Raw genomic sequence first — 72,089 nt, forward strand, 5'->3', positions numbered from 1 at the left:
TGTTTAGGTTGGATGATGTGATGGTATGGGGGTTAGTATATCTTAGCTACCTTGGAAGATTGCTCTACTGAAGGCAGATATTAACACGAGAATAGATAGGAGTATTTGTGGGTAGCTAGGGACTTAGAAGCACTATAGATAGCCTCGGAACATTCACCTACTTGCATTTAGTCAATTACACATAATAGAAGTCGTAATGCTTGGGAGTAAAGGTAGGGTAAGGGGAAGAAAGAAATCAAGAAAGAGAAAGAGAGAGAGAAAAAGAAGTAGAAAAAAAAAGAAAAGGAAAAAGTAAATTTTTTTTTTAAAAAAGCACTCTTAGAGTTCTATTTTCTTCTCTTCCAGTAGGTGGAGCTGTTCTTTCCGGGCTAAGTCTCTGCCCTCAGGATGCTGTGTGAGGCGGCTCTCCCTCCCCAGCTGGGTGTCCCCAGTTGCTTATTGTTGCTCCTGGTCTCTAGCTTCCTCGCTTCTCCTGCCTACCAGGCCCCACTTACTGGGGCACTTCTCCACAGATCTAGCTACAATCTGGGCCTGCAGTTTCCTGGATTCCCTGCTCTCTTGAATGACTGGGTGCTCTCTTTGTTATTCACCCAGTCCTCAGGCTGTGGAGCAGGGGAGTTGGGAACCCGCAGCCTATTCTGCCTGATTCCCTTTGATAGCCACGCCCCCCCCCCCCCCCCCCAAGAACTGGAGAGAAAGGTTTCGGTTTTCGCAGCTGGTGGGTGGGGGAGTTGGAGGTCAGGTGCCTTTTCAGTTTCCCTCGGCTCTGATATTCACGCCTTTGGAGAGCTGGGGAGAGATGTTTTGAGTTTTTCCAGCTGTGTGGAGGGGGTGCTGGGGGTCACACACCTGTTGTCACCTAATTCTCTGCTAATGGATCCTATCCGAGGAACTCTGATGAAGTCAGTTCTCTGATATGCTAGTCACTGGTTTCCTTGCCGGGGTGTCTGGTGGGGAGGGTGGATCTGGCCGTTTGTCTCCTAAGTCCCAGCTTCAGATCTTGGTCTTATGCCCAGTGGAGGCTCGGTTGGCAGCTCCTCACAGGATCGGAAGTTCCCTTTCTCTGCGCTGCTTGCCAGTCTCTGCAGCCCTCCCTCCCTCCCTCCCTCCCTCCCTTCCTTCCTTCCTTCCTTCCTTCCTTCCTTCCTTCCTTCCTTCCTTCCTTCCTGTGACCAAAAGATCTGACAAGAACAATTTCAACAAGGAAAAGTTTATTTGAGGCTCATGGTTTCAGAGATCTTAGTCCGTACATGGCCAACTCTATTCCTCAGGGTAAGGCAGGACATCATTGTGGAAGACTGTGGTGGAGGAAAATGTTTCAGGACATGGCCACCAGGAATCAGAGACTTTACTCACCAAGAACAAAATATATACTCAAAAGGCATCCCCCCCCCCCCCCAATGACCTGCTTTCTTCAGCCACAACCTTCCTGTCGATAGCCACCATCCAGTTAATCCCTATTGGGCGATTGATGCACTGATAGGTTTAAACTCCCATCACACAATCATTTCACCTCTAAACTTCTTGCATTATTTCACACATGAACTTTTAGGGGAAACCTCAGGTCTAAACCATAACAGTTTTTCGATATCAATTTTAGAATTTTTTCTAGTTCTTTGAAAAATATCTTTCATATTTGATTGGAATAGCATTGAGTCTGTAGATTGCTTTTGGTAATATGTCCATTCTAACAATATTAATTTTGTCAGTCCATGAACATGGAAAGTCCCCATCTTTTAGTACCTTCTTCAATTTATTTCTCCAGTGTTCTATAATTTTCATTGTACAGGTCTTTCACCACCTTCTTTTGGTGTATTTCGAGGTGTTTTATTCATTTTGAAGCTATTATGAATGGAATTGTTTTCTTCATTTCGTTCACAGTGGATTCATTATTGGTGTATAGAAATGTTATTATCTTTTTATTTGGATTTTGTATCCTGCTACTGAATTTGTTAGTCTTCTGGTTTAGGGTCTTCTAAACATAAAATAATATCATCTGTAAATAGGGATAATTTGACTTCTTCCTTTCCCCTATTTATATTCTATTATTTCTTTCTCTTGCCTAATTGCTCTGGCAAAACTTCAAGTATTATATTGAAAAGGAGTGGTGAGACTGGATATTCTTGTCTTGTTCCTGGTTTTAGAGGAAATCCACTTAGTTTTTTTCCCATTCCTTATGATATTTTGCTTTGGTTTTTTCATAGTTAGCCTTTATTATTTTAAAGTAAGTTCCTTCTATTCTTAGTTTCTTTTCTTATGTTGAACAAGCCTTCTATCCCTGGAATGAAACAGCTTGATCAAGGTGTGTAATCTTGTGTTGTTGAATTCAATTTGCTAATATTTTATTGAGGATTTTAAAATCTGTGTTGATCAATTATATTGGTCTGTAGTTTTATTTTGTTAAAGTGTCCTTATCCAGTTTTGGTATTAGAATGATATAGGCTTAAAATGAGTTTGGGAAATATTTCCTCCTTTTCAATTTTGTGGAATAATTTGAGGAGTCTTGGTATTAGTTCTTCTTTAAAAATCAGGTAAAATTCAGCTGTGAATCTTTTTGATCCTGAGCTTTTCTTAGTTGGGAGGCTGTTTATTACTGTTTCAATCTCACTGCTTGTTGTTAATCTGTTTAGGATTTCTATATCCTCTTGGTTCAATTTTGGCAGATTGTATGCATCCATAATTTATCCATATCTTCTAAATTTTCCAATTCTTTGGGCTACAGATTTTCAAAATAGTCCCTAATAATCCTCTTAGTTTAGTTCTGCCTGTTGTAATATCCCCATTTTTGTGTTTATTAATTAGGATCTTCTCTTCCTTTCTTTTGGTTAGTTTGGTTTGGGGTTTATCAATCATGTTTATTTTTTCAAGGAACCAATTCTTTGTTTCCTTGATCCTTTATATTGTTCTTTTAGTTTCTATTTTGTTAGCTTCAGCTCTAATCTTTATTATTTCATTCTACTAAGATTTTTTTTATTCTTGTTTCTAACATTTTAAGATGCAGCATTAGGTTGTTTATTTGATTTCTCTGGGTTTTTTTGTTTGTTTTTTGTTTTAATGTAGGCACTTATAGCCATTTTTTATATATACATATATGTATATTTATATATACATTTTTATATATATATACATATATATATACACCATATATATACAATTCTGGTATGTTGTATTTCTATTTTTGTTTGATTATAAGAATTTTAAAATTTCCTCCATAATTTCTTCAATGACCAACTCATCATTAAAAAGAATACTATTGAATTTCTATGTACTAATATATTTTTGTAACTTTTAATTTGTTGATTTCTAATTTCATTCCATTATGATCTGTAAAATGCTAAAGATTATTTCAAAAAAATATATTATTTCAATATTTTCTAAACCTTGCTTTATGGGCTAATATATGATCAGTTTTAGAAAGTGACATTAGTCCTGAAAAGAAAGAATTTTCAGTTTTCATTGGATTAAATATTCTGTATATGTCAAAGTCCAATTTATTTGCAGTAAAGTTTAAATCTGACACGTCCTTGTTGATCATCTGTCTGGATGCTCTTTCTGATGGTGACAGTGGTTTATTGAAGTCTCCACTATCATTGTATTGGGGCCATCAGTCCCTTTATGTCAAACAATTCTTGTTTTATATAATCAGGTGCATCTACATTTAGAACATAAATATTTACGATTGTTATATCTTCTTGTCAGATTGTTCCCTTCACCAATATATGATGACCTTCTTTGTCTCTTCTGGTTACTTTTGGCTTGAAGTCTTTTTTTGTTTTGTCTGAGGTAAGATTGTTTTGGGGTTCTATTTGCATGATTTATCATTTTCCATCCTTTAACTTTTTAAACTATGCAACCCTTTGCCTGTGAGGTGTGTTTCTTGAAGAGGATATACAATTCAGTCTTATTTTTTAATCCAATCTGTTAATCTGACTTTCTGCTGGAGAATTAAGACCGTTTTCTTTCAGTGTTAATATAGAGAGGTATGTGTTATTCTCTGTCATTTTGTTTTATTTCTGGTAGTTAAATTGTTTCTTTCTTATTTGTTTATTTGTATTCTTCTAATGTAATTTCTTTTTTCTCATGCTCTCTTGCTTATTTTTAACTTTCTCTTCTGTGTGCAGTATTCCTTAAGGTACTTTTTGCAAAGCTGCTTTAGCCATGAATTACTTCAATTTATGCTTCTCTTGGAAGGATTTTATTTTATGATTTGATTCTGAAGGATAACTTTACTGGATATAGTAATCAAGGTTTCTTCCAGGGATTGAAATATATCATTTCATGTTCTCCTGACTTTTAGAGATTTTTATGAAAAAATCTTTTGTTATTAAAATTGGTTTGTCTTTAGTAAGTTGGTGTTTTTCTCTAGTGGATTTTTAATTCTTTTCTTTAATTTGAATTTTTGGCATTTTAATAACAATATGTCATTGAAAGATTCTGTTTTGGGCTTCTTGATGTTTGGAGTTCTATACAACTTAAGTCGCTGCATATTTCTTAATCCCAAAATTGGGGAATATTTCTGCTATTATTTCACTGAATTAGTTTTTTAGGACATTAGTTTGTATCTCTTCTTCTTCCTCAAGATGTACAAATCTTAAGTTTTGTCTTTTTAATGTTGTCCCAGAGTTCTTGTATATTCTGTACATGATTTTAACTTTTTTTTTTTACTATTGTCTAAATGTTCTAATTTCTGCACCTTGTCTTTAAGCTCTGATTTTCTTTCTTTTGTATGATCTAATCTGGGTTGGTGAGAATTCACTGAGTTTGTGTGTGTGTGTGTGTGTGTGTGTGTGTGTGTGTGTGTTTAACTGAGTGTTTTATTTCCAAGATTTGTTTTGTTCTTTTAATATTCTCTCTCTATTGAAATGTTCCTGTATTTTCTATCTTAGTTCATCCCATAGATCATCCTTATTCATAGATCATTTTAACATTCAAATTTTTTGATTCTTTGCTCAGCATTTCCTCCACTTCAATATTTCTAAATTTGTTTTTGGGAAGTTTTAAATTATGAGGCATCCTCTTGCCTTATTTCTCATGTTATCTATGTTTGTATGTTAAAATTTGCTTTTCTGTTGTGATAAATATTTCTACCACTGTCGTGAAAATTTAGTGAGCTGCTTTCTCTTTACTATATGCCCTGGGATGAGGTTATATCTCAGTTTTAAAATACCCACTCAATGTGATCACAGTGCTGTGATCAATCCCTAGCACCACTTTGAGATGAGATGATAATCATAACTAACTGCAAGCACTTCAGAGCAAACCATATACTATCAAACCATAAAAACGTGCTGAAAATGTTCTCCATGATTCCACTAGTTCAAAAGTGAAAAAGAGAGACTAGAATAGGTTAAAAAATAGGCATTAGAGGATATAAGATTACTATTAAACTATATAGGGATGGAAATAAACAAAAAAGTTTTTGTTAGTGTGGTAAGACAGAAGCAGACAATGCAAGAAGAGAGACAGAAGAGGGGAGAATATAAAAGTGAGGAAGAAGAAAAAAATAAAAAGAATAAATCCAATTAACATATTAAAGCATTAAAAGACATTTCTTGAAGATGATATCAGTGGTAACTACAGCTATAAATATACTTTGTGGCCCAATTAATGTTAGATCTATATAAAACTCTTTTATTCTGTAGTCAGTATGGAGTCACTAAAAGATTTTTAAAGGATAACAGCAAAAATTTGAACAATTAACTCAGCAATATAATTGATAAAGTGAAAGACCACAGGGCTAATAGTGTCAAACTCAAGATTGTATTAAAGTGTGTAATATGAAATAATATGTGTAAGCTATCATATCAAAAAACACAAAATTCATAAATAAAACAACTAACATTAGAAAGCTTTAATTTATTCTTTACTGAGCTATTAGAGATGGAGAGATATCTTATTTGGTCTTTTGGATATGGATTTTGTCAGGTTTGGGGAGGTGTAGCAAATGCTCATACCTTCTTTACTTGTCCTTTAAGATTCTTTGGACATGGAGGTAGTTCCTACATTAGCCATCTCCCTAATGTATTAGGAAACAGTATATTTATCTCCCCTGTTCCCCTCCAGCAGTCTAGTTCAGTTTTCAGCCTCAAAGACTGTACAGAACTTATGTTTTGTCGTATGTCTGCATAGACATCATTTTGTCCACCTTTGGCGTGAACTTAGGAGGCTCCCATTGTTTTCTTGGTGTTATAGCTCTCTGGAGGGTCAAGTGACATGGTCCCTGATGGTCTGTGACCCAGTGGCCAAGTCTCCTCCTGTTTGGAACTGCAGGCTTCATTCATCCAGATCAATTAAAACAGTTGTGAGCTTACCCTTGTGGATTTCAGATTGTGTGGGACATGACCACTGTCAAAGGCTCAGCAGAAGAGGCATGGGGCTGGCAGCAGAGGGGTGGGGTGGCCTACTACTAAAGCATAGGATAGTAGCACACAGGTAGGGTGAGTATACGGTGGGATGCTTCTGGGGCATGTGGACTAATGAGCTATATTATTTTAATCTTCCCTATCCTTTGAGTGGATAGTATTATTACCTTTAATTAGGACAAGGACAGAAAGGTTGGCTAAACTGGCCCAGAGCACAAAGTGCACAATTTACGTGATTGGTCTCCTTCTTTGTTTCTTTCTCTCCCTCTTTTTCTGACTTCTTTAGTTTTAATTGAGCATATGATATGATTCCATTTCATTTTCTCTCTTAGTATATTATTTACATTCTTTAATATATTTTAAAGTTTACAATGTACATTTCAAAATAATCTAAATCCATCTCCAAAAAATATTATACAGTTCCACCTTATGTGTGTACTCGCAATTCATCCCTTCCATTCCTACCAATCATTTCAATTTTATGTACACTATAATCATCTTATACATTGCTACCATCATTACTGTAAATAGTTATCTTTTAGATCAATTAAAGATAGAGAAAGATATTGTTTTATTTTGATTTATTCCTTTTCTAATGTTCGTCTTTGTGTAGGTCTGTTTTAGTTAGCTTTTTCATTACTGAAACCAAAAGATGTCACAAGAACAACTTAAAAAGAAGAAAAGTTTGTTTGGGCTCAGTTCCCCAGGTTCAGTCCATGACTGGTCAACGCCATTGCTCTAGGCCAAGATGAGACAGAGGGAAGCATCTCCGAACATGACAACCAGGGAGTAGAGATAGAGCACTCCACTCACCAGGGATAAAACATACGCTCCAAAGGCACACACCCATTGACCTACCTCCTCCAGCCACAAGCTACCTGCCTACGGTTACCACCCAGTTAATCCATACCAAGGGATTAACTCATTGATTCGAGTATAGCTCTCATAATCTAATCATTTCACCCCTGAACGTTCTTGCATTGTCTCACACACGAGCTTTCAGGGAACACCACATACCCAAATCATAACAAGACCCAACTTTTCAACTTATCTCTTTTATTTTCTTTTTGAAGAATTTCTTGAACTTTTTTTTTTTTTTTGCCAAAATGTTGTTAGCAATGAAATCCCTCCATTTTTTTTTTTTTTGTGTGGGAAAGTCTTACTTAGTTTGTAATTTCTGATGGCAATTTCACTGGTTACGAAAATTTATGTTGGCTGCTTTTTTCCTTTCATTCTTTCAAAATTTTGAAATTCCATGCTACTGTTCTTGCATGTTTTCTAAAGACAAAGCTGCTATAATTTGTGCCCTTATTCCTCTGTGTGTGTGTTTTCATGTGGGTTCCTTCAAGATTTTGATTCCCTGAAATTGAATATGATATGCCTGGTTGTAAGATTTGGTTTGGATCCATTGATATTTAGTGTTTTCTGAGGTTCTTGGACCTGTAGTTTGGTGTCTGTTATTAATTCTGGGAAGTTCTTGGCCATAATTACTTTAGATATTTTTTTGTCCTATTCTATTTCTTATTACTATTACACAAATGTTATACTTTCTGATATTGTCCTAATATTTGTTACGGTGTCTTTGATTTCTAGCACTTCCTTTTTATTCTTTTTTATAGTTTCCATCTCTCTATTGACATTACCTATCATTATTGCATATTGTGTAATTTTCTCATGACATCTGTTTACATAAAATCGTGGCTATTTTAAATCACCTGTCTGATAATACTAACACCTGCATTATTTATACTGGAGTCTAGTTATAATGATTGCTTTGTCTCTTTAGACTGCTTTTTCTTGTCTTTTGTATGTCTTATAATTTTTTTTTGTTGTTGTTGAAAACCAGATATGTTGTATTGGATAATAGATACTAAGACAAAATATTCTTATGTTAATTTTGCAGATGTTGTATTGGATAATAGATACTAAGACAAAACATTCTTATGTTAATTTTTCAGGAAGTCTTGCAGTATTAATTCTTCATCCGTGTTACAACTAAGGAGAATACATTTTCTTTTTTGGTTTTGGATTGGATTTCCTTTTGTATTTCTCCTTAGACAAGGTGACTAATAGCTTTTTGCCCTTAATCTGATATAAAAAAATATTATTTTACTGGAGATTTGTAGGTGTAGTGTATGTTGTGGAAGAGGGGGACATGCAAAAATGTTCTACGTTTTGGTCTCTGTTTCTGTTTTTCCTCCAGAGATTTAGCTTTCTTCCCACTGTTCCCTATTGTTTTCTTTCACTGTGGCATTTCCAATCTACTTCTTGATGACTATTGATTTTTTTCCCTCTTAAGTGAGACAAGAAAGTGGGCTGGAGTAAAATTTTAGTATTGCCTGTTGGGAAGAGACTCTTCCTACTGGAGAGTAGTTCTGCGTTAGGATTTGGAAGGGTTTCACATTGGCTATTCTTTTCCCTAAACTGCAGTCCATAGGGATGTTTCTTGGGTCCTTAGATCCTTCCTGTGAGAACCTGTTGGCACTCTTGGAGGGAAAGTATGCATGTGTGCCTTTCATACCTGTGGCTATCAGGAATTTCTACCTTAGCCCACACTCATATTTTATGAAGTCATCAAAATTACTATCTATGTGATTCTATCAGTTTGTGGCATCCAGCAGCTTCTGTTCCATCAGGTTTCAGGTTCTCTCAGAATGTGCTATTTCTGTAGCTTTGAAGTGGTTCTTCTTTTCTGTTTCTGATAGATCCAGAAAAGTCATTGATTCCATTTATCCAGTTTTTCTTATTGGAAGGATAGGAGTGGAAACTTCTAAATTCTTTACATATTAGAGCTGAACAAAATGATATTTTCTACTATTGGGAACACAGGAAGTAGTAACAGTGAGGACTGCATTGTATCCTTGTATGAGTTTGGGTGATTGAAATTAAACAAGGACTCTAATATAAACTATACTCATATACAATAATTACTTTGGGATCTATTTTGGCAGGAGGTTTTTGAGAAGTGTGTAGTTCATGCTAATAAAGGTATGACTTGAGAAAAATAGGCCAATACAGCCAGAAAAGCTTGACTGGAGTGGAGGGACCCACAATTAGTGGTAACTACAGCTATAAATATTAATTTGTGGCCCAATTAATGTTAGATCTATATAAAACTCTTTTATTCTGTAGTCAATATGGGGCCACTAAAAGATTTTTAAAGGATAACAGCAAAAATGTGAACAATTAACTCAGCAATATAATTGATAAAGTGAAAGACCACAGGGCTAATGGTGTCAAACTCAAGATTTGGTATCTGAAGAGAAAAAGAAGCTGGGCATGGTGGCACATGCCTGTAATCCCCATGGCTCAGAGAGACTGAGGTAGGGGGATCCAAATTCAAAGCTAGCCTCAGCAATTTAGGAAGGCCCTAAGCAATTTAGCAAGACTCTGTCTCAAAATAGAAAATAAAAAAGGTTGGGGATATAGTTCAGTGGTTAAGCGTCTCTGGGTTCATCCCCAGTACAAAAAAAAAAAGAATATAAAGTAAGGAAAACTATAACATCTCACTAATGAAAAAAATTGAAAGGTGAAGTCCAAGGAGTCTGGCTTGGAATATGCTCAGTTCAAGATATAACTAGGAGTCACAACAGAATATTGAATTAGAGCTGGGCATGGTGGCACATGCCTGTAATCCCAGCAGTTTGGGAGGCTGAGGCAGGAGGATCGTGAGTTCAAAGCCAGCCTCAGCAAAAGCGAGGTGCTAAGCAACTCAGTGAGACCCTGTCTCTAATAAAAAATAGGGCTAGGGATGTGGCCTAGTGGATAAGCATCTCTGGTACAAAAAAAAATTTATATATATATATATATATATATATGTATATATATATATATATATATATACATATATATATATATATATATATATATTTTTTTTTTTACTTAGTTAGAGATTAGATCTGAGAGTTATCCACATGGAGATTATAGTCCAAACCTTGAACACAGATGTGATCTTTGGGGGAAGAATAAGAACTAGGGTAAGAAACTTTGGGGTAAATTTAAGGATAAAGAAGAAAATAAAAGTCAGCAGTGGGAAAATCCAGAAACATGAGAAAAACCAGGACAAGATGTAAAGGAAACTAAGGTAGGATATGGTTCTTTTTTCCTTGAAATTATCTCTGTTTTGTAAGAACAGACCCTCAATTGTCCAAATCCAAGTCCTGACAGGAAAACAACTTCCTGGAAAGCTTGGCATGAATGGCTTGCTTCTTGTTGAGTTTAAAAGGAATTCCTCTTGAATGAAATTGTGGCACTTGCTGGTAACTGGATGGGACTAGAGACTATCATGCTAAGTGAAATAAGCCAATCCCCAAACACCAAAGGCCAAATGTTCTCTCTGGTTTGTGGATGCTAATCCAAAACATGGAAGTTTGGGGAGGGGAATAATAGAAATAGATTGGACTAGACAAAGAATAAGGAAGGGGAGGAGAAAAGAAAAGACAATTAATTAGTCATAACTTTCCTAGCCTTGTATTTGTATACATGACCAGGGCAACTCCACATCATGTATGACTGCCAGAGTGGGAACCTAATAGAATAAGTTATACTTTATTTATATATATTCTGCCAAAATACATGCTACTGTTATGTATAACTGATTTTTTTTTTTTAAAAAAAACAGGAATTCTTCTTTTGGTAGAAAGAGATGTAAATGTTCCACAGGAAATGTATTTATCAGTTAATTGCCTACATTTATGAGATAATGTCCCATGCTTGGAATCCAATCAAGTAGGAACAATTTGTGTTGGCCACAAAATTATGATAGCTGAATATAGTACACAAAATTATCATTATCACAGAGGTAACTGCAAATGATTTAATCTAGCCTTCTTCAAATCAACATATAACCATCATGATATATGCATTTATTCAGATATTTATGTTTTACACTTGGCATCCAGTAGCCTGTTTCTTACTAAGACTGCACATAATGTTAAGAAGAAATAAATGTCTTTTATAATAAGGCAATTTTCATCAAGTTTGTGAAATGTAATTTTATTAATTAACAGAAGGGTGTTCTTGCCAGACACAGTCTCCAAATAAATAAAATCCCAGCATCATTAAAGCTCACAAATACACAGTTTTCCAGGGTACAATACAAAATCAATGTTGATGATTTCTTACTTGTATTTTCTAAAAATCTAAGAAAGACTGTGAACAATTTCTAAATAATTTTCTTGCATAAAGATAAAGTAGGGCACAATTATTTCATAGATTTTGGAATGATAATTTAAGATGACTTTGCTTTTTAAAAAGGCATTAAGATCTATCACAAATCAAATCACACCTTCTGCAACATTACACCATGGAATTGTACCCAATCAAAAATAAAAGCAAAGTGGCTGAAGAAGGCTGTATTCTTTTTTACCAACATTACACTAATTTCTATTTTTGGCATGAATTATTAACCTTTTCCATCAGTAGGAAAATGTGCTCTGCAAACTCTCGGATGGCACCGCGGCCACCATTACATTTGCAAATATATCCAACAGCCTTCTGAGCTGCAGAACAGGCATCAGCAGGAACACCATTTAGGCCCGCTCTCTTCAAGCACTCTTCATCAGACACTTCATTTCCTATCAAGTAAAATAAATACTAATTGAACATTTAGTGAGACATAGGATATTCTAGCTAAAAATGCAAACAAGTGAGAACTGGTAACTTTAGTTAAGACCTTAGGAATTACGTAAAGATTAGACAGAGCAATGAATCTTTTAAAGGGTAACTGAGGTCTAAGATTTATCGTAAGCAATTAAAAAGAAACTCTTATCAGGGACAGGGAGAGACTAGAGTATTCTTTCTGCCTGCCATAAACATAATCATTAGAAATTCTATGTATGACAAATTATTTCAACATTTTATGAAGGAAAATTTCAACCATATGTAAGAAATCTAAAGTTATACTGAATTATTATCAGTGTTTTGGAATCACTTATTAATTTTTTTCTATTCCCTCCTCCTAGTTTCCTTGGGCAGAGGAAAAGAAAGGTATTCCTAGAAATATTTTACCCAAAAACTCTTTAGCAGTTATCTCCAAAAGCTAAATATATTACGTGACATATTATCAAGCTCACGAAATTGACAGTAATTCCTCAATATCACCTCATAACCATGTTCGAATATCTCCAATCATCTCAAAATTGTTTTTTATGCTTCATTTTTTTTAAATTTAGGAGTCAAATAAGGCCCACATAATGCATTTTTCTTAATGTGTATCTTTAGCCTCTTTTAATCTGTAATAGTTCTTTTGATTTGTATCCATATATATTGAAGAATTAGCATTTTCATCAAAGAATTAAATACCAAATCACACTGACATGACTACATCATTTCTTTCCCCCTTTTGCTTCTTCTTTCTTCTCCCTCTACCCAACCTCACTTTTTAGGTAAGATAAATTTTACAACTCCCAGTACTTTAGATTCACCATTCCGAGTTTAATTATTACTATATTGTAGACAAAACAGTACTAATATAACTTTGCTCTATATTCACTGAAATATTTTTCTTGTTATAAAATATACTGAAATTTGAGCTGTTTTCACTGAAAGATGATGAAAAATAAAGTCAGTATTTTTTTGTGTGTGTAATTCAGTCTTTGAACTAAACTTTGCAAGGAAATTTTACTTATGAAAGTGTTGGCTATGTATAACTATAAACCCTAATTAAAAAAAAAAAAGTGTTGGTATTTTTGCATCAAACCCAGGGCGCTTTACCGTGGTGCTACATCCCTAGCTCTTTGTATTTTAAGATAGGGTCTCACTAAGTTGCTGAGGCTTCCCCAATTTAAAACTTTCGTCAGCAGTGCAAGAAAGCTGCTATTTCCCTATAATCAAACTAATCTAGGAAATTTTCTTTCCTATTATTCTATTTTTTGAAAAATAAATCCTGGTCCATTTTACTAAGGTTGTATAAAAGACACCAACCAAGATATGCCACTTCTTTCCAGCACAGGCCCATTTCTTTTCTCCACTCATCTACAAGGGCCAGTTTGTCTGATACGCTGACTTCCATTTTGCAATCCAGCTGTAAGGAAGAGAGTGTCTCCTGGGAACAGTCCCTTTCTGAGATGAATCTCACCTGAAATGAATAAAACCCCAAACCAAACAAACAAAAACACAAAACATTTAGGAAAAATCAGAAAGGAAACAGAAATCTTTCATAATAAAATAAGGCCTTGTAAATAATCTATCACAGATGAGTAGTCTTTTGACCTTCTGAAGGACTAATTATAGTAAAATCAACTGTCATTTGAAAATGATGATACTTTAAAACAAAGCTTATTTTATTTCTAAAAGCCCAACAAAGGCAAGACAGTGTAGAGGATTCTACCCACAGGTACAAAATACAATACACACTGTCTGATACTAATCTAACATTTTCTGGTCCTTCAATTTATTAAGAGAAAAGTACATAATCTCTCTTGTGCTGCTTAGTAACACATATTTAAGAATTCTAGTGAATTATACTTGGCCTTCATTTTAAAAAAATATAAAGACTAAGTTGTTTCTAATTAAAAATTTCATTCATAAAAATATACTACATTTTTTAATGCAAAGTATAATTTGCTTGACTCCTAGGAGGGACCAGCAGCAAGTTCTGGTAGTGTGCTGCCTGGAATGGGCCAGCTGCAGCCTGCATGCAGGTTGTGTTCAGGGCTCCTTGAGGGCAGGAGAAATGACAGGCTGCTGGCTGTTGGAGGATGCTGGGGACTTAGGGAGGAGCTGACTTCCTTGAAGTAACATATTTCAGAGGCCAAAAATAAAGGTGTCTGAAATCCTGCTTAAAAAAAAAAAAAAAAGAACATGCTACATTTTAAAAATCCACAAGATATTTGCCCTTTCCTAAATGCCAAAACTAGTTAGGAAATCTTTCTTGTTCCAAGATCCTGTGGCAATTTCTAATAATCTAGTTAGCACCTATTTAAAAGCAGTATATTTACACTTACTGAATAAATTACACTCACTGAATAAATAAAAAAAATATTATTTGATGATTAAAAAAATCTCAATTTTACTCATCCAAAAATAAAGTGTGATAATTTTCTAGGCATGTGAGGTTAAACTTAAGATTATTTTAATAATTAATACTAAAAATTTAAATCTCTTAATTCCTTGCATATTCTTTAACCCTGAATCAAAATCTTATAAAATAATGCTACATTCAGGGAGCACATACCTCAATACCACTTTTCTTTAATAAACTTATCCCAATAGCATCTTTTACATCATAAGATATTATTTCTTTTTGGTCTCCTGATACATAAATGTGGCCATTGGTGAGACATCCATCAATATTGCATACCAAAAGTTTTATCTCCTTAAACTTCTCTTTGCCAAAATAGCCATATCTAAAAGAAACCAAAATAGACCTATGAGTACAAATGCAGTACTAATCACTCCCTCTCATCTGGCCAGCACCAGTAACTGAATCCTCATGCTCCATTCAATTATTCAAGTATTACTCTTCAAATTTACTTAACATATAATATACACTTTGACTTACAGTGCAAGACCTATACACAGTGTGTTCTAACCAGATTATGTGTTTCTAAGTTTACTGAACAAGTCATCTAAAGGCATAACTTTCCCACATGAACAAACTAGTTCCTGAGACCCTAAGATGTTTGGAGTATTAGAAGTCGATGTCTAGATGCATAATTAAACATCATCTACTAAAAATAATTTTAGGCTCTAGTACAAAGATTATCCAAGTTTTTTTTTTACCTTAATACTCTTTGCTCTGCAATAGGCCAATCAATATCCACATCTATATCCACACTGTGTTCGGCGCGCATTTCGTAGTATGCCATTTTCCCACCCTAAACACAGTACAAATGTCATGAGTACTGTTTTTAATATGATCACATAAACTGTATTAAAATATAGAACAATGGATTAATTTCTATAGTACTAAGAAAAAGAAATAACCCAGTAAAATAAATAAGATACCACAAATTATTTGTTTTTTTAGAAAGCAAAGCTCACACAAAACTAATAACCTTTAATATGTAAGTACCATTTTTCTTCAAAAAGATTTCTATTTTATGATTGAAAAAAGAAATCACAGCCATTCTCCAGGATTGTTACCACAGGGATTTTCTAAAAAATCCCTTAAAATATTCCCCTTTTTTTCTGGAGATCTCTTCCATCATCATTCAAAAGCAATATAAAGGTTTTCAGAACTTCTGTTCCAACTTGCAACTAAGGGGCAGGACAGGGAGGACAATAGTACTACCTGTTGTACAGTACTGTCTTGGATGACTGAGCCACAGAGGAGAATTGGAAAACAGTTTTCCAGATTACATGTGGGCCAAGGCAGGGACAGATTCTGAGGTATGGGAGTAAGAGGAGGGGCCTTTCTCTGACAGTAATTATTTGAATGATCAGATCAATTACTAGAAAATTTCATTTTTTCCAGAATTGTTAGTCTTTTTATGAATCTTGTTATAATGAGAAACATTACTTTGCTCCACACTTTGGAAAAGGGTTAGATCAAAGTTCTCCTTAGAAAAGAGTTCATGGAAGATGGTATCTTTCTATGTCAAATCTAATTTTCCTCAATACCTGAACTTAACTGTACAGTCTACTTTTGCCTATGTAGTATCCAGAAGATTGGAAAAAATGCTTTTCCTTTTTTTCTTCAGAGCACAAGTCATATTCGAATTTTTACTGTAGAGTGATGAGGCTTATCTTTTTTTTTTTTTAATTGGCGCTGGGGATTGAAATCAGAGCCTCACTTATGTGCTTTACTCTCAGTCCCCAATCCCTTTTTAATGCTATTTTTTTGAGTAACATAAGGACATAGATCTAAAGCCTGACAGTCCCACTGACTAGCTATTCTGCCTTGAGTTAATTACTTCACTTTTGAGAACTAAAGTTTCCTTCTAGGTAAAACTGGTATAGAAACGTTTACTTCATCCAGCTGCTGTGCAGATTACATAAATTACCAAGTAAAATGTTCATATAGTCACTGGTACATTTAAGTGGTACATAAATAACAGCTATTAAAATTAACCATTTTACAAATATATGATGCAACCATGTAGGACCCAAAATGAGACAGATATTCAATCCCCAAGTTTTAAAATGACAGCAATGAGACAGAACAGATAAAAATGATATATTCAAGGTTAAGATCATTAGAATGTGGTGTTCTTGACTTCCAGGCTTGTCTTTTTTCACATCTACTATATTGGTTATTTTCTCTTTTTAAAGTAATAGAAATCATTCATCTGTACAGCCACAACCTACCTAACAGTACCACAAACATGTATTACAAACAATTCTGAATGGAATCATGTGAATATCAGGACACATGTAAACATTCAGTACTTGATTCATTTTTTAATTGTTTTTAGTTGTTGATGGACCTTTATTTTATTCATTTTATTTTTATTGTGGTGCTGAGAATCGAATCCAGTGCCTCACACATGTGAGGTAAGTGCTCTCCACTGAGCTACAACCCCAGCCCACTTGATTCATTTTTTATCTTAATATTATAGTTGGAACAGAATTCCTTTTATATTTACTAAATAGACTCCAAATATCACTTTGGGGGAAAACCTGCAGAATAAATGTGGTAAATGATAAACCTTGTCAGCTATTGCCTTTCCTCTGGGGGATGCTACTTTCTTTTAGCAACCATGCCAGACTTCTTCCCTGGAATTCAATGTGTTCATATGAAAGGGTTTGAAAGGACTTTATAAAATGAATGTACAAACCTGTAAGTAACCCATCTCTATCAAATGTCTTTTAGCAAAATAAAATGAGCCATTTTCATATAATTCTCCATCCCAGTCTTGTCGACGAGGTCGTTTAGCTGGATTCAAATTCAGAGGCTCAGTCACTTCACAAACTAAAAACAAAAAGCTATAGTCAGTCCATATTGCTTTGGATACAGAAAGTGTTCATTTGGTAACTTAAAAAAATAAAAATTAATATGAACTAAAAATATGTCATTTTTTCTTTATCTAGATAATTAACTAAAAGGACTTCTTTAAAGGAACAAAATATCCAACAATTCTAATGCTATATCTTTGCTTTCTCATAGTAACTGAAAAATATTTTACAAGGAATTGTAGAATAATCAAGGTTTAAGATATTTATACAAACATAATGCTTTGGGAAAACATCAAAAGCTGTCTTAAACTAACTTTGAAAAAACTAAGCTTATCATAAAATACCACATTCAGAATTTTAGCCCTTTATTTTTTATTGTTTGCATCTGTGTTATTTATTTAATGTGGTTGAAGAATTTCTTTTCAGAATTATTCAGAAAACAGGATTTTTCCCATTAACTTATTGAAACATTTAAATTGATAGAATGGTTATATATTAAATATTTTATCAGTAGTTAAAACTATATGAAACACCTATTCATTATTATGCTTGATAATGAAGACTTAGCAATATCAACATTAATGATGACAACACATTATAAAAAATTAAGCCTTTGGTATTGGTATATAGATATTTCCTTACCTTTTCAATGAATTTCCTCCTAATTTATATATGTATAGGTATACATCTGTGTGTGTGTGTGTGTGTGTGTGTGTTTAATAGTTGCTAATTCTTCAACATCTTTCTTTCGGCTGTAAAGTTTCTAGTAATAGCCTCTAGTTCTAAGTGTAAAGTTTCTGGTAATAACCTCTATTTACTTCACTAACTAAACCAATCTCTGTTCTTTTTCACCTGTATTTAATATAATCTAGGAAAAAACTCAGCAAATAGATTTTGAATAGCTACAGGTTGTAAGCATTATAGGCACTGGAGTGAAAAAGAGGAACAAGTCTTTTCTAGAATCAGTGGCTGCTTTCTTCATGGGGCTATTTGCTGAAGAGAGGACAAGGTAAGAGAAGGATCAAGCAGGCAAATGAGATGGCTTCTGCTAGGGTAAGAAAAAATTAGAAGAATTTTCAATGGCCCTGTAAACTTAGTAGCAAACTGTCGTCCAAATCCAAGTCCCATGTTTGGGAATCCTAAATAAAGCTAGCTTACCCAATGATTCCCTCTACAAGATTTCTGCTGAGGGTGCTGTGTGGCATGGGAAGCTGGGAATGGGCTGGAAGACAGGGTGCGATCCTGTGGTGCTTAGATCCCAAAGTCCTATTAGCAAAAGTCGGTAGGTAGATATCAACAGTATTTTCAAAATATATCTTCTGATAAGGTACCTGCACTAGGAGGCGAATTGAAATTATAGTTTAAAGATACCCAACTTATATATGAATCAAAGTTATTATGTCCTCTCTGGAGAAAATAAATACTATAGTCTCTCAAGAAGCAGCGGAAATACATTACTCGCAATCAAGAGAAAAATAGTCATAGAAACAGATCTATATATGACCCAGATGCTAGAATTTACAATCCAGGTCTCCTAAATAACTATTATAAATATGGTTAAAAAAACTAGAGAAGATAAAAAATGCATAAAGAGGGAGAAAATTTCAACAGAGAATAGAATCACTAAAAAGAAGGGGAGAGAGGGGGTGGGGAGGAGAAGGAGAAGGAAGGAAAACAAAAGCACAGTGTCTCCAATAATTCACTGGATAAAATTTATAATGCATCAGACAAGTCAAAAGAAATGATCAATAAACTCAAAAATTTAAAGTCATTAAGAAACTGCTCAAAATCAAGCACAGATAAATAAATAGTAAAGAACTGACCAACAGAATTGCGTACACAACATAATTGATTAAAATTTCTTAAACCGGAGTCCCAGAAATGTCACAGAAAAAAAAAAAATCTGAAGGGATAACAGCTGAGAATTTTTGAGTGATGATAACAGATATATCAACCTATAGATTCAAGAGGTTCAGAGAGTTCCAAAGAAAAGTATGAGTCAGAGTGTGGAAAACTAAATGAAAAGAAATTTTTGAGAGCAGTTTGAGGAAAAAAGACACATTATTACAGAGAAACAATAGTCAAAATGATGGCTGATTTATTATTTAAAAAACACAGATGGTAGAAAATAATGAGATATCTTAAAGATGAATCTTCAGAAGAACATCATAAAAATGCAAGTTTAAAATGCTGGAAAAAAAAGCCAATAAAAATTTCATACTTAATGGAAGTATCCTTAAAAATAAAGGCAAATTACATTTTTAGATAAACAAAAGCTGAATTTGTCACCAGCAGTTACAACTATATAATAAGGGCAAATATAAGAAATGAAAAATTACAGAAAAATATAAATATGCAGGTGAAAGATAAATGACTATTAACAATTTTAAAAAAGATTTAGTTGTTAAAATATAGCAACAATGTATTATGGCATTAAAATATATGTTGAAATAGACTGCTTCAATAAAAGTACAAAAGAAAGGGCATAAACAGAAATATACTGGTGTGAGGTTTTCAATTATTGATGAAGTTATAAAATACTAGTTCAGGGTAGATTGTAACAAAGGCATGAAGTATACTCTCTAGGGCACTGCTGTACATTAGAAATACAATGTGAGCCACATAAGTAATTTAAAATTTTCTACTAGCTACATTGTGAAGAAATAAAAGGAACCAAGCTAATTTTAATAGTACATTTTACTGGGTTGGGTGTGTGACTCAGTCATAGATTATTTGTCTAGCATGTGGAAGGCCCTGGGTTCTATTCTCGGCACCATAAAAACAACAAACAAACAAACAAACAAAAACAGTACATATTATTTAGTCCAATGTAACTAAAATATTACAATTTCAACATGTAATAAGTATAAAAATTATTGAGATATTGTAACACTTCTTTCATACCAAATCTAGAAATGCAATATGTATTTTATACTTAGCACTCACCTGAGTTTGGCACTGTTAACATTTCAAGCATTAACAGTACTAGTGGCTACCAGATAGAGCAGATATAGAGTAACAACTAAAAAAGAATATGTTATAGAAAATAAAATGGAATAATTTTTAAGGTACTGATTAAACTACTAGGACTTTTAGTCGTAATGACTATATAAACAAGGAACAAAAGAATCATTAAGAAATGCCAGACTGGGGCTGAGGTTGTGGCTCAGTGGCAGAGAGCTTGTCTAGCCCATGTGAGGCACTGAGTTCAATCCTCAGCACCACATATAAATAAGTAAATAAAATAAAGATATTAATTCCATTTACAACTAAAGAAAAAATTTAAAAAGAAAACAGAAATGCCAGTCTGGTTTAGAATAACTGCCTATCAGTATTCTATTTTATAGTGGTGTCAGGGAATATATCATGTGAAAAGACAAAGATATTGTTCCTAGCGTGCATTCTTAATGCTCAAAGACATTTCTTCAAATATTCCTGACTTTCTTAAAAAATATTTATTTATATATTTATTCAATAGGTGACAATTTATGAAATTGTCACCTATTGAATCTAGATATTTCTTGGACTTTTATATAGTATAAACCTCAAAATCCAATTTGAATTTGGGTTTTCTTGATTTGATTAAAAATTTTGTTTTTTTAAGATTTAATAGCTCCTTCCTAGATTTTATTTGTAGATTGGATAAATTAGTTTAAATTTTTATATTGGCAAGCAAGCCTAACAGAATCTGGCACAGAGAAAATAATAAATGTCTATTGAATAAAAAAGTAAATATATTTATTGATATATATTGTCTTGATAAAATTCATAATTTGAGATTGAAAAGTTATTATTTTCAGTCTATCTATATCTCATATATACTCCTGATTATCTTTTTTTGTACTTTGTCCAGTTTCACTACCTTCATTACTATCTTATTTTTAAGACATATATTACATAGAGACAGGCTGGCTTTTGAAAGTCAGCAAATGTCAATGTACCTAAGAGAAATCACATTACTTTCCCCCAAGTATTCTACATTTACCTATTTGTTAGTGACTCTGGTTTTTTTATTAAATATTTTGTTAATTTATCTGACTAGAAATCAGGCTCCCATTAAACCCGTCTTACATATGAATTACAAATTTGGGGAATTTTATTCTTGAGATTTTCTAGAACTCTTTTGACAAATGCTTTTTATTTGCATATGTTTTGTATGCAGTTTATCTAAAATGTATTTGATCTATAAAAATGACGTCTGCCTCAAAAAGACAAGTAGCAATAGAGGATTAGAAAGTCTAATCATAAAGAAAAAAACAAAGAAATTGCCTCAATAAAAAGATTTAGAACTAATTATGTCATTGTTCCCTTTTTAACTCTTCTCAATCTTAAAGAATATTTATATATAAAAACTGATTCTCAGGCTGGGGTTGTGGCTCAGAAGTAGAGTGCTCACCTACCATGTGTGATTCTATCTTTAGCACCACATAAAATAAAGATATTGTGCCCACCCATGACTAAAAAATAAATATATTAAAAAAAAAAAACAACTGAAAACTGATTCTCCAGCTAGGCACAGTGCTGTATTCGTGTAATCCCAGCAGCACCAGAAGCTGAGGCAGGAGGATTACAAGCTCAAAGCCAGCCTCAGAGACCTTGTCTGTAAATAAAATACAATAATGGCTGGGGATATGGCTCAGTGGTCAAGTGCCCCTGAGTTCAATCCGTGGTACCCACCCCCAGTCCCCAAAACACCTTATTCTCAGTAAAATGAGCTAAAATAAAGACCGATAAAAGATTACCTCCTTTCTGAATTTCACTCCATCGAAACTGATGCCGTCTCACAACAGAGAAAACAGAATCATATCCTTCCTCTCGAATCATTTCTGCAACTTTCTGAAGATCCGTAGGATGTAAACATGGAGAAGTAGCTTGAATATTTCCTATGATATCAACCTCTTAAGAAGACAAAAGAAATGAAAAGGATATCAGAATAAAGTTTCTGGCAAGCAAGCAAACTAAGATCTTTAGTTCAGATGTTAAAACAAGTCTTGTGAGATGATAAGTTAGAAATTAAATAAAATTTTGAATAGTATCCAGACTCATACCATTGTGATAATTAAGAAATTCTATGATGGCATCTAGTGAGGTAGCACTGTCTTTTGACGCTTCAGAACTTCGTCGGTGAACTTGTGCACCAAATTGTTTGGCCACATTCTCAATTTCATCATGGTCTGTTGAAACCCACACACTGTTCAGATATTAAAAAAAAAAAAAAATTAAATTGTCACATCAACAAAAAGAAATCACGAACAATAAAAAGGAGCTCTGCAATCCTAGAATACAATTTACACATTGTTAGAATTGTTTTTTGTACCATTAAAATAATGTTAAACATTCAGAGTAATATAAATAATTATTAAGTATTTTGCATGTATATTATATCTGAAAAAAATTTTATACTAAATGTTTCCATTTATATCTCAAAAAATTTGTTTTATGTATTATATATTATTATCATTTTATGTATTATATATAATTATTATTTAGGTAATATAGTTCTATAAAACTAGATATACTATGCAAAAAACCACTAGATGTCGAATCTAAAGAAATTAAAAGAAGATCCTGATTCTTATTCCCCAAATTCAAAATATTTTATGAAATATTTTAATAAACTTAAGAAAAACATGGCTTGGCTTAGCCAAGTCATAAAGCTGAAAGTTTCAAGCTTAGAATATACGCCCAATTCTAGGCCCAAATCAGATAACTGAACTTTCCCCCCCTACTTTATCAATGAATCATTTCTGCAACGATGAGTATGCAGAAGTTTGAACAAAGAATCAAGTTATAGCCATTGATAATAATAGGTTATGGGCCCTGGCTTGAGAGGCTCAGGAGAGTTTAACTCAACACTATTAATTACAACTTTCATAGTGGTATATTTAGACTTTATTAGGTAAAAACAAAGAATAAAAATGTTATTTGGGGTAGGCACAGTGGCGCACACTTATAATCCCAGTGGCTCGCTCAGGAGGCTGAGGCAGGAGGATCGAAAGTTCAAAGCCAACCTTAGCAATAGCAAAGTGCTAAGCAACTCAGTGAGATCCTGACTCTAAATAAAATACAAAAAAAAAAGGGGGAGGGATGTGGCTCAGTGGTGGAATACCCCTGAGTTCACTGCCTGGTACTCCTTCAAACAAACAAACAAACAAATAAATAAATGCTATTTTTGAGGATATAAACTAATCTGTACTTAAGTTGTTTTCTGTACCTTCACTGAGTCCCACTGCCAGAAAGAAAAATCTGAATATTACTCTAGCCACATTTTAGTACTGACATTATGCCCAGATATTTCAATGGCTTATAGTCTTTGCCACATATGTACACATATATATTTTTTCTTTTATTCCATTCACATAGTTGTTATAAGGATTAAATATAAACCATTTACCACAAAATAAACATTTAATAGATGGTAGTAATTAAAAACACTAAAAAACAGGAATGGTAATAAAGAAACATGGGCACTGTCTCATTTAATCTTCATACTGAAATCTATTGAAACCTGAAGTTCTACTTTCAAATCTTCAGAGGTCCAAATGCCTAATTTGTATGCATTATATAAGACAATGGCACTGTTAATATAAAAACAGCAATCCACATGCACACCTAAAAACACAACAATCATTGTGAAAGGGAATAAGTGAATAGATAAACTTCCTTTGGTTTAGATAAAATGCACAAAGAGGAAAGAATAAACATGTGTGCCAACACGCCTAATAATATTAAAATCAAATAAAGGGTCAAAGTCTAATGTCAATGGTTTTAGCCTTGAATGAAGGCATACTATATCAAACAGGATGAACAGGAATATCAACTAAATTGAAAATTGTAAACTGCCATTTTAGGATAACAAAGCATAGGCCTTTCATGAGTCATAAATCTAGACCCTAGAAATGAAACTAAAATTTATTTTCACCAGTATGTTATGCAAGATTTTAAAGATCAATTTGTTCTGTGGTTTACTTACACACTACTGAATCACTGTTGAAAACCAAGTACTTAAAGAGTTAGTTCTAGAAATAATACTTCACTAAATGAAAAGAAAATTTTTATCTCAGCATTTTTCTTGACTGCTAAATATCCTAGTTAGTATGCAAATTTAGCAACCCTAAAGATGTAATATTTTTAGTTTTGATTCTGAGCAGGGCCATAGAATTTGCCTCAATTAAGTCAATCATGGTTTTGAACAAAATAATCTTCAAGGTCTCTTCTAGCCCTAAAACCACAAACCACATAGCTGTAATTTTCTTCAATTCCCTTCTAAGGTAAATATTTGTCAAAGGAAGAAAGAAAAGGGTTGGAGGCAGGAAGTATGTGCCAAAGTCCTCCTGTAGTCATAGTTAAGTCAATTAAATTAAATCAACACACTTTAATTGAGGATCTAAAGTAATAAAGCATATCAAGATAAATAAGACTGTACCTACTCATGACAAGTTTTTCATCTAATCTGCAGTGGTTTTCCCAGGCCCAATATGGCCCACTCCTCAGGCTGGGTTTGTAACATTTTATTGAAATACAGTCACACTCATTCATTTATGTATACGTGTCCTCCTTTCACAACATAAAACCACAGAACTGAGTGGTTGTAACAGACACCATCTGGCCTGCAAAGCCTAAAATATTTACTATCTGTCCCTTTATAGAAAGTTTGCTGAAAGTTGAAATACAGAATAAAAACATATTTCCATTAACTCTTCAAAGCCAAGGAATGTAAGCACCAGAATTTTGAAGATCATTACTAATTTTCCATTTTACAATCAAAGAAACTATAGTCCATGGAAGAGATCAAGACTGTAAAAATCTCCATTACAAGAGGAAAATGTAAATGTTAGATCACACACTATGGGCCTGTACATACATTAACTCACTTGTTCTCCTCAGCAAGCTTATAAGGTAGACATTTAAATCCATTTTGTGGATGAAGAGACTAGGGCATGTAAGCAAACATTACATGGTTAATATATGGTGAAGCTAGAATTCAAATACATACAGTATAACTCCAGGGTCTATGATCTTACCACTCTCAATACTGCTGGCACTAAATGAAGGAATAAACCATGTTGCTATGTATGAGAAAACAGACTTGACTATTTGGAGATCAGCAAAGCCTTCATGGTGGAAGTAGTCATAGTCCCTCCTGTTACCCCAAGTTAAACTTTCCAGGTCCCCAGAATGGAAGTCACACAGCAAGCAGCAATGAGAACCAAACAGAATAAAATCACATTATTACATGATATTGTGAGTTAGAGAAGGCAGTTAAAAATATATTCATTTTGCTAGTTACGGGAAAGACTGATTTCATTTCTTCTAATCTCTAATATTGGTATGGAGACAGAAATGGCAGGTAACTCAAAGAAGTTGAAAAATGTTATCCCTATAGTCAAGGGGTTTATACTGTAGTCTAGATGAATGAAGTGAAACTGATACAGAAGAAGTTGACAGGTAAGTCATTTTTTAATGGAATTCTGTACATATTCGTTTTATAATGAAAACAGGAAAATCATTGTTTAAAACAAACATGTGTGTTCTAATCCTTTCAAAACAAATCTCCAATGTACACTGTAATGGCTATTTTGTTGTATTTTGACTCCCAGAATCTATTCCCCTCACTTTTGCTAACTGGACTTAATTTTCCTATTAGACCTGTCATGTACTTCAGTGGGGATTCCATTGCTTCCCCAGAGTGGAAGACGCAATAAACAATACAAGAGTCTTGTGATGGTAACTGGTTCTAGTATAAGCAGAGGACCCAATGAGACCCAATGGGAACTTTACTAAAGGTTTGAGGAAGAGCAATTTTTTCTGATAACACTTAAATCTAGAAGGATTTGAGGAGTACTGTCCAAGGATAAAGAAAGCTGGTTACCAGTTTAAGTAGAGAGGACAGGTTGTACTCTATTTTAATAGGGGCAAGAATCCTGTGTAAACTGAACTCAAATTCCCAGAAAATATGAGCCTGGAGACTTTTTCAAAGGCTAGGGTATGCTACTTGAAAGGCGCTGAGAGTTGTTCAAGGGGATTAGTCCATGTAAAGGTTCACTTGCATTTATTAATTGGTGCTTATCTAGGGAAGAAGCAGATTTCTTTCTTTATAAAACTGACAACATTGCAAATTGAAGAAAAGCATTCACCAAAGCCAGGCCTTTATCTTTTCCACAGGGACTGAGTTATCTTTCAGAATGTTTGCTTTTGACCTTGGGGGAGGGATGCAGTTTGGGGTGGCAGAATTACATCTCAAAGGGCAGAGAAAGTTTCTACAATTGAAAGCTTTCTAAAGCAACTGTTTTAAAGGGGGGTTCAAAGGCTATCAGCCTATTACCAAGTTTTTCCAGGAATAAATAGTACATTGTGGCAGCATTAAACCTTCTCAGCAGGCATTTTATGGGGGGCTGGAATCATGCTAGAGACAAAGCCTTAAGCTGCTAGAAGCCATGATAGAGCTAAGACGCTTGGTGCAATGGTTTGGGAATAGTTTTGCAGTTGTCAGTACAATCATCTTGACCTCACAAAAGAGCAACTTATCCAAAACCAAGAAATTGAGAATTTTGGTGATAGAGTGCACCATCCCCTTATCTTTTATTTTTCTTCAAATCATTGATGACCACCTGATACACTATATATTAATGTCTGCATATTGCTCATCCTTCCTTATTGTAAAACAAGCTCCATGCAATTAGATGAAACTGATAAGTGGGTTAACTCACTCCTAGCACTAGAAAGTCTGATTTTTACTATTTGTCTTACTCTCCAAATAATGAGGCAGTCTTGCCTGCAGAGAATAAGGGAAAACATCAAAGAACAATATCAGTCATATGACCCACTGATCACTAATCTTTCTTGAAGTTTATAGGACCCAGGAATGCCTGGCAATTGAAACAACATCAAGCAAACTGACTACTGCAACTGACCATTCCAGAGTTCATCTGGCTATAGTGAAAGTGGCATTCCTTACAGTATAGAATTGGGGAGACAGACCTCCATCTTCCACCTGGCAACCTCTTAAGTTCTTTCTTCTTCCACTCTTTTGTCTCCTCAGGTATTGGGTTCATAGGATGGCAGCAGAACCAGACTTTTCACAGTCATATAGGGACTGATCCTCCTGCTACTGCTATGACCCCTGCTTTAGGACACAGAACAGTGTCTGCCAAATAATAGATAGTTAAAAAATATTTGCTGAATGGAAGAACCATTTTTTGACCTTTTTAATTTTTGTATCTGAAACAAAACTCACCCTTTTTTGTTAAATCATTTTCAAAGTGGTGTTCTGACATATGCAATCCATGTAAATGATAGTTTTATTCTCAATCTACTGTGTGATTTTGATCTCTAGTATTATAAATTTTACTCTTCCACTATGGTCTGGATGTACTCCCTTATCTTAGTACTTCTCACTTTGTACCCTTCCTAAAAAGGTAAAAACTGTCCAAAAGTCTGCACACTTCATAAGGACAACCACATTCCCTTCATCTTGGTATTCCCTTGTATGCATGGCAGAAATGAGGCCTTAGGAAATGTTTACTGAATTGAACCAAACCCCCAAGTTCTTCCCTATCTCTCCTTAGCACACTTCCTATTACATTAGTGTTATCTTCTGAGCACCAGCTCCTATTTGTGTGGCTCCACCCAGAGCTTACTTTGGGTTAAAACATTAAGAAAATTAGTAAATTTATGCTTTTTGGTATCTATCTCACTCATAAACGAAATTGGTTAAATGAAACTCATCCATATAGTAATATGGGTAATTAATCATGGAAATTAATATGCTTCGAAAGCAGACATCTCCTTAAAAAGCAAAACAGCTAATTATTAAAATAATTTCATTTTCTCAGTAACAAATTCAAGTGTAATTAGGTTGCATCTACTATGTGTAAATTCATTCTTGGTAAAGACTTTCATCTCTCTTCTTTGATGAATGACATCAGCTTGCAACAAATGACCAATTTGGCATGTGGCAACGTCTCTAAATGATGCACAAATTAAACTGTCCTTAGGGCAGACAAAGTTCAAGAGATATAATAAAATCATTTACAAACATAAAACAGCCAGTTGTATACCTTGCCACTGTCTCTCACATCCGTACAAATGTAAGGAGCTTTCTAGATTGTGCTGACTCACAAGCAGATAGCTGGTATTTTTCAAAGGTTAGGAAAGGATCTCCAAGCTGATCTTAAAACTAGGAAGCCCTGACATCGGACTCCACTCATGAACCTGATGCCTCCCTAGGAGGATCAGCATCAAGCAGTTATCAAGGCTGAGCAACAGGGGAGCCTGCTCAAGGGCCTCCGTCAAAAGGAGCTCACACAGATGTTACACAGGGGGTTGGTCTCCTTTGCTTTTGCCAGTGAGGTCCACCCGGTTGGAGGTGACCGTTAGGTAGGGGAAATCTCCCCTTATAAAAGTATGGCATGCTCAAGGGCGAGACAGGAACTGTTTCAGGTCATGGCTATTACAAGCTACGGAACAAGGAAGGCGCTGAAGCCCTTCCTCCGGAGCTCTCGGCCCGGGCCCCAACACCCGGATCCTGCACGCCCCTCATAGGAGCGATCACACCCTCCAGGAGCAACGCCCCGGGAACCCCCTCCAGCAGCCCGTCTCCTCTCCCGACCCCAGCCCAGACCGCGCCTCCAGTCTCGCACAAGCGCACCTCTGGAAGACCCCCGAGTCCAGGGCCGCACGCAGGACCCAGCCAATGAGCGGGACCCCCGCCAGGTGCTTAATGTTCTTCAGGGGGATGCCTTTGCTGCCGCCCCGGGCCAGAATTAGGGCCGCCAAGTGCGGGGGCTTCTCTACACATCGGCCCTGGCCGCCGCGGGAGTTGCGCTGTAGCTTAGGCGGTCGGCCCCTGGACGACCGCCCCCGTGGATTGCAGACAGAGGTGGACCCCTTTTCCAAGGAGTCCATCTTCCTCCTACGCCTTCGCTCCAGCTTCTCCACATCCGGGAGCTAGTCCCCCGCCAACTCAGCTACGGCTCCGCCCGATCCCCGCCCGGCCGCTGGAACTGGCGGCTGTGCCACGCCCCGCCCACGCCCACGCCCCTCGCGGTGCACGCTGGTTGTTGTAGTCCGAGCCTTCTGCCGGGTCTGGCAAGGCAATCTAGGCTTGCAAGTCTGGGGTGCAGGGACCCTTGGGGAGGTGTGGTTTCTAGGATGCTTGATATTGTATGTATGTGTTGAAAATAGGCTAAATGGGTTATTGATTTCTTTTCTTTCTTTCTTTCTTTTTTTTTTTTTTTTGCTAAAGAACTTCCACATTGAAGAACTGTAGTGGGTTGCTAATGCACACCCTGATGTATCCTAACACAAATGAATTTTAAACATATGTCTTTCTTCTGTGCTTCTGACCCAGTTTTTCCCCCAGGAGATTGCCTCATTCGAATGTCCTACAGGCACTTTAAAATCAACATTTTAAAAAGTCAGCCTTCCCCATAACTTAACTTCTCTGCTCTATCAACAACATTATTACTGTTGCTAGTCAACTTTAGTGTTCTCTTCTAGTGTAGTGCATACCTATTATCTTTTTAGAAAAAAAATTTAATTTCTTGACTGCCAAAAATTTTTCCTTTTAGGAATTGTTACCTCTCTCATATGGCTGAGTATAAACTCGTATTTTTTACATTGTAGCAGTGAGTGTGTGACCCCATCTACCTGAATATAATTTTAGTCTAGGGGAACATACATATGACCAAGCAGAGCCTTTCAGAGTCCTTTCCAGAGATTCATGGAAAGAAAGGATCTGTCTCTTGCTAAATTTTGGGTGGCAAGGATCTTGTAAAGTGGCTGGCAGTAAGGGTCGTTCCTCTTCTGAAAGGGCTGGGAGACTGATGTTCATACTGAAGAAAGCAGGACCAAGACATACAAGAAGAGCATTGTTCAAATTTCTTGCCTAGATGCAAGCAAGAGGTTTAAATACACACACACACACACACACACACACACACACACACACGCACACACTTTTTTAAAAAATAGATTTTAAAGAATGCTAACCTAACACATATCTTTTATTTTACCATTTTGAAAGCCTGTATCTGGAAGTAGAGAATTTCCAGAAAGAATGGAAGGTAATGGATTGCCTTATCTTCTTGGAAGGGGTAAAAGACCTGATTCTCAGACTTTGGCCCTTTATGAAAAGGAAAGAATAAGCCTTTGGTGTTGGGTCCTAGGAGAGGGGCACTGAACACTTCACATCACTTTACCTGTGAAGTAATTGACGACTCAGTCTTTTCTGGAACTGGTTCTGGGAGAAGATGCTTTGGGTAGGTGAGGAACAGGTGTGAGCAGATACCAGTGCAGTGGCTACAGAAGGGTGGCAGACTCTGGGAACCATGCCAGCACTTCAGGCCAACTGGGTACCTTGTCCTCACACACTGGCTCTTTCAGTAAGACTTTGCTGTTGCCAAGTTTCAGAGACACCATGGCTCTGAACTTTTGTTAATTGGGTGCGAAGGACACTTTCTGCTTTTTACATACCCAAACCTCTTTCTCCTCTCCACCCCCCAAATGATCTTAGTTCCCATTAATAATTTAGTTATCATTCTCCACATTCCCTAGAGGCCCAGAAATCTAGTAGGCCACTGACACCTGAAAAATTTATCTACTGGGAACAGAGCAAGAGGTGCTATCATTGCTTATCAAATGAGATTATAGCAATTTGCATGATGTCCCCAAACCATGAACTTCTTTGTAACTTTCTCATGGAGAACAATACCCCAGGTCATAGTATGGGCTCAGTAAACATTGGTGATCTGCATACCATTACTTTTCCAGTCTCTACTACACATACTTTCTTATATGGCTATAACCTTATGATGACAGAGCATTTGCTATTCTTTGTATAGTTAAAGCACAGTTTTTGTTCCATCTGACAGTTGACTCAACCTTAAGTGGGTAAGGAGAGAAAGAGAAATGAGGTTTGTAAAATTGCAAGATGATGAATCTAGTTCAGTATATGGCACATAGAAGTTTGATATTTTTTTTCAAGTCAACTTAGAATATATTCATGATTTTTTAAAAATCTAAACAGAATGACCATGCCAGGAAGTGTTATTTTGTCTTTGTCTTTGAACTGCTTTGGAGGAATAAAATAAACTCCTCTCAAAGCAAATATTCAGTCATCCTTCCTTTAAAGATGAGTGTGAAGTGTTGCTGCCCAATAATTCATTCATATTTGTAGTGAAGGAATATATCTATTGTACTTCTTGTTTTATGATTCCATATATGAACAAATTCAGTAGATGGAGGAGTCCATTTATTCATTTATTCACTCACATTTATTGCATTCCCCAAGCTAGGTTCTGTGCTGCACTTTAGAAATACCAAACCAAGATGACCAAGACAGACAGCATGGCATTCTGATGGGGAATGGGAAAACCACAGTACAACGTATGCATTTGTGCTGTGATGGAGGCATGAATTTTCAGGTAGGAAAGCACAGAGGAGAAACATTTAGGCCATAATAAGATTTTTGTTGGTTGAGATGATTTTGCAAGGCTGTTAAAGTATAAGAATGTTATAGGCTGAGAAAACAACCCTGTGGAAGGTACCATGCTGAGGGCCATTACCAAGTAGGAATGACGCATCGAAATTTCCTTGCCAAGCATACCCCATGCTGCTTAGAGGACATTCGATGGGACATTGCATGCATGCTTTAATAAGGTGACCTTGCTCAAGGACCAAGGCGGATCCAGGTTTAGAGCTGATCAGGTTTGAGGAAGTAACCGGCTCCTTGAGTTTAAGGCGTTGCCAGTTTAAGATAATGGGTTTTAGGGAAGTTGGAAGTTGAAGATTATTGCTGGGATTAGGGTGTTCCTGCTGCTTGTTCCCGTTGTTCTCGTGAGATTAAAATGGGATTTGGAGATAGCCTCGTGGGGTAGGTGAATTGTGCAGGCAGACGGCAGAACGTGTTTGCCCCTGGACCTGTGTGGAGGCGGTGTGAGAGCGGGAATAAAGAATTGCTGTTTGAACCTACAAAGCTGTGAGTGCCTCGTGATTCTGGTGCCAAGCCAAGACATTGGCCTTGGCAGTACCAAGGAATAAAACCAGCATGACAAATAGAGAAACTTGAAGGAAGTCACCATAATTGAGGTAAAAACACTGGTTGACTAGTGGCAAAATATGAAAATAGAAAATCTGTGGGCCAGATTATTGAACACAAAGATCTTATGATTCTTGGTGTTGACCAGGGAAATAACAAAGGGCAGGGATACACCATGATTTATTTATTCTTTCAACAAATGTTATTGCATGGCTACTGTGTATGTGGTACTTTTATGGACACTGTAAATACATTGAAAGTAATGAAAAGTGTTCAAATTTGTTTTCAAGGATTTATCTTCAAGTGTAGCTAAGAAGAGGACCAAATTTCGGAAGTATAATTAGAAATTCTGTTTTGTAAATGTTATGTGTGGGCCACCTATTAGGCATCTGAAGGGATATAAAGATGGTATATTGACTATATTGACTTGGGGTTCACTGGAGGGGTTTAAATATAAATATAACTTTGGAGGCTTCATCATGTAGATGTTATTCAAAATCATAGTTGAGATTGAGATAACTAGAAGAGAAACTAGAGATCAGCTGAGAAAGTTGATGAAGAAGATAAGAATTCCAAAGATTGAGCCCCAAGGATCACAACCATGTAGAGTTTCAAGGATATTAGAAGACAGCAAACGAGATGGGAGACAATGAAAATCAGAAAGGAAACCAGTATTGTAGCCCAAAATCAAAGTGTTGGAAGGAGGCAAAATTGACCAATTATATCAAATGTTCTGGTTATCATGTGAGAAAAAGGATACATTGTCATAGTTGTTGCATTTAGGAAAGTAGGTCACTGGTGATCTCAAGAAAAGTGGCTCCACTAGCTTGGCGGTGGTAAAAACCTGATCGGAGGGGATTAAATAGGGAGTGGGAGAGGGAATGTGGAGCTCCTAAGTATAGACAATTAATGAGTTTTGGTTTAAAAAATAAATAAAAAGGAAAGGGAAAGTTTTAAGTAGGGATCAAAAGAGTTTTCAATTTTTATTTTTATTAGTGTGTTATAGTTTTGCACAATTGTGGGGTTCATTGTGACATATTCATAAATGCAATCTAACATAAATTGCTCCCTTTCAATCCCCAGTACAAATCCCTTCCCTTCTTCTATTCCTCCCCGTTATCCCCTTTTTTGACTCTACTGATCTTTCTTCTACTTTTTAAAAAATTTGTGCATTATAGTTACACATAAAAGTGGAATTCATTGCAATATATTCATACATGCACATAGCATAATTTGGTCAGTTTCATTTTGCAGTTCCTCCCCTTTCTCATCCCTCCTCCCTCCTTTTGGATTCCCTGTTTTTTTGTTTGTTTGTTTGTTTGTTTGTTTTTGTTTTTTGAGTTAGGGACTAATACTATATTTGCATGTTGATAAAAATAATCCAGTAAAGAGGGAAACATTGATAACACAAAGAGATCAGAGACAATTACTGAACCAATTTCCTTGATTATACCATAGGGGATGTGATCTAATTCTAGGTGGAAGGATAGTTTTGGGCCAGCAGGAGAAGAGAAGATGAACTTTATGGGCAGTTCTGGAACTGGCCTCTGAATGACTGGATTAAAGGCTTCCAAATTCAGAAAAAGATCTGCTTAACCCTGAAAAAAAAATAATAATTTTGGATAAGACCTTGCAATGTGCTGAATTAAAAATGCTCACCACTTTCATTATGTTAAGAGAGAATGGCCGTTTTCTGGAAGGATCTAATCATATTCACAGTTATTCATTGGGAACTTGTGTGCCACTGAGTTTTAACATGCATTTTCTCATTATATCACTATATGAAAGCTGAGCCAGTGGACATCATCCTAAACTGCAGATAAGAAAACTAAATCTTACTCGGAAATGTTTAACTCCTTTCCAAAGTCCCATAGCTGGAAAGTGATCAAGATGAGATTGGAGCATGCAGAGTCTTGTATTCTAAACTCCTAGGCAGTGAGAATCAATCCTGAATAATTTAGTAATTTGATAAGGAGAGTAAGAGTAATTCACAGAGGTATCTATCCAGAGTCAGAATAGATAGGATCTAGCAAAAGATGTCTCTACACCACGTTCTCTTCTCTTGGAGAGATGAAGTTCTTGGGAAAGATGGTAGAAAAGGTATGGAAATTGTGAGGATGTAGGGGGTGAGAATAAAATGGAAACTAGTGCTGATAGCATCAGGCATCCTCCCAAATGACTTCCTAAAAGAGGGCCCAGGGAGAATTTCACTGTTCACTGCACACCAGCCAGCCTAAGGCTGTAATAGGACGTGAAGGGAGTGTTGCAATTGTAAAGTAGAGATGCAGGAATGTAGCCAAGTTGAGGAGGGTGGGTCGTCTGATCAGATCTTTGTCCTCAGACGTTGCCTTGGCCCCAAGTCACAGAAAACCAAATCAACAGAGGCCAGCTTTATTTCTAGAGGGATCCATGTGAAGAAAAAGGGACCCCAAAGACAGGTGAGTTCTCTATAGGGGATGTCACAGGGCTTCCCAGCATCCCAGCTCCCTTGCACTGTTCCTGCTGCGCATGGGAATGGGATGGCATAGCTTTGCTCCTTTTAAGTGTATAGGAGTCTATGACCTTGTAAGGGAGCCAGAAATACCAGAATGCCCCAGTTACACCCTGTTTCTCTGACTGCCACTGGATGCTTGTGTGGGCAGGGTGCAAGAGATCTTTGCGTGGGACTGAAAGGTTTTACAGGGAACACAGTGTCTGTGTGTTCAGATGTTCCTTTTGCCGTTTCTTAGTTGACTGACCTTGGGAAGATTACTTATCCTCCATGACTCGAATTTTCTCATCTGTCTCATAGATATGATAATAATAATGACCACGTCATAAGGTTGTTTTGAGGACTAAGTGACAATGCATAAAAAGCAGTCGGCACCGTGAATGGAATATAATAAGGGTCCAATAAATGAAGTTATTAAAATATTTGTGGGTCCCTAAAAAAGAATTTATAAGCAGGGGCAACATATCATATTTTACAAGATGACAACAGTTTTTGTTTTATAAAAGCATGATACCTAGAGAGGCTCTTTGGGTAGAAAAGGGAAATGAGAGCATTTTAGGGTATTTGTTGCACTATACTGTGCTGTGTTACAAACTCTTTCTGTACCTTCCTGACTTTAGGCTCCCCCTGAAGTCTGGGTCAGGGTCAGGGTCTGGGTTAGAGGAACACAGTCCCCAGTGCCATGTCTAGCATGTGGGAGAGAGTGTTAAAGAGGGATGGAATGCACATGCTATCAGATATCAAGTGGGAATTTAAAAAATATTACAAGAGCAAGAAAGCAGAACCAGCAATGAACAGGAGAAATGCAAGAGTCCCAGGAGAGACTGGGAGGGACAATGGATGTCCGACTATAGGTAATATGAGAGTTTGGGGAAATTTTGAAGTACAAAGTCACCTTTGCAGGCTCAAGGACCTTGAGGAATTATATACAAGTGGTACTTAGGTTATGATTAGCATTAGTTTGACCCCAAACTTAATCATGTTGGTGAATGTTTGGCAAAAATGGTGGTGGGTCTCAAAGTACTTAATTATCTTTTGTTTCATGAGGCATGGGTTTTGTCAAAGGACAATGCAATAAGGGGCTGTATAATGCCCCCACCATGTCCAAATTCTAATCCCTAGAACCTGTGAATAGGTTACTTAAATGATAAGAGGGCCTCTTCAGAGGCAATTTAGTTAGGGAACTTGAGATGAAGAGGCAATTCTAGATTATCCAGGTGGGGTCAATGTGATTACAAGGTTCTTAAGAGTGAAAAAAGTTTTGTTTGGGTCAGAGGGAGAGGATGTAAAAGAGAAGTCAGAAGAAAGAGAGGATACTATACTGCTGACTTTGAGGACAGAAGAAAGAACCAGAAACCAAGGAAGACCCTGAAAAATGCAAGAAGATGATTCTCTCTACAGACTCTAGAAGCAACAGGTGCCTTTGATACCGCAAGTTACCAGAGTTCTGCTTCCCCACATGTTGAAGTTTGAACATTAGGGAAGCACGCCGAGGCAAGCATATAAAGCAGAGTTTATTTAAAAAGGGGGTAACATAGACTTCTCCCTCAAGGGAGAAGAGGGCCATAGCTGGTTTCCTGGTATCCCAAGAAGTGAGGTGTTCTGCCCTTTTTATGTGTCCTAGGCTTCCTTTGTCCTCCTGCCCTCTTCCTCTTATCTTTCTCCTTCCTGTGTACATGACTAGGCCCAGGAATGCTCGGTGGGATGGCCAAAAGGTGGGAAATAGGTGGGCTGAATGGGGAAGAGCAGGATGGAGTAGCCAAGGACACACTAATAACCTTATAACTCCCTGTAGGAAGGGGCAATTGGGGCAGGCAATTGGGGCAGGGTTTTTTTTTTTTGTTTTTTTTTTTAAGTTTTCAGGGACACAACATCTTTGTTTGTATGTGGTGCTGAGGATCGCACCTGGGCGGTTCGCTTGCCTGGCGAGCTGGCTACCACTTGAGCCACATCCCCAGGCCCTGGGGCAGGTTCTTGATAAGGGTGGAGGAAGGGCTCTAAAGAAATTATCATTTCAATCCCTCAGGCGACAGTCTCCAACTTCCTAGGCTCACTCAAAAGTGGCCTCCTTGTTCCCACCTGACTCGATTTACCTACCTATACTGACTGCCTGTCTGATTCTGGCTATACCTTGATTTGAGCCCAGTGGAACAATTTTTGGATTTCTGACCTTTAGAACTATAAGACAATAAATTTGGATTGTTTTAAGCTACTACATTTATGGTATTTTGTTACAGCAGCAATAGGAAACTAATACAGAGGGGGAATTTTGAGTATTTGGGCAAAGTGGGATGGTAGGGAGGAAAATACAGAGCCTGTCCTCTGCCAGGCTATATAGGCTGGCAGCTGGGACCTGAGGGACCAAGAGCGGTGGATGGGAGGTGGAGGAGCTGTCATCATAGGGCAGAATTTGAAGGATGAGAACAGAAGCAACAATGCTTAGGACTCTGGTTGAGAAAGTATGACACAAAGCACAGAAAGTGGAAGGTTAGCACTGCTTTAGGCTAAGAGTGTTCTACTGGGTTTGTTTGTGACTGTTCTGGGTAAAGAGAAACCTCAGAGTCCATGATGCCTGAAGTGGGATGCCTGGGGAGAGTCCAAGAAAAACCAGCAGCAGCACTGATAGGATGAGGCTTTATTGGAGTAATACTGGCTACTTTTGAAGACTCCAGGAAAGACTTGAGAGACACTTGAGAGAAGGGTGAATGGGAAAGCCATTTTGAATTATTATCATTTCTATTACGTCATTTTTACTGTAAAGGTAAAATTTCTAAGCTGATTCTAAGCCGCAGAGCCTGAGTTAAAGTGTAAAAGACCAGGCATCCTAAAGTTTCCAAAGTGCAGGGATTGGGTTAAAAAGTAAAAGATTAGGTATTGTTAGAGTCCCTCTGCTACTCCCAAAACCTGTAATCCCTGTAGTTGTTAGGACAATACTGGAACTGCCCAGTAAATATTTCCACTGACTTTCTGGTTGTTTAATAGCTAAGGGTTCCGAGTTGCTTGGCACTTAGGCATTGCAGGACCTAAACCAATCAGTTTGAATGTGTACCCCACTTAGGAGCACCAATCAGCCCTGTCCAATCTGTTCCCACCAATGTATGTACTAATCCTGACTCAGAGATGTTGTTCAATTTTCCCACGCCTCATGATGATTTGTTCTGATGTATGCAAAGCCCACTGCCCTCTCCAAAAAGTGTACTTAAGCTCCGCTTGAACTCTGCTCTGGGCTCTGGGCTGCTCTCCCTTCTTGAGTGAGCACAGAGTCCCAGCGTGCTGGAATGGATCCCCAATAAATCCCCTTTTGCCAATTGCATGGAGTCAGTCTCTTGGGTGGTCTCTCCCTCCGACGTTTCGCCGGACCCTTACATTACCACCTGAAGAAACCTGGACTACAAAATAGTTTTAATAGCAGTCTGAAGAATCCTGACGCCTCTTGCCAAATTGCTTTCCAGGATTCATTGACAATGCTCCCAGAGATAAATGAGAGGAAATTGCAAGAGGTCGATTTAAAGTTGAAATGTATGGAGTCGACAAATTAAAAGGGTGAGAATGTGATTTGACCACTAGTCAGATTCTTATAGACTGAAGAATTTGTTTATTGATTTCTATAGCCCCCAAGGGTTTTAACCATCTTAAGAGTTTTCCAGTGAGATAATTGTGGTACTTGGCTCTGGGTACTAGTTTTTGTTTTATTTTGTTTTACAGGGTTATATTAATAGAGGGTCTCCTTTTATATATAGCCCCCTTTTACTTACAAGTGTTTGATCACCTATGCCATGAACAGAGCCTTCTTACCTACAAAATCATTTTGTTCTCTTACCTAGTAGACTTGAGATGCAGAAGAGAAAATTAGAATGGTATTGAGAGTCTCCCTTTTCAAAGATTTATTTCTTCTACATTTTAGAAGGAAGGAAGGACTGAATACATGAGGACCCAGCTCTGGTTTTCAATTTGTTTGCTGTTGTTTGTAATATAGCCATTCATCTTTTCGGCCAACAAACATTTACTGAGGGCTTACTCTGAGCAAAACACATTTACTAAGCATTGTGGTGGGTTGTATAAATTAAAAAAAAAACCCACAGTTCCAATTTTAGAAAACCTTTAGATTTCACAGAGAACAGATGTATAAATTATTAAGTATGACATATGGTGAATAAAATGCAAACACTCTTCAATTTTCATGCATTCAGCTATAGTATATTCTTTATTTTCACACCAGAGTCATTGGCATTTCCTTTCACTAACATTTATATTATTATACTAGGAAAATATGTTTGAGTTTCCAAGGACTGAAAAAAAACATTTGAAACTTGAAACACAGCCATTTTAATTCTGACATCCATATCATCACACATAAGAGAAATAAATAGCAAGTATGCATAAAATTGTTCTGGAATGTTAGAAAGTCCAGGAAATGGGGAAAATGGAGAATTTTACTATACCTTCTTAATGTCCAATGAAAAATAAAGTCGAAATTAATAAAGCAAACTTATCAAGATAATACTTTGAAAATATTGATATTTGAAAAAAAATAATGTACTCTGCCTATTACTGGTCATCCTTCCCATTGTTTGGGCAACAGGTTTTGTTTTGTTTTGTTTACTGTTTTCAGGTACTGAGTTTAGAGACAGCTATCCTTTGCTCATTGTATTCTGATTTTTTTCATTATATTTTTCCCTCTCATTCCTTCTTTATTTTAGAATAAAAAAAATCTAGTTTCAAATAGATATCCCATTCTATTATTGAAGTTTTATTTAAGGTAGGAATTTCAATGATGTGTTTATTACCTCTCTGTGCCTTTTGTCAATTTCTATTGCTTTTTCTCTAAATAATTTTTAAGTCTTCATTTTTTATTTCCTTTTTATTTCACCATATTTTTATCTTCTATGTCATATATTATATTTTTAATGGTACCTGTTTTCCCTTCAAGCTGTTTTGTTATGTGATTGATTTTGTGTTCCCCTCTCTTCTCCCCTGATTTCTCCCAGCTTTTATCTCTTTCTATTCCCTCACCAAATTACTGCTGAGCTGTCAGATCTCTGCTCCTTATTCTTTTTTTAAAAATTTGTGGCTTCATGAAGATTTTCTTATTTATATTATATATATGGTGATAATTATTATATTTTTTCTTTGCCTACATTACTCTGGTGAGTGTACCTAATTTGTTGGTTGATTTTCCTGTTTCTGTCTTCTTTTTTCCCCCTCTCATTCTTGTTTTGCTTCTAGTTTTAATATCTTCATATGGATACTGAACAGATTCTTTCTTATTCATCACTGAAACAGGTCAATTCCTCCAGATATTTATAGGAATTTGGGGGAATAATAAAGGATCAAGATTTTGTGGCAAAATAGCTGGATAGGTAACTTGAGTTCTGTTTGTTTCTTTAAGGAGATAATGTCTCTTTTCCACTGCTACAATGCAGGCCTGCTTCAACAAAAATGGCTCTTTGTGTGATTCCTGCACCACTTCTTGGAAAGGAACTGAATTCTTGCAGTTAGTGCATGAATTTTTCTCCTACAGTTGCAGCCCAGGGGCACAGATTTTGCACCTTAGCATATGACCCTCTGTTTCATGAAATGTACTTTTGTTCTGGCTCTTTTTGAGATGAACAGCTGCAGCATATTTTTTTCTTTCTTCTTTGTAAGCGTTTGCCTGTTTGATATTCACTGCTTTCGAAAGCCCTTTCATCTGTTTTCTGGTTTAGAGTTTTAACTGTCTTCTAGTTTTACCAAAAATAGCTTGGTGCTTTTATTTTTCTTTTTCCTCATTGCTTTTGGATGATTTCCAGGAAACATCAGAAACGCCAATCTATGCCACTATTTTGAAACAAGATATCTGTATTTTGAGTTTGAATATTTCTTGTCCTTGCTTTTAACAATTTCTTTCACTTTCCCTTCTTTTTCTTTGTAGGTTTTTCTGTGCTCACAATTTCATCTAAATGACTGTCTGTTTCTCCTATTATTTTCTTCTTTTTGCCTCTTGTCAAGTTTACATGGATATTCGTAAGGAACTTCCAATATTTTTGTCTTTCTTTATATTTTTGTTTTGATGGAATCACAGTTCTCCCAGCAAATATAGATGAAACTCCTGAAGTCTTATTTGATGACTCTTTTTATTCTGTTGTATATTCAAAATATCTCTGCCTCATTGTCATTGTCTCCTTTTTATTTCCATTGATAATACCCTAGTTTGGACTCCACCCCTGAATTATTATTGATTGCCTTATACAGGTCCATTTATCCTACTTACAGTACTCAGTTACCTTCAGCACATCTAATCATGTCACTCCAGAGGTGGTTAAGGATCAGTGACACCAGCAAGTATCCTGGCTCTTTCTGGCTTCCTCCTCTATAATTCTCAGTGAATGGCCCTTCTTTCTCAGGCTAACTCTTCTCACAAAGTATTACCAAAATTCCAGGCATCACATTAAACAACATTCAGAAGTACAGAGATGATCTTACCCACTTTCTGCTAAGACAAAAGAACTTTTCCCAGCAGCCTCAAACAGAACTTCCTCACCTATCAATAGACAGCTCCCATCCTAATTCACCACTGCAGAAGGTGATCAAGATTCACTACTTATTTTTGTATGGGGGCAGATACCAGAATAAACTCAATATCTACTAGTAAGAAAAATGTCAGAATTAAGAACCAGTAGTTTTAGCATATATTATCATGCATTAAAATTTAACATTTTTGTTGTCATTTAAATCTTTTCTGCCTAAAAACGTTGATAGGGATAAATCAACTTTATAATCACAGCAACATATTGGTACATGTTTTCTAAAGAGAATTGTAACTTTTTGTTTATTTTTTTGAGGAATGCTACCTACAAGGCTCACCAGCTCCAACTATAGCAATTGGTCATTAAACATCATAATTAATTTGAGATTTTTAAATTTGTCTTCCAAAATATCAGTGAGAAGCATAATGTCTAGGTGTGTAAGATTGCCTTCTTTTTAATCTGGCAAATTTCCTCATTACTGGTGTAAAATCAGAAAGATAACTTGATTTCACATGTACAGTATTTTTTGTGTGTGTGTTTGGTTTATTTTACTTAGCAGAATATCCTCTAGATTAATTGATTTAATTTCTTATAGAAGAATTTTCTTTTTTTTTATTGGTTGTTCACAACATTACAAAGCTCTTGGCATATCATATTTCATACATTAGAATCAAGTGGGTTATGAACTCCCATTTTTTCCCCAAATACAGATTGCAGAATCACCTCGGTTACACATCAATGCAATATATACAAAATGGAATATTATTTATTCTTTTTTTAAAAAAAGAAAATTCAAATTTTTGAATTTTGAAAAAAAGAATAAATAATATTTCATTTTGTATATATTGCATTGTGTGTGTGTGTGTGTGTGTGTGTGTGTATCCAACACACAGGACATTCTATCCCACAGTAGGAGAATACAAATTCTTCTCAAGTGTACATGGACTATTAACTAGAATAGATCACATTAGTTCACAAAATAAGTGTACACAAATTAAAGACTGAAAATATACAAAGTATGTTTTCCAACTACATTAGAATGAAATTAAAAGTCAATTACAGGAAGATTTAAAAATGTATGGATGTATGCAAATATGCCTGAGCATATGGGTCATAGAAGAAATTAAATCAAAATAAAACAAAATAAAACAAAAACCAAGACATTGAAAACAACAAAACCTGTAGAATGCAGCAAAAACTGTAAAGTAGGAAATTTATAGTGATAAATGCCTACATAAAGAAAGAAGAAACATTGCAACCTAAATTTACAACTCAAGGGACTAGAAAAAGAACAATCTTAAATTTAGTACAAGGAAAAAAATAATGAAGATTACTATAGAAATAGAAATCAGTAAAACAATAGAAATGTTCAATGAATATTTTTTTTTTTTGGAATAAAACCAAAATTGACAAGTTCTTAACTGGACTAAGAAAAATAAAAGCAACTCAAAATGAAAAAAAAAAAAAACAGGAGACAAGTGATGACAAAAAATACAAAGGATTATAGGGGATTATTATATATGTTTATGTGCCAACAAATTGTAACCTAGAAGAAATGGATAACTTGTTGGAAACATACAACCTAAATTAAGACTCAATCGTGAAGAAATAGAAAATCTGAACAAATCAATAATGAGTAAAGAGATCAAATCATCAATGAATATTACCAACAAAGAAAAGCCCAGGACCAGATGACGTCACTGGTAAACTCAATCTACCAAATGTGTAAAGAACAGTGAATGCCAATCCTCCCCAAACTCTTCCAGAAAACTGAAGAGGTGGGAGTACTTCCAAACTCATTTTAAGACCAACATCATCCTGATGCCAAGGCTGGAAAAGAAAATTACAAGAAAAGAAAATTACAGATCAATAATTCTGATGAACAGAGATGCAACACAACAGTGGTTTTAAAAGATATTTTGTGTTGTCTTTATGAAGTATCAGGATAAACCCCAAAGCCAGGGATTTAAAGACCATGTCTGTATATTTTCTTTTATGAGATCTTCAATATCATAAAATTCTCATGATGTCATTAGCTATTGTAACTTTATTGAATACAAAATAAAAAGAAAATTGGATAACATTTATAGCCAAGGGAGAATATAAACATGAGGAATAAGTTTTATGGGGTTAAATTAAAATGTATTACCATAGCCAGTTCCTACTTTTCAGATAACACCCATCAAAAATATTTGTGAATTATCTGGTTGACAAATATACAAAAGAACAACCAAATCATGGAACCCTATTTGCTTAATATTAAAATAAAAACCTGTTCAACTCACCTTGTACTTAGTGAGAATAGATCCAAGGTATTTAAGCAGTTATCAAGATGAGAAAAACTTAGAGTCTAATAACAAGTCAATACAAAAAATCATTTTAAATTGTCAGGTTACCTAAATAAAATTAAAAATTTATGTTATAAATCTAAATGCAAATTTGTATTTATTTATAAATTAGATTAAACTTGTATATAGAAATTATATTTTATTTGTCAATCCTATCTTTATTATGGAAGGTTGTCACTATTGACTTACTTTTATTTGCTACTGGAAGGCCCAATTCATAAAGAAGAAAGTCAAAGGACATGAAGATAACTAAAGATCCTACACTGAGAACTATACAGTAGAATGCTTTGAATTCTTTTTAAAAAATTATTTTTATTTTTTCTTTTTAGTTATACGTGACAGTATAATATATTTTGACATATGGAATATAACTTCCCATTCTTGTAGTTGTACATGATATGGAGTTACACTGTTTGTGTATTGATATATGAGTGTAGGAAGGTTATGTCTGACTTGGTCTACTGCCTTTCCCATTCCCATCCCTCCTCCCTTCCCTTTCTCCACGTTGGTTTCCAATCTGTTGAACCTCCACTGCACTCTTGCCTCCACCCTGCCTTGCCTATTGTGAGTCAGCATTTGCATATCAGAGAGAACATTCAGCCTTTGGTTTTTTGGCATCCAGCTTATTTAGCTTAGCATGAAATTCTTTAGTTCCATCCATTTACTGGCAAATGCCATAATTTCATTCTTCTTTATTGCTGAATATACTCTATTGTGTATGTAGACCACATTTTCTTTATCCATTCATCTATTGAAGGGTACCTAGGTTAATTTCACACCTTGGCTATTGTGAATTGAGCTTCTATATACATTGTTGTGGTTGCATCACTGTAGTTTCTGATTTTACATTCTTTGGGTATGAACGGTTGAGTGGGATAACTGGGTCAAGTGGTGGTTCTATTCCAAGTTTTCTGAGAAAATTCCATACTGTTTTGCACCAATTTTGCAGTCCCACTAGCAATGTATGAGTGTGCCTTTTCCCTTACATTTTCTTTCTTTCTTTTTTTTTAACCATACGATTTATTTTTACTTTTTTTAGTCATACATGACAGCAGAATGCATTTTGATATATAATACATACATGGAATGTACATACACCAATCATATTGTCTATTCTGCTGCCCTTCCTATCCCCCCTACTCCTCCCCTCCTCTCCCATCCTTTCTCTCTATCCAATCTAATGTGACACTTTTTTTTCTTTTTCTCATCATAGCATCATACATGTATTCTGTATAACAATGAGGTTCTCCTTCCATCTTCCGTGCAACTCCCTTTCTCCCTCTTTTTCCCTCCCACCTCTCTTCCCTATTTAGTGGTAGTCTTCTTCTCATGCTCTTCCTCCCTATCCCATTTTGTCTTCTCTTATATCAGAGAAGACATTTGGCATTTGTTTTTTGGGATTGGCTAACTTCACCTTGCATAATCTGCTCTAATGCCATCCATTTGCCTGCAAAGGCCAGGATCTTGTTATTTTTAGTGCTGAGTAATATTCCATTGTGTATAAATGCCACATTTTTTTTATCCATTCATCTATTGAAGGGCATCTAGGTTGGTTCCACATTCTAGCTATTGTGAATTATGCTGCTATAAACATTGATTGGCTGTGACTCTGTAGTATGCTCTTTTTAGGTATAGTCTGAGAAGAGGAATAGCTGGGTCAAATGGTGGTTCCATTCCCAGCTTTCCAAGGAATCTCCATACTGCTTTCCAAATTGACTGCCCCAATTTGCAGTCCCACCAGCAATGTATGAGTGTACTTTTTTCTCTGCATCCTCGCCAGCACTTATGATTGTTTGACTTCATAATGGCTGCCATTCTTATTGGAGTGAGATGGTATCTTAGAGTAGTTTTAATTTGTATTTCTCTGATTGCTAGAGATGGTGAGCATTTTTTCATGTATTTGTTGATTGATTGTATGTCCTCTTCTGAGAAGTGTCTGTTCAAGTCCTTGGCCCATTTGTTGATTGGGTTATTTGCTTTTTTGTTGTTTAACTTTTTGAGTTCATATTATTAAGATGGCCATATTACCAAAAGCAAAAGGTGAATAGGGAGCCTACATCCTCGGAACAAATTTTTACCCCTCAAACATCAGATAGAGCTCTAATCTGTGATTTTAACTTTTGTGCTACAGGTGTCTTATTAAGAAATTTGGGGCCTGCACCCACGTGATGAAGATTAGGGCCAATTTTATCTTCTATTAGATGCAGAGTCTCTGGTCTGATTCCTAGCTCCTTGATCCATTTTGAGTTGACTTTTGTGCATGGTGAGAGAAAGGGATTCAATTTCATTTTGTTGCATATGGATTTCCAGTTCTCCCAGAACCATTTGTTGAAGATGCTATCCTTTCTCCATTTCATGCTTTTAGCACCTTTATCTTGTAATTTTGTGGATTTGTCTCTGTGTCCTCTATTCTGTACCATTGGTCTACCAGCCTGTTTTGGTGCCAGTACCATGCTGTTTTTGTTATTATTGCTCTGTAGCATAGTTTAAAATCTGGTATCACTATATCACCAATTTCATTCTTACTGCTTAGAATTACTTTAGCTATTCTGGGTCTCTTATTTTTCCAGATGAATTTCATGATTGTTTTTTCTATTTCTGCAAGGAATGTCATTGGAATTTTGATGGGAATTGCATTGAATTTGTAAAGTGCTTTTGGTAGTATGGCCATCTTAATAATATTAATTCTACCAATCCATGTACAAGGTAAATCCTTCCATCTTCTAAGGTCTTCTTTTATTTCTTTCTTCATGCTTCTGTAGTTTTCATTGTATAGATCTTTCACTTCTTTTGTTAAGTTGGTTCCCAGGTATTTTATTTTTTTGAGGATATTGTGAATGGAGTAGTTGTCCTCATTTTCATTTCAGAGAATTTGTCACTGATATACAGGAATGCCTTTGATTTATTGGTATTGATTTTATATCCTGCCACTTTGCTGAATTCATTTACTAGTTCTAGAAGTTTCTTGGTTGAACTTTTTGGGTCTGCTAGGTATAGGATCATGTCATCAATAAATAGTGCTAATTTAAGTTCTTCTTTTCCTATATTTATGCCTTTAATTTCTTTCATCTAATTGCTCTGGCCATTGTTTCAAGAACTATGTTGAATAGAAGTGGTGAGAGAAGGCATCCCTGTCTTGTTCCAAATTTTAAAGGGAATGCCTTCAATTTTTCTCCATTTAGAATGATGCTGGCCTGAGGCTTAGCATATATAGCTTTTACTATGTTGAGGTAATTTCCTGTTATCCCTAATTTTTCTAGAGTTTTGAACATAAATGATGCTGTATTTTGTTGAATGCTTTTTCAGCATATATGGAGATGATCATATGGTTCTTATCTTTAAGTCTATTGATGTGGTGAATTACATTTATTGATTTCTGTATATTGAACCAGCCTTGCATCCCAGGGATGAATTTCACTTGGTCATGGTGCATGATCTTTTTGATATGTTTTTGTATCCAATTTGCCAGAATTTTATTGAGGATTTTTGCATCTATATTCATTAGGGATATTGGTCTGAAGTTTTCTTTCTTTGAAGGGTCTTTGTTTGGTTTTGGAATCAGGGTGATGTTGGCCTCATAGAATGAATTTGGAAGTACTCCCTCTTTTTCTATTTCCTGAAATAGATTGATGAGTATTGGTATTAGTTCTTCTTTAAAGTTCTTGTAAAACTCTGCTGTATATCCGTCCGGTCCTGGGCTTTTCTTGGTTGGTAGTCTTTTGATGGCTTCCCCTACATTTTCTTTGTCAAAATTTATTGTTACTTGGTGTTCTTGATAATTGCCATTCTGCCTAAAGTGAGATGAAATCTCAGTGTAGTTTTAATATACATTTCTCTAATTGCTGGTGATATTGAACATTTTTTTTCATATATTTGTTGGCCATTCATGTATTTTCTTCTGTGAAGTGTATGTTCAGTTTCTTTGCCCATTTATTTATTGGGTTATTTGTTTTGTTTGTTTGGGGTTTTTTATGTTAAGTTTTTTTTAAGTTTTTTATATATCCTGGAGATTAATGCTCTGAGGTGCATGTGGTAAAGATTTTCTCCCATTCAGTAGGCTCTCTCTTCACATTCTTGATTGTTTCCTTTGCTTTGAAGAAGCTTTTTAGTTTGATACCATACCATTTATTTATTCTTGATTTTATTTCTTGCACAGTAGGAATCTTGTTAAGAAACTCAGTTCCTAAGCCAACATGATCAAGATTTGGACCCACTTTTTCTTCTAGTAGGCACAGGGTCTCTGGTCTAATGCCTAGGTCCTTAATCCACTTAGAGTTGACTTTTGTGCAGGGTGAGAGATAGGAGTCTAATTTAATCTTGTTACATATGGATTTACAGTTTTCCCAGAACCATTTGTGGAAGAGGATATCTTCAATGTGTGTTTATGGCACATTTGTCTAGTATGAAATAACTGAATTTATGTGGTTTTGTCTCTGTGTCTTCTATTCTGTATCACTGGTCTTCATGTCTGTTTTGTTACTAAGACCATGAAAATTTTGTTACTATGGTACAGTAGTATAATTAAAGCTCTGGTGATGTCTCCTGTATCATTTTTGTTGCTGAGGATTGCTTTGGCTATTCTGGGCTTCTCATTTTTCCAAATGAATTTCATGACTGCTTTTACTACTTCTATGAAGAACCTAATTGGAACCTTAATAGGAATTTTATTAAATCTGTATAGCACTTTTGGTAGTATGGCCATTTTGACAATGTTAATTCTGCCTATTCAAGAACATGGGAGGTCTTCCCATCTTCTAAGGTCTTCTTCAATTTCTTTCTTTAGTGTTCTGTAGTTTTCATTGTAGAGGTCTTTTACCTCTTTTGTTAGATTGATTCCCAAATATTTTATTTTCTTTGAGGCTATTGTGAATGGAATGGTTTTCTTTACAGTTGAGTCACCACTGATGTATAAGAATGCAATTAATTTATGGGTGTTGATTTTATATCCTGCTACTTTGCTGAACTCACTTATTAGTTCTAGAAGTTTTCTGCTGAACTTTTTTGGGTCACTAGCAAGTAAGGATAGTTTGAGTTCTTTTCCTATTTGTATCCCTTTAATATTTTTTCTTCTGTCTATTTGCTCTGGCGAGGGGTTTAAGGACAATGTTGAATATAAGTGGTGAACATTGTCTTGTTCCAGTTTTTAGAGGGAATAATTTCAATTTTTCTCCATGTAGAATGATATTGGCCTTGGGTTTAGCATATATAGCTTTTACAATGTTGAGATATAGTCCTATTATCCTTATTTTTTCCAGTGGTTTGAACATGAATGGATGCTGTATTTTGTCAAATGCTTTTTCTGCATCTATTAAGATAATCATGTGATTCTTGTCTTTAAGTCTATTGATGTGATGAATTATGTTTATTGATTTCCATAGGTTTAACCAAGCTTGCATCCCTGGGATGAACCCCACCTAATCATAGTGCACTATATTTTTAATATTGTTTCTGAAAGAACGAACAAGGCTCATCAGAGAATATGCCCATTTATTGAGGAACAGCTCTGCACATTTATAGAGCCAAGGGTGGTTTGACAGTTATGAGAGTTTAATGGTTGAAGGGTTTGACAGTTGGCATGGGGTGTTTTCTGATTGGTGGGTAAGGATCATGTGAGCCAGCAGGGCTAGTCTGATTGGTGGGTAAGGATCATGTGAGCCAGCAGGACTCACCATTGGACGGCTCTTCTCGGGGGATGGGGAAGTTAGTCTTTGGAGCAGGGGCGACTCCCAACGGTTTTTATATGTGATTTGCCAGCATTTTATTAAGAATTTTGCATCTATATTTATCAGGGATATTGATCAGAAATTTTCTTTCCTTGATGTGTCTTTGTCTGGTTTTGGCATCAGGGTGATACTAGCTTCATAGAATGAGTTGGGAGGGTGCCCTCCTTTTCAATTTCATGGAATAATTTGAGGAGAATTGGTTTTAGCTCTTCTTTGAAGGTCTGATAGAACTTGGCGAAGATTTTATCTGATTTGGGGCTTTTTTTTCCTGGTAGCCTTTTAATGCCATCTTCAATTTCATTGCTTAAAACTTATCTGTTTAAATTTTCTATATCCTCCTGATTCAATTTGTGTAAATCATATGTCTCTAGAAATTTGTCAATGTCATCAAGATTTTCTATTGTATTAGAGTATAAATTTTCAAAATAAGTTCTGATTATCATCTGTATTTCCTTAGTGCCCATTGTGCTATTTCCTTTTTCATTGTGAATTTTAGTAACTTGAGTTCTCTCTTTCTCTTTCTTAGCTTGGCTAAGGATTTATCATTTTTTGATGTTTTCAAAGAAACAACCTTTTGTTTTGTCAAGTTTTTGAATTATTTATTTAGTTTCAATATCATTGATTTCAACTCTGATTTTAATTATTTCCTATATTCTACTGCTTTTGGTGTTGATGTGTTATTCTTTTTCTAGGGCTTTAAGATGTAATATTGTGTTATTTATTTGTTGAATTTCTATTCTTTTAATAAATGAGCTCAAAGCGTTGAACTTTTCTCTTAGTACTGCCTTCATAGTGTCCCAAGATTTTGATATGTTGTGTCACTATTCTCATTTACCTGTAAGTTTTTTTTTATTTAATCTACTGATTTCTTCTGCTATCCATTCATCATTCAATAGTATATTATTTAGTCTGTAGGTGTTAGAGCAGCTTCTATTTTTAAATTTATCATGGATTTCTGACTTTATTCCATTATTATCTGATAAGCTACAACATATTATCTCCATATTTTTGTATTTTTCTAAGAGTTGCTTTGTGGCATAAGATATGGTATATTTTATAGAGGAGTCCATGTGCTGCTGAGAAGAAAATATATTCAGTCATTGATGGATGAAATATTCTATATAGTCTGTTAAGTCTAAATTATTAATTGCAATTTTTTTTTGTTTTCTAGCTTATTTAGTTTTTGTTTGGAGGATATATCCAATGATGAGAGAGATGTGTTAAAGTCACCAGTATTGTTGTGTTGTGGTCTATTTGCTTCTTGAAATTGAGAAGGCTTTGTTTGATGTACATAGATGCTCCATTGTTTTGGGCAAAAATATTTACAATTGTTATGTCTTGTTGATGTATAATTCCCTTAAGCAGTATGAAATGTCATTCTTTGTCCTTACTGCTCAACTTTAGCTTAAAGTCCACGTTATCTGATATGAGAATAGAAACCCCTGTTTGTTTATGAGATCTGTGTGAATGATAGGTTTTTTCTCCTACTTTTACCTTTAGTCTGTGGATGTCTTTTTGTGTGAGGTGAGTCTCTTGGAGATAGTATATTGTTGGGTCTTTTTTAAAAATCCAATCTGCCAGACTATGACTTTTGATTGATAAGTTTAGACCATTTATATTCAATATTATTGTTAAGGTATAATTTTTATTCCCTTTCATTTTTAAATTTCTGGTTTTGAATTTGAATTAATTTTTTCCATTGATTTACTGTTTTTTTTAGTGTAGTTCCTCCCTTTACTGGATTTCACTTTTATTTTTCATTTCTTCTTCATGAAATGTTTTCTTGAGTATGTTTCATAGTGTAGGCATTTCTAGTTGTGAGTTTTTTTTTTTTTACCTTTTGTTTATCATGGAAGGTTTTTATTTCATCATCAATTCTGAAGCTTAATTTTGCTTGGTATAATATTCTTGGCTGGCATTCATTTTCTTTCAGAGCTTGGTATATATTATTCCAAGACCTCCTAGGTTCAAGGGTCTGTGTTGAGAGATCAGCTGAGATATGGATTGGTTTCCCTCTAAACGTTATGTGTCATTTTCTCTGGCAGCCTTTAAAATTCTAATTCTCTGTGTTATGCATTTTCATTATAATGTATCTTGGTGTGGGTGTATTGTAATTTTGTATATTGGGGTCCTGTAAGACTTGTATATTTGATTTTCCACTTCATTCTTTATGTTTGTGAAATTTTCTGATATTATTTCATTGAAACAATTGTACATTCCTTTCCTTTGTATCTTCAAGCATTCATCTATTCCAATAAATCTTAAATTTGGTCTTTCCAGGTTTTCCCATATTTCTTTGAAGTTCTATTCATGGTCTCTTAACATATTTTCTCCAAGGCCAACTTTGTTTTCAAGATTATATATTTTGTCTTCATAGCCTGAAACTCTGGTCTGGTCTGTTGGTGATGTTTTCAAGTGAATTTTTAATTTGGTTTGTTAACTCTTCATTTAGAGGATCTCTGCTTTATTTTCAGAATCTCCATCTCTTTATTTAAGTAATATTTCACTTCCTGTATTTTCTCTCTGATTTCATTCCTGATACCATCCTTTACTTTGCAGATGAGTTTAACTATGTACATTCTAACCTTCTTCTGTGACATTTCTTCCACTGTGGTGTGACTTGACTACCTTAGTTTGTTTGGAGTGCTTTGTTACCTTTTTTTTCATGTTGCTTGTGTGTCTAATCATCTAGTAATTTGGATAAGAGGCAGTAGAGTTTCTACCCTGTGGACTTATAGTGTCCCTGAAGGGTTCTAGTACCTCACTTGCTGAGAAGCTGCCTATCTAATTTCTTGGTTTCATGCCACAGATCAGCCAGGAAATTGACTCCTCTATTCTGCCATTTTGAAAACCCATTTTCTCAAATGCTTTGAGTTCTTAAGAAACAATAATTATGTGTATTTTTGTATTTAAAAAGCTGAATTGAGTAATACAAGAAATAGAAGTCTATTAGTTTACCTAAGAAAAGAGTTCTGAAATCTTAACCCAGAATTTTTTCTTCTCACAGAATTCAGGAAATATTACAAATGTCATCTCAAATACTCTTAGAAGTCTTCATCATTCGTTCTCTCTGCATGAAACAAACTTCTATGTTAGTGATCTCCAGAGAAATAAAATCAGTAAGATACACACACACACAAACACACATAGAGATATAAAGAAAGAGATTTATCATGTAGGATTGGCTCATTTGGCTCATGTGACTGTGGTGACTGAGACATTCCCCTATTGGCCATCTATAAGCTGGAGGCTCAGGATAGCCCAGGATGTAGTTCCAATGCAAACCTAAAGACCTCAGGAAAGCCTATGATGTAGTTCCAGTCTAAACTCAAAGCTTCAGAGTCAGGAGACAATTATATAAGTTCCAATTCAAGTCTTAAGGCCTAAGGACCTGGAGCACTGATGTCTAAAAGGAAGAGAAGATAAATATTTCCTCTGATTTTTTTATTTCATTTTTAGGCTTCCAATGGACTGGATGATGCCCACACACAGTAGTGAGGGTGGTTTTCTTTAGTTGGCTCACAGATCCAAATTGCAATCTCTTCTGTACTCTTAGGGACACACCCAGAAATAATATTTTGCCAAATATCTGGGTGCACCTTAGCCCCACCAAGTTACCCATAGAATTCACCATCACAAATCTACCCTTATCAAAGTGGGTGCATAAGCATTTCCTTAACCCATACTCAATCTCCAAACAAAGAAAATAACGAAGTCATAATTCCACCTAACATAATGACTATCATGTGTACAAATGAAATGATCTCTTCCTCAAAAGAGCAGGCAATGTTTTTGAGTGATGTTTCTTCTTTTCCTATACCATAACTTAAATACTATTTTGTGAAATTAATAATAATACTGATATAAGTCAAAGCATCTTATTTATACAAAAGAAAAAGAAGTAAAACAATGATATAAACTCTCTATATACACACAAATAAATTCATAATAGTATAAGCAAGAAATACAATTACAGTCCCTGTTTCTATAACTGGTCACATGGTTGTAGCTAGTATTTATAATTATTTTCTTCTACTACCATTTTTTTTTTGTAGTTGGTTTGTCTACACCAATCACCTCAGCCTGGTCCTTTATCTGGTAGGGTGATCCAAACCTTAATTCTTGAAGTGTCTGAGCCTCATGCATAGTCCTACCTGGATTGGGTTGTTATAGTTTTCCATTCTCTTTTATCACAGACATAGTAATATTGAGATACTCAAATAGATCTCCTGTATTCCAGATATACTCTGCTGCTATTATGGAATAGTTGTTCAATTTCCCCATGGTAGTTAGGAGCAATTGCCTTAGTCGAGGACAAAACTCCTATATTTGCCTATTAATTCAGAGGTCTGAGGACCCCAAAGTAGTCAGATTTCAGTCTTTAGGTGCAGTTCAATGGGACCATTGTTGTCTCTCTGGTTGTGAGCATTACTTCCTCTATAACTTGGACCTCTAGGCCCATTGAACATAAAGTCATGGGAACAAGAAGCAAAAAAAAAAAAAAAAAAAATTCTTCTAGTGAGTCACTAGGGGTCCCACTTTCATTTCTACTCCTTGATTCCTGAATCCATGAATCCTGGTAATGGGAAAAATAACATCATATATAGAATTCTGATTCAGAGCATGTAACAGGCTCCTAGGAAAGCTTGCTTCAGCCTAGCAAGGTATTACCACCTAGCTAGTGCTGTAACTGAGTCCTCAAAAGGCCATTCCATTGTTTTGTCAAGTCAGCTACTTCAGGATGCTAGAAACATGTTAAGACTGGTGAATTCCAGGAGCATGGGCCAATTGCTGCACTTCTTTTGCTGTGAAGTGAATTCTTTGATCAGAAGCAATGTTGTATGGAATACCATTATGGTGGATAAGGTATTCTGTAAGTTCGTGGATGATAGTTTTGACAGAAACATTGCATATAGAAAAGCAAATCCATATCCAGAGTTAAGTATCTACTCCAAAAAGGATAAAATATTGCCCCTTCCATCATGGAAGTCGATGAATGTAATCAGCCTGATTACTCTCAGGAATGATGCCATATCAAGAATACAGTGTTGGTCTCTGCTTCTGACAGATTGAACACTCAGTGATGGCAATGGCCAGGCTGGTATTGGTGAGTAAAAATCTTATGTTGCAAAGCCCATACATAACCTCCATCCCTGCTACCACGAACACTTTGTTAATGAGCCCATTGGGCAATGACAAGAGTAGATGGAAAAAGAGGCTGACTGGTATTCACAGAATGGGTCATCTTGGGCACTTGATTATTTTAATACTCCTCTCAATGGTAATTTTTTGATGAACATTTACATGGGACAAAACATCTTTATGTTTGTATGTGTTTATGTGTGTATGTGTGCATACACATGTGTCCATTCAGAGAAATATATCGATTTATCTTTTCCCCAAATTTCTTTCTAATCAATTTTTCCAATGTGTCGCTTCCAAGTTCCTGAACATCTAGCCAAACAATTGATTACAGTCTACAAATCGGCATATAATTTCATGTCTGGCAGTTCTTCTACCAAGAAAAATGCACAACCAGGTACACAGCTTGAAGTTCTGCCTATTAGAAGAATTTCCCTTCCCCAGTGCCTTTCAGGGATGTCCCACATAAGGACTACAGGTGTGCAGCTCTCTATTTTCAGATGAGGCCTGCATATCATGAAGAACCATCTGTAAATCAGGACTAATTATCATCTTCCTCTTTAAATTGATTTTGAGGAACCACCCAAATACCACAAGTGCTGGCTGGAAGGCAGAAGGCAGAGCAGCAGGAATGGGAATCATAGACATTTGAACCCTTCTTCCTGTAACTTGTGCCTTTAGGATCTTTTTGGGCTTGATCACACATGTCACACCCATTTAATGGTAGAATATTTCTGGGCCATGCTTAACATATGACTCGACAGACTGATTAACGCCCAGTTCATTGTGGGTCATTCAGGTCACATAGAAATTTGGTGGCTCATGGTCTACAATGTGTAAGAGCAGACTAATAACTTTCTCTTAAAAAGGAGAGTAGTTATCTGCAGATGATATTAGGACCTTGCTTAAAAATCCTGAAAATCTGCGTTGTGATATGTCTTTAGGGGTCTGACAAAGGCTCCAACATTGCATCTCTTGGATTATAAACCTTCACTGACAGAGCAGGTTGCACAACATGCTGGACCTGTTTTAGAGCTATTTTTTGTTCTAGGTCCCAATCAAAACCAGATGATTTTTGAGTCACTCAGTAAATTGGAGTAACACACCCAAGTGAAGACTATGTTGCTTCAAAAATCCAAAGAAGCCTACTTGACATTATGCCTCTTTTTTGGTGGTAGGAAAGTCCAGATGCAAAAACATACCCTTGACCTTAGAGAGGATGTCTTGAAACTCCCCCCGCACTGAACTCCTTAAAGTTTCATTGAGGGAGAAGGTTTCTGAATTTTAGTCAGATTTATTTCCCTCCCTCCAATATGAAAATGTCTCTTCAGTAAGTCTAGACTCGTTGTTATTTTTTGTTTATTAGGTCCAATCAGCATAATATCATCACTGTAATTGATCAGTATGATGACTTGTGAAAGAAAAAGGTCATCAAGAGTCCTGCAAACTAAATTATGACATAGGACTGGAGAGTTGGTGTATCTCTGAAATAGAACAGTGGAGGTGTACTGACTCTGGAGAAATAAATACAAGATAGGTTCAGGGACCCATTGTGAGATGAATGTGCATTGATCATTTAACTTCCATAAGCCCCTACCCTGGTAATCCTCTGTAACATTTTGGGTTCCCTGAAATCAGTGTTGGTTCAGAATCAGTGTCCATTAGTTCCCCAAAGTTCTAACTATTTCCTTTCCCCCTATGTACAGAGACCTTGGTTATAAAGGCTATAGGTGCCTTTGGAGGAAGTCTGGGAGAAAGACTAACAGCATAAATGTTTGTAAAGTACTGGGATCCTTCATCAAGGAGACCTAACCTCCCCTCCATTCAGAAGATTCTGGTTCTGTAAACTGACTGACGTCTGGGAATTGATCGAAGAGTTGTGACTCTATTTTTATGATGTAGTTGGACTTTTGTTCATTTGACCTACAATTTTTCTGCTTATTGAGATCCAGTAAGAGTTTAGTTGGCTTTCTAACTACTTCACTTCCAGGATCACCATGATTAACTAACCAATGCCATAAGTGGATAAAAGTCTGCCTATCCCAATCACTGCTTGGACTCTGTGGTCTGGTAAATAAATGTACTCTGGCATTTTAATCCGGGAAGCCTTTGAATCCTTTATATACTTTAAACCAAGGCATGTCTGGCATTTCTAACTCATTTACAGTGGGCCATCTTTTAAGCCACATTTCAGTCAATTAGTCAAACTGTTCTAATCCTTTCTAACCCTCTAAACTGCAACATTAAATGCAATCTCTGCTTAATGGGACTTTATCAATAAATTTGGTCGGATCCAACTTTGAGTTCTATTCAGATTCTTGGTGGGTTGGTTGCTGCCCAGCTGCACTGGTGAAGATGATCTTCTTTACTCCATCTATTTATTCAAATGCTGATCTGTTCCAGAAACACTCACAGACACGTCCAGAAATAGTGTTTTATCAGCTACTTGAGTATTCATTAGCACAGTAAAGTTACCATTTGAAATTACCTGTCACTCCCTATTTTGTCTTATCACCTGAATCCTAAACTACAGTTATAAGTCATTTGTGATTGTCTCTTAATGAAAATTAAGAATCCTAACAAAAGTTATTGCTTAACTGGATGTTTACCTGCCTCACTAGAGGTGAGTTGAGGAAGCACTTGGTTTCATATCATATTTTACATATCTGGTATTTTAGTCACCATGATTATAATTTTAAACCCAGTTGAGCCATTTGAATTCTATCACTTGTTCTAATAGTCCAGACTGTTTCTCTGACTACCTGCATTACAACTTGCCACTTTGCTTTGAGTTTTCATTAAATTTGATTCATAGTCATTGAGTTTTCAGAAAACTTGCAAAGAAGCCTTCCCCAGAGATGCCTATAAAATGTTCAACTGCTGAATGGTATGACAGATTTTCTAATATTATTCGGTTGTGCAAATGCTATTTTTACCTTTCTGGTCTGCTTTTGATTTGATCTTTCAAACATAAATATTCTTTTGTAGGCCTCACGCTACTTTATGGTGTTATTTCCTATTAGGTTTCAGATGGACAAAAAATTTTATCATAACTTTTATTTTCCCTAAAAGTCTATGAATGGAAGATGAAAGCTCTGTAACTTGGAAAGGATTTTATTTAATTCAAATGAAATCAGTTTGAGAGTACTCAAGAAGTGACTTTTCAAATTTAAAGCGATTCCTTATGAACTTTATAGAATAGCTTATGGACTGGAACATTGCATTGAATTCAATATACATACGGTCAGCCTTCTATACCCATGGGTTCCATATTTATGGATTTAAGCAAATAATGTGACTATACTAAAAAAATTGTATCTGTACTGAACATGTATAGACATTTTTATCTTGTCATTATTCCTGAAAACAATTGCCTAAAAAGGATTAACACAGTATTTATATTTTATTAGGTATTATAAATAATCTAGAGGAATTGCTTAGGTTATATGCTAACACTACCACATTTTGCCACAGAAGATGGTATTTTCGGTGGGTCTTGGAGTCAATTCCTAATGGATACTGAGGGACAACTGTGTATAGTTGTATATAATATATATGATATGGTATTATACATATAACTGTTTTATATATTATATATATATAATATTGTGGATGTTCACATTTCTTATATAAAATGGAGTAGTGTTTGCATATAACCTACAAAATCCTCCAGATTATTTATTTGATATATGTGTATGAGTGTATATGTGGTATGTGTATATATGTGTATGCATACATACACATTTGAACTGAGAACATTCATATTCCTAGCTTTGTGATGACAGTAGGTGGGAAAACAAGCCAATATGGTTTGTGTGAGTAACATAGGCAGGCTAATTATAACTCTGTGGTTCAATGTGACTAATATTTATGAAACTCATATTATGTAGAAAGACACTAGCAGGAATAAGAGATGGCTTTTGTCTTTAAAGATTCACTGAAGGGTGTTTTACAAGCAGATTTAACAGAAATTGAATGGAGACCCATGAGTACTAAAAGAAAACTAATAGAATTTGCATGTTTTAAAAAAGAAATAAATTATAGGTGGCCTTCCCTGGATTCCACATTCACAAATACAACCAATTGTGGATTGAAAATATTCAAAAGAACTGAATCTGTATTGAACACACAGACTTTTTCCTTGTCATTTCCTGAACAATATAGTGTAACATCAGTTTTCTTAGTATTAGCATTGTATTAGGCAATACAAATGCTCTAGAGATGATTTTGAGTATGTGGGAGGATGAGCATAGGGAGGATGCAAACACTACACCATATTATATACCCCCTTGAGCATTCGGGGGTCCTGGAACGAATCCCTCATAGATCCCGAGGTTTGACCATATATCTAGTTCAGAGGTCAGGAAAGACTTCAAGGAGTAGGTGCCTTTTGAAATGAGACCTACAGAGGGATGGGCATGTTAATAGTGATGAGATGGGTGGATCAGATACTGTAAGTATTCTCATCATTTCGTTTTTCTCTCCCTGGTCCTCCTCCTCCATTGCCTTTTTTTCTTTGCCTACAGATAAGACAGAGATTAGTTTAAGAGATCATTTTTTTCTTGTTTAACACATGGATTTTAATATGAGACGAAAAATAATAATTGAAATAAAAATCTGCAAAGAACTTCCTCACAGACATTTCTGTCTCTGCTTCCGCCTTGCCATCCTTCCTCTGATGATTCACTGAGTTCCATGCAGCTTGTTTGCTCACCACTGCACACCCAGAGCCTGCTCGGAGCAGGAATTTAGTAAATGTTTTTTGAATGACTGAACAAATGAAAATAGAAGAGGAAGGAACAGAGTAAAGCATCAGACTAGTCACATTTCTAATTTCTTCATTTTATTTTACTAACCTTATGCCTTGAAAGTTTACCATTTTTCATTCTATAAACTAATTGTAGAATGACTAAAGTATTGACAAGTGAAATGACGCTTGACTTTGTTATAGACTCAGAATGCTCAAGGACAAAGTAAAACAATGGTCTTCTATTATGAAAACATAGAGAAATATCCTAGTGAAATCAATGAATTAATCCTATGAAAAAATAAAATATTTTCACTTTTTCTGTAAATAAGAGCATAGAGAAGGAATATGTTGAATGTAAAATTTGTTAAGGCTCATAAATATTTGAAATGAAGTGCTACTGTGTGGATTCAGGTCACCATCAAAGATGTGAAGAGTATGTGCAACACATTAACTGTCCTCAATGTGTCACAGAACAGTCCCTATTTACATTTTCTTGTTAAAAATGGCCTTTGGTTTTCATATCCCCGCTTCATAGAACATAGTTTTCCTTTATTAAAATGTTTTTTTGCTGAATTTTATCTATATTCTATATATGTGATAAAAACTCAATATAGTTTTTAGCCCCATTTACTTTATTATCAGAATCACTTTTCCTATTTAATTGTGCTTTTTAATAATAGAGTTGAATTTACTAAGCAAGTTCTGTTGAAGGAAGATGTGCATCTGTCCTGCTTTCTCTGCTCTAGGCTCTTCTTCCTTTATCATATACTCCTTAACCCACATGTATGTATATTTACATACAATAGCTATGATAATGTATGATATTATTCCCTATTCCTAAATAAATGGTAAATTTTGCACAATTTTTCCTATCTTTTTTTTCATTTCACAATATACCTTGGATATAACTATAGTATTACACTAAATATAAATGTTTGACAGGATTAGGGGGAAAGTCTGAAGGTATATTCCAAATAAAAATGGAATCAATAGATTTTAAAATAACATATCAATGATCAAAATAATTGTTGATTGACAGCCATGTTAATAGATAATAAGAAAGTAATGCCTTAACCCACAGGTAGGGAGGAAGCACCCCGTGACCTGCGCCCGCTGTGCCAGCAGTGAGTGAGTTCAGAACTGCCTGTGCTGTCTTGTCAGGAATATTCAGCCAAGTTAGCCTACATGCAAGAGTTGGAGCAGCTGAGATGCAGCGAGCTGTGTCTGGTGCAGAGGTACCGACCGGTCAGCTGAACAGCAACCCGAGGCAGCTGGAGGAAATTCAGCACTGCAGAGACATGGCAGCGCAGACAAATGGAACTTCGGATCCTGTGAAGATCTGCCAACCACGCCTCCAGAGGGCACCGGATGGAGTTCTGAAGTTGGGACTTAGTGGAGAAAGGGCCCAGGTCCACCCTCCTCACCAGACAACCCAGTGGGGAAACCTGTGGCCACCATATTGGAGAACTGAGGTCATCAGTGTTGGGCTGATCGGATCACACCACAGCGAATTTGGTGACAGAACAGGTGTGTGACCCCCAGCCCCCCCTCCACACAGCTGGGATAACTCAAAGACTCTCTCCTAAGTTCTCCGTGGGCGTAAAGCTAAACTGAAAGGCACCTGACCTCCAACTCCCCCTCCCACCAGCTGCGGAAATGGAAACCTTTCTTGCCAGCTCTCGGGCGTGGTAATCAGAGGGAATCAGACAGAATAGGTCCCTGGTTTCCAACTCCTGCAATCCACAGCCGTGAGGACCAGGTGAATAACAAACAAAGAGAGCGCCCAGTTGTTCAAGAGAGCAGGGCATCCAGGAAACTGCAGGCCCAGAGTGTAGCTAGATCTGTGGAGAAGTGCCCCAGTAAGTAGGGCCTGGTGGGTAGGAGAAGCGAGGAAGCTAGAGACCAGGAGCAACCCTAAGCAACCAGGATTAGAGAGTCACCCGGCTGGGGAGGGAGAGCCGCCTCACACAGATTGCTTCCTACATCCTGAGTGTATGAGACTTAGCCTAGAAACTTAGCCCAGAAAGCACAGCTCCACCTACTGGAAGAGAAGAAAATAGAAATCTAAGAGTGCATTTTTTCTTTCTTTCTTTCTTTTTTTTTTCCCTTTCCTTTCCTTTTTTTCCCCCTACCTTTCCTTCTCAGCATTACTACTTCTACTATGTGTAATTTACTAAATGCAAATAGGTGACTGTTTCGAGGCTGTATGTAGTGCTCTTAAGTACTTAGCTACCCCAAATACTCCTGTCTATTCTCCTGTTAATATCCCCCTTCATTAGAGCTATCCTCCAAAGTAGCTAAGATATACTAACACCCATATCGTCACATCTTTTGACCTAAACATAAAGTCCTAGGACCAAACCTCAATTCTCTATATGCCATCAGAATCTGTACGCCTTTTATGAAACTAATGAATTTACTTTAAATTACAGTTAAACCAAACATCTCTAGACATTGTCTCCCATCACAAAGGAGAGATCTCAGAGCTATACAAAACCAAAACAAATTTATAGTAGAAAATAATAACACAGCAGTCACACAGAGTTGGAAAGAAATGCGAGCATCATGTAAAAACAAGGAAGAAAAGGAACACAAACAATGCAGGAGAACTTAACTTTACAGGAGATGCTAGACACAGCAGAGAGATGTACAGATAAATATTTCAAGACATACTTGATTCAGTTGGTATGGAGTCTTAAAGAGGACATTAGACAGCAAATGCAAACAATGAAAGATCACTTCAACAATGAATTATATAAACAAATCCAAGAAGCAAAAGAACAACTCTACAGGGAGATAGAGGTTATACAAAAAAATCAAATAGAAATCCTGAAAATGAAGGAAATTATAAACCAAATTAAAAACTCAAATGAGAGTATCACCAGTAGAGTAGACCAAGTAGAAGTCAGAACATCAGACAACGAAGACAAAATATATCATCTCAAAAAAAGTCTAGTCAACTCAGAAAGACTGGTAAGAAACCATGAGCAAAACATCCAGCAGATATGGGATATCATAAAATAACCAAACTTAAAAGTCATTGGGATAAAGGAAGGTATAGAGGTCTAAACCAAAGGAATGAGCAATCTGTTAAGTGAAATAATTTTAGAAAACTTTCCAGACATGAAGAATGAAACGGATTTACAAATCCTAGAAGCCTACAGGACACCAGACATACAGAATCACAACAGACCAACTCCAAGACACATTGTTATGAAGATATCCAACATACAGAATGAGGAGAGAATATTAAAAGCTACAAGAGAAAGGAGGCAGATTACATTTAGGGGTAAACCAATTAGGTGAACAACTGATTTTTCATCACAGATGCTGAAAGCTAGAAGATCCTGGAACAATGTATTTCAAACACTGAAAGATCATGGGTGCCAACCAAGAATATTGTATCCAGCAAAATTAAGCTTTAGGTTTGACAATGAAATAAAAATCTTCCATGATAAACAAAAGTTAAAAGAATTTGCAGCCAGAAAACCAGCACTGCAAAGCATTTTGGGCAAAACACTACACGAAGAGGAAATGAAAAACAACAATGAAAATCAACAGTGGGAAGTAGCTCAGTAAAGGGAAAAAATTAATCAAAGAGGAAAAAAAATTAAAAAACAAAAATAAACAAACATGACTGGAAGTACAAACCATATATCAATAGTAACCCTAAACGTTAATGGCTTAAACTCACCAATTAAGTGACATAAGCTAGTAACCTGGATTAAAAAAAACAGGTCCAACAATATGCTGCCTACAGGAGACTCATCTGATAGGAAAAGACATACACAGGCTGAAGGTGAAAGGTTGGGAAAAATCATACCACTCACATGGTCCTCAGCAATAAGCAGGGGTGGCCATACTCATATCAAATAAAATTGTTAATCAAAAGGGATAAAGAAGGACACTATATACTGTTACAGGGAACCATTCACCAACAAGACATAACAATCATCAATATATATGCCCTAAACAATGGTTCAGCTATGTTCATAAAGCAAACTCTCCTCAAGTTCAAGAGAAAAATAGACCACAACACAATAATTATGGGTGACTTTAACACACCTCTCTAACCACTGGACAGATCTTCCAAACAAAAGTAGAATAAAGAAACTATAGAACTCAATAACACAATTAATAACCTAGACTTAACTGATATATATATATATATATATCAACCATCATCAAGTAGATATACTTTTTTCTCAGCAGCATATGGATCCTTCTCAAAAATAGACCATATATTATGCCAAAGGGCAACTCTTAGAAATTATAAAGGAGTAGAGATAATACCATGCATCTTATCCCATCATAATGGAATGAAACTGGAAATCAATAATAAAAAGAAGGAAGAAAACCTCCTACATCACTTGGAGAATGAGCAATATGTTACTGAATGAACAATGAGTTACAGAAGACATAAAGGAGGAAATTAAAAATTTCTTAGACAGAAATGAAAACACAGACACAACATTTCGGAATCTATGGTACACTATAAAAGCAGTACTAAGAGGAAAATTCATTGCTTGGAGTTCATTCCTCAAAAAAAGAAAAAAAAAACCAACAAATAAATGATCTTACACTTCATCTCAAAGCCCTAGAAAAAGAAGAGCAAAACAACAGTAAATGCAGTAGAAGGCAAGAAATAATTAAAATCAGAGCTGAAATCAATGAAATTGAAATAAAAGACACAGTTTAAAAAATTGACAAAACTAAAAGTTGGCTTTTTCAAAAAATAAATAAGATCGACAGACCCTAAGCCATGCTAACGAAGAGAAGAAGAGAGAGAACCCAAATTACTAGCGATACCAGATTTTAAACTATACTACAGAGCAATAGTAACAAACACAGCTGGGTACTGGCACCTAAATAGGTGGGTAGACCAATGGTACAGAATAGAGGACACAGAGACAAATCCATAACATTACAACTAAGGTGCTAAAAGCATGCAATGGAGAAAGGATAGCATCTTCAACAAATGGTGCTGGGAGAACTGGAAATCCATATGCAACAAAATGAAATTGAATCCCTTTCTCTCACCATGCACAAAAGTCAACTCAAAATGGATCAAGGAGCTAGGAATCAGACCAGAGACTCTGCTTCTAATAGAAGATAAAATTGGCCCTAATCTTCATCACGTGGGGGCAGACCCCAAATTTCTTAATAAGACAGCTATAGCATAAAAGTTAAAACCAAGAATCAACAAACGGGATGAATTCAAACTAAAAAGTTTTTTCTCAGAAAGAGAAATAATATGTGAGGTGAATAGGGAGCCTATCTAATCTCTTAAGAGATTAGAGCTCTATCTGATGTTTGAGGGGTAAAAATTTGTTCCGAGGATGTAGGCTCCCTATTTACCTTTTGCTTTTGGTAATATGGCCATCTTAATAATATGAACTCAAAAAGTTAAACAACAAAAAAGCAAATAACCCAATCAACAAATGGGCCAAGGACTTGAACAGACACTTCTCAGAAGAGGATATACAATCAATCAACAAATACATGAAAAAATTCTCACCATCTCTAGCAATCAGAGAAATGCAAATCAAAACTACTCTAAGATACCATCTTACTCCAGTAAGATTGGCAGCCATTATGAAGTCAAAAAAGAAAGAAAGAAAGTAATGCCTTAACTAACTATGCCTAAAAAAATGATTTTCGCATTTATATTTACTTAAGTGGTTTTTGTACATTTTATAAAATTGGCAGACTTTTGGGTTAATAAGTAATATGTTGTATGTTTTTCTCTTTAAAATACTGTGACATATTCTCTACATTAGTATTATCATGCGGAATATTTGATTTTCACATAGGAATCACTGGTAATAAGAGGAAGATACTTGTATTTTATTTCCTTATGATTTGATTGATTTTATTACCAGACAGTAGATGGCACTATAAGCATGTACTTATTAAAGGCCAAATTAATTTATAATAAACCCCAACATACAATTTATATCTAATACTTGATGTTATTGTGCCTATTTTTGTTCAAAAAAGGATGGATCTGAAGTCTAGAAATGTATTTTTGATATATTCAGATTTTCTATTCAAATTTACTTGAAATACTGTAATATTTAAAATACTATACAAAAGTAAATACAAAATATTTATTTTATTAAGTAATAAATGTATAGTAACATAAGCATTATATTGATACTTATAAATATATATATAATATATAAAAGTATAATAGTATATAGTATATGTGTATGTAGATAAAGATGCTGTTTTTGATACCCCAATAACAAAGTGTACACTTCTGCAATTTAATTCCAAGTGATAAGTAATTTGCTTAGTTAATCATTTCAGTGTCAGGTTATCCAAAATGCAGATGAAGTATGTTTCTTAGGCACTAACAAATGGGCTGCCCCTTCATCATTTTTGAAAAATTTTGATCTTATCAGAAAGAAATCAAAATAGACAATGTCAAATCAAAATTTTATTGTTCTTCCTTAAATTTATGTTATGATTTTTTTTTTACTTTGACTTTTTTTTAGAGACAGGGTCTGAGTTGCTAAGTGCTTTGCTAATCTGCTGAGGCTGGTTTTGAACTCATGATCCTCCTACCTCAGTCTCCAGGGTTGCTGGGATTACAGGCATACCCCACCACACCTGGCTTACTTTGACATTTTAATGGCATTTTTTAACAGAGTCACTGATGACCTCCATTTGCCAAGTTTAATTCTCAGTTCTCCTTTTGTTTGACATAACAATCACACAACTGATCACTTTTTTCTCATCTTCTTCATGGCTCTCAGGACACCAATCCACATCCTCCTGATTTCCTGCCTTTCTCATTGGCTGTTCCTTCTTCCTTTTCTTTCTTTTTCTCCCCAATTTTCCGAAGTTTGAGTTCCCCAAGATCAGTTCTTGATCACCTCTTTTTTCTTGTGTTACTCACTTTCTTCCTAATATCCTCCAGATTTATGGTTTAAATGCAAGTAAAAATTCCATATTTTAAGCGAACTCCAAAACCACTGAATGCGTGAAAGGAATCTCCATAACGTTAGGGGGGTAACCTTATGGTGCTGGGGATTGAACCCAGGGCCTTGTGCATGCGAGGCAAGCACTCTACCAACTGAGCTATATCCCCAGGGAACTACTAAATTTTATTGAAGTTCCACAGAATCATGGGATGTGTTCTTGTGAGCCCTTTGTACTGCCTCTGTGGTGACAGAGTGGGCTCCAATAATTGCCTAGATTTTTATTTGTAGCTAGACTTCCTCTCTGCATTCCAGTCAAATATCCATAGCTTTTTTTTTTTTTTGCAGTTCTATCTAGATATCTAATAAAGTCTCAAATTGGATGTGCCCAGACTTTCATCCCACCTCCAAACCTCCTCTACCATAGTCTTACTCATCTCAAGTAATGTTGACTTCATGTCCCTTTTCCATGTTGCTTGGACCAGCTGTTGAGAGAATTCTTGACTCTAGTGTTTCCAACCCATCAGAAGTCCTATTGACTGAATCTACAAAATAAACCCAAAATCTGACCACCACTTACCACTGCTTACCACCTCCACTGTTACCACCCTAGAGGGGTAACACTTGAATTATTTCAATAGACTTTACCTGATCTCTCTATTTGGACTGCCTTACAACCCATTTTTGACACAGCAACCAGAGTGGTCTTGTCAAAATGTCAGTCAGTTGATGTCACTCTCTGATCAAAACCTTGTTGTGACTCCACCTTTTACTCAGAGTAAAAGTCACAGTCCTTTCAATGTAGTCTAAGATCCAGCCCAATCTGTCTCTTACCACCTCTTTGAAAAAGATATTCTTATTTTATTTTATTTTATTAGTTACACATGACAGTAGAATGTGTTTTGGCAGAATATACATATATAGAACGTAACTTATTCTGTTTAAGTTACCACTCTTGTGTTTGTACATGATATGGAGTTATCCTGGTTATATATACAAACACATGGTAGAAAAGTTGAATCCAATTCTACTGTCTTTCCTATTCCTCTCCCCCTCCCTTCCCTCATTTCCCTTTGTCTAGTTCAGTGGATTTCTATTATTCCTCTCAATGACTTCCCTTGTTTGGGGTTAGCATCCACATATCAGAACACTTGACCTTTGTTTTTTGTGATTGGCTTATTTCACTTGGTATGATATTTTCTAGTTCCATCCATTTGCCAACAAATGCCATGATTTCATTCTTCTTTATTACTGAGAAATATTCCATTTCATATTGCCTCAGTCTGGCTGGGCACAAATCACGAGCCACTCAAGCAGGAACAAACTTTATTTCCGAACTCCCTCCGAACGCTACCCACGGGGTTCTTCCAGTGACACCACACCCCCACTGGAACTCCCTCCACGGGACCTTCAGCAACCAACGGGAACTCCCCAGGAATCCGCTCGAGAACTCCAAAGTAGCGGGCACCAGAGGTGGACAGCAGGGGTCCATATACAATTGAATACACAGCTTAATTTAACCATCATTATCTCAATGGCTCGCTGGTGTCACCTCTCAACCACTCCCTCTGGCAAAATGCCAGGTGCCACGCCGATTTGGCTGTGGCCCTCAACACCATAGACCACATTTTCTTTACCCATTGAATGACACCTAGGTTGCTTCCATAGCTTGGCTATTGTGAGTTGAGCTGCTATAAACATAGATGTGGCTGCATCAAGGTAGTATGCTATTTTTAAGTCACCACCTCTTTGAGCTCATCTTTCACAGCTCTTCCCCTCTTTTATTATATGCCAGCCACACTGGCCTCTTTTGCTCTTCATCAGACACAGCAGGTGCACACTCAGTGCAGGGCCTTGGAATTACTCCTTCTTTTGCCTGAAAGACTCTTATTATTCTTGTGGCTTACTCCCTCACCTCTCACACTGAAGAACTTGCTGAGGTTTCTATTTTTTCCTGGCTCCAGCAACCCATTTCTATTACCCTCCTCTTTTTCTTGCTAAAGGATATATCACCTTTCATATAATATATTTATCACATATACTACATATGTAATATAAATACATATTTATCCTGTATGTCTATATATGGATAAATATATTTTTCTATATTATATGTAAATAAAAGTGGATTTATTTATTTATTTCTTACACCAGAATATAAGCTTCATATGAGTAGAGATTACATCTTTTTAAATTAGTTCTCTATCAGTGCTTAGACTGATACCTGGAGCATCATAGATAATCAATAATTTTTGTAATAATGGAATAATGAGAGAATGGTAGGGTGATAATACTACAAATATTAAAGTGCTATAGTCTTTTCAGTATTTAAGGTCTCTCAAGATTACTAGTGTTCATCTAGAAACCATTGTTCATGCTTTTAAAAATAATTAATTGTTATTATAATAATTTTTCTTCTTTTAAAGTTGATTAAACCAATGGTAGATTCACTAGAATGGAATCTCAAAATATCATACATCTGGCTTATTTAAAAATATAACTCACATAAGTTAAGGTCTAATATTTAGGTACCTAATATTTAATATATTGAATATCAAGTTTGCCTAGCAAAAATGATTGATATTAATTGGACTCCTAACATACCATTGACTCGATGAGACTTTCCTACATACATTATCACTCTCTTCTGCAACTCTATGGTATTGGTATTGCCCTAATTTTGCTGACTCGAAGGTTTTGGGTTGGGAGTATAAAATTACTTCGCCAACATCAAATATAGTACAACTGGATTTCAAACCCAGATTTGATTTCATTTCTAAGCTCACAGTCTTTTCATGACACTCCTGATGTGCCTCCCTTACTTAGTAAGGGGGATGTATATTAAAATATTTACCTAACTGTATTTGTTGTGCCCAGATGAAGTATAAGAAAAGTCGGACAGTCCAGGGTTCTTAAACATTTATGGCCCAGTGGTGCCTTAGCTTCTGGATTCACCTCTAATTCCTGCCCTCCTCCAGGATCAATTTGTTTTGATTTAATTTTAATTTTGATAAAATAGATTAGAAAGGAACACCGATACAGGTTTGGACATACCCTAAATTTGCATAAGTGAAGGTATATGGTTTTAAGTGCTATTTTCGTGTAAATTACATGTCACTCTAGTCCCTTTGTAAAGAATGAAGCAATTTACTCTATACAATAGCATCATCCTATCCAGGAGGTAATCAAACGAACCACTCTAATGACAAATCTCGATTTTTGTTTTGATTCTCATACAAAACTAACCTATCTCTTGTCCTGAATCGGGATGGGAAAAAAATAATAATAATAAAAAAAAAATACTTCCGTCTGAGGATTCTTCCCATCCCAGACTCTGGCCGATAATGACACAAAGGGCAAAGCACAGAGGAAGTGTATGTGAAGGTCATGGTTTTAAAATGAAGTTGCCTAACTGACTCCCATGCTCCCCACACCTGGATCTCTCGAGGCGGATAATCGCTGGACAAAACCCAGATTCTCTGCACACCCGTCCTGCAGCAAACCCATAGGGGAAAGTGTGCTGCCCTTGGCACTGGAGCTGTAGCTCAGAGTCACAGAAAGTTCTTTCCTCTCTCATGCCCTGGTGTTAGTAGAGTGACTTTTTAGGCCTGGGGATGTTCCACATCACTTTTATTTTGGGATCACATGTCTTGAAACAGCTGGTGAGTGTTAATGACCAGGCCACAGCGCTCAGGTCTGCACGTCCACTCTCCCCATCTCAGAACAAGGGAAACATCCTGCGAAGTGGTTCTCACAACACAAAGGAGACACTAAAGCCTTGGAATAATCCTCAGTGGGAGAGGAGCTATTTTTCAATTTGGCTCGGGACCAAGTGCTGAACAATGTGTAACCATTGATTACATATTACTCCTTTTGGCTAAAAAGTAGAAAATATACAAACACACAAGGACAACTTATTATATTTTTCCCACATTTTTTTTCTTTTCCCCAGATATACTGTTTAAATTTGAACAGTCTTACAAAAGATCCCACGGGAATGACACTTCCCACATGAACAGCTTCCTTGCTTGTAAGAGATTCAGTTCAAGTCTCTGCTGCTGAGGGGCCAATTTAGGTTATGTAATAAAACCCCGGAAGTCCTCATTCACCATTCTGTGGGGGGAAGGGAAGGAAGAGAGTCACAAACCTCCCAGCTCTGCGTTGATAGGGGATTGTTTTTCTGTGGCATCTGGGCCAGCATTGTCTTCAGGCCACCCTCATGCATGCCCACTCATGGTCCTGAGGATGCAGGATTAAAGAGGAGTGACATGTGACATAATGGAGTTCACACCAACAGCCACATATTAAGAGCTCTATTACAGGAACTAAATGAGTTGTTCAAAGGTGAGTTATATTCATACCGCCATGAGCTTCACAATCTACCAGAAAAAAACTGAGCCTGAGTTTAAACCTGTTACCTCACAGACCAAAGGCAAGAATCACTCTAACGCAAGTAGATATTATCAATCACCTTAAAATCTCTTTTAGCACAGTTGTCAACTCTTGTTGGCCACTGCCAATCGTGGGGATGAAGAGCAATTTCACCCCTACACTAATGAATCATCTAACCCAACTGAAATAGCCTAGCAGTTTATCTAGCACTGAGAGATCATTGAATCTGTTTTGTAATTTTTTTTATTCCTATAAACCTCAAATTATATTCCATTCTAAACAGGAAAAAAAAGAAATATGAGTGTAATATGAGGGATTCAAGGAAGCTTTCTCTTTCTTTGCCAAATGTTACTGTAATCATTTATTATCACTGTCTCATGGAGTTCCCCCCAGCCCTCATATTTCTAAGATTGAGGAAAATTTGATTCTTTTATGCTGTGAGAACTCACTTTCCCTCATGTAAAATCTTGATCACTCTCCTATAGAGCTATGGACTTCAACCGACAGCAAAGCCTGTTGAGCCATTTTGTGAACATTACTAGATGCTGGTTTCTATATTAAGTACTTTTCCACATAGCATCTCTTTCACTCTTTGTAACAACTTTCTAAGAAAGTTAATATTCAGAAGAAGAAATTGTCAGAGGTTAACTAAGTTGCCTGAGGTGACTCATCAGCTGAGTAGTAGAGCCAGAATTCAGAGCCAATGTGTTGTAAACAAAAACTAAAAATGATGAATAAATTGTGTTCGAATTTTAAAAATCCACTAAATTATAATTTATTAACAGTAAGCAATTTTTATTTATATGTAATTGCTGAGAGTAACTCTGCATGTGCTAGAATAATCTTGCATTTTGCATAGCTTTATTTACCTTTAAATTTGCCTTGCATTTTGAAAGTCTTTAATTTCACTTGAGAGAACAAGGTTTTATCAATGTAAAATTAACATTTGTCTCAAATGATTTGAGGAAGAAGGCTGGAAAGTCAAGAATAATCTGTGTATTTTTTTTATCTTTCCTTTTTAGAAATCAACCAATGCTCTTTTGTTGACATAATTTCAGCCAAGATACTTAAAAGTGCCATTGAATATGTATACTCAATAGAACAGACAAGGAAAGGGGAGACCATATTGTTTTGAATGGAAAAGGGGAAATTAGGTCTGAAGGGATTATATCATCCAATTCTTAAAACTAAAATATGCTTTTTCTCTAACTATGCCCTAATAACCTTCATTCTTTATTCTTTTTCCAGTATATTCATTTTTTTACACTGTGAAGAAAGTATTATTTTTTTTTTTAGCAGAAATGAAGGTAAGAACTAATTTTTCATGCAGTACTAAAACTTCACATGGTCTGGGGTTGTAGCTCAGTGGTAGGGCACTTGCCTAGCATGTGTGAGGCACTGGGTTCGATTCTCAGCACCAAATTTAAATAAATGAATAAAATAAAGGTCCATCAACATCTTAAAAAAAAAAACCTTACAGAGCAAAAATCCATAAAACACACATTATATAAACTTAAGACAGAGAATATCAATAGCTGTACAAATTAGCTTTGCGCTATCCTATATTATC

The 72,089-nt window shown here is 35.8% G+C and overlaps 1 protein-coding gene across 1 annotated transcript; it reads right to left on the minus strand.

Moving 5' to 3' along the window:
- Window positions 1-11,341: 11,341 nt before the first annotated feature.
- Window positions 11,342-29,202, minus strand: Cmas (cytidine monophosphate N-acetylneuraminic acid synthetase). The gene is made up of 8 exons (XM_005328903.5): window positions 28,852-29,202; window positions 22,250-22,392; window positions 21,944-22,099; window positions 17,084-17,217; window positions 15,087-15,181; window positions 14,539-14,710; window positions 13,287-13,440; window positions 11,342-11,938 (listed from the first exon to the last, which is right to left on the minus strand). The coding sequence occupies exons 1-8, from the start codon at window positions 29,106-29,108 to the stop codon at window positions 11,748-11,750; spliced, it is 1,302 nt and encodes a 433-aa protein (XP_005328960.1). The 5' UTR covers window positions 29,109-29,202; the 3' UTR covers window positions 11,342-11,747.
- Between the last annotated feature and the right edge of the window lie 42,887 nt (window positions 29,203-72,089).

This window comes from Ictidomys tridecemlineatus, chromosome 6 (assembly GCF_052094955.1).
Source record: "Ictidomys tridecemlineatus isolate mIctTri1 chromosome 6, mIctTri1.hap1, whole genome shotgun sequence".
NCBI lineage: Eukaryota > Metazoa > Chordata > Mammalia > Rodentia > Sciuridae > Ictidomys > Ictidomys tridecemlineatus.

Excerpts from the sequence above, each read along its gene's own strand:
- Cmas (XM_005328903.5), bottom strand. The coding sequence starts at position 29,108 with ATGGACTCCTTGGAAAAGGGGTCCACCTCTGTCTGCAATCCACGGGGG. Across the intron at positions 22,100-22,249 it reads ATTTCTTAATTATCACAATG|AGGTTGATATCATAGGAAAT; the intron begins GTATGAGTCTGG and ends TGTCTTCTTAAG. Across the intron at positions 15,182-17,083 it reads TAGAGATGGGTTACTTACAG|GGTGGGAAAATGGCATACTA; the intron begins GTTTGTACATTC and ends TACTGTGTTTAG.